The sequence below is a fragment of the Mesoplodon mirus genome (genome assembly GCF_964341445.2).
Source record: "Mesoplodon mirus genome assembly, chromosome: 3".
NCBI classification, from domain to species: Eukaryota; Metazoa; Chordata; class Mammalia; order Artiodactyla; family Ziphiidae; genus Mesoplodon; species Mesoplodon mirus.
Genome location: NC_138978.1, coordinates 53,029,445 through 53,101,533, shown reverse-complemented (window position 1 = coordinate 53,101,533; position 72,089 = coordinate 53,029,445). Strand labels below are relative to the sequence as shown.

At 37.8% G+C, this 72,089-nt stretch overlaps 1 protein-coding gene across 3 annotated transcripts; it reads left to right on the top strand.

Annotated features, from left to right (window-relative positions):
- Positions 1-14,108: 14,108 nt before the first annotated feature.
- MYSM1 (Myb like, SWIRM and MPN domains 1) lies at positions 14,109-51,111 on the top strand. 3 transcript variants are annotated; one of them, XM_082612401.1, is made up of 21 exons: positions 14,133-14,208; positions 17,678-17,753; positions 19,600-19,670; positions 21,621-21,698; positions 21,792-21,815; positions 23,371-23,449; positions 26,213-26,311; positions 28,756-29,528; positions 33,301-33,431; positions 34,542-34,645; positions 35,878-35,955; positions 37,407-37,495; positions 40,841-40,895; positions 41,248-41,298; positions 42,020-42,094; positions 42,718-42,906; positions 43,626-43,758; positions 48,068-48,173; positions 48,352-48,409; positions 50,349-50,526; positions 50,644-51,111. In XM_082612401.1, exons 1-20 carry the CDS (start codon positions 14,144-14,146, stop codon positions 50,514-50,516), a joined length of 2,502 nt encoding a protein of 833 aa, XP_082468527.1. In that variant the 5' UTR covers positions 14,133-14,143; the 3' UTR covers positions 50,517-50,526; positions 50,644-51,111. The 3 variants fall into 3 exon arrangements, with proteins under 3 accessions (XP_082468529.1, XP_082468527.1, XP_082468528.1); XM_082612403.1 differs by having other exon boundaries at positions 14,109-14,208; positions 50,349-51,111; XM_082612402.1 differs by lacking the exon at positions 21,792-21,815 and having other exon boundaries at positions 50,349-51,111.
- The last annotated feature ends 20,978 nt before the right edge of the window (positions 51,112-72,089 follow it).

The window sequence follows — 72,089 nt, the reverse complement described above, 5'->3', positions numbered from 1 at the left end:
CGGTAGATAGGTAGAGGAAGAAAACAGGGCTTGCCATTTTAAACAGGGTAGTAATGGTAAACGTCTAAGAGAAAGTGACTTTTGAACATAGTTTTGAAGGAGGTGAGGGAATAAGCCATGTAAATATCTGAGTTGGTGGGTCTTCCAGGCTGAAGGAATGGCCGGTAAAAAGCATCCTACAAGAGTGTGTCTGCCATCCTGAGGACCAGCGAGGAAGCAAGTGTGGCTGGAGTGGGTGAGGGAGGAGGGGAGAAGGTCACAGGTAACAGGAATCTCATTCTGAGAGTCTTACCTGCCATTGGAGAGTTTTGAGTAAAGAAGTTAAAAATCGGACTTCTAAAAGATTCATTCTGTGCTGAGTGAAGATTTCAGGGGAGAGCAAGAGTAGAAGCAGGGAAGCCAGTTAGGCGGCTACTGCAGTCATTCAAAGGAGAAGGATGGTGACGTGGACCATAGTCAAAACAGGGTAATGGTGAGAAGGGGTTGGATTCTGGACACATTTGACAGTTTGGATGTGGGGTGGGACAGATGCCCAGGGTAAAGACTTCATTTCCCAACCTCCCCTGAAAGTAGGTGAGGTCACCTAATTCTAAATTTTGGCTCATGGGACATAAGCAGAAGGAGGTAGGCAACTTCCCAAAGGGAAGGGGTACTCTTCATTTTGCCTCTTACCTCTGCCTTGCTGGCTGACACTCAGCTGTAATGCTGGTAGCCACCTTGGATTCTGCCAGGTTGGATCATCCCAAGAAGGGCGATACCTTAGGGAGCCACTGAGTGACCCAAGGAGGAGCTGCTACATCAGCCCTGGTCTGCCAATGCATGGCTTGTTACATGAGAAAGAAAGACACTTCTGCAGTATTTAAGCCCTTTTACTTTAGGTCTCTGCAGGAGATGTCAAATATCCATCGTACCTAACATAATGGCCATGTGTTCTTTATTCCACGAGTTCCAAAAGGACTTGCAATCTGAAAGTCTAGGTCAACCCAAGGAGATATTTTGATGGCAGAAATTAAGCCTATTAGAAGTTTCTAAAAGGAAGTCAGAAGTGTTAATATTTTGCTTTTCATAATGAACTATTCAGTTCACAAAATACTTTAACCTGCATTATTTTATTTAATTCTTGAAACAGCACTGTGAGTTGAGTATCATTCTCCACTGTAGTGTGATCACCCATCGGGTAAGGACTGTATTTTAATCACCTTTGTATCCACATCCCCCGTATCTTCAGTCCAGGGCCTGGCATCCAAAGGTGTTTAGTAGATATATGATTAATAAGTTAATTTACAAATGCCTGGATACATGAAAAATATGGTCCCCCTATTTTTCAAGATATTTTTTTAAAAAGATTCAAAGCTGTTAAGTGACTTGCTCCAGGTCACACAGTTCATAAGAGTTGAAGACAGAGAGCTTTCCCTTCTGAGTTGACACTTTGCTCTAGGTTTTACTCAAAGAGGGGAGGCAGGAGAAGGATGGAGAAAGGGGGAAAGGAAGCAGAGAGAAAATAGAGAAAGAGAGAAGACAAGGGGTATTAAGCAGAGACCCTACCCCTTTGCTGGGACATGTCATCTGAAGGGAAGGAGACAAATGCACAAAGGGACTTCTTCATTTCCACATCCTTGGGTGGAGCATCGAGATCCAGTAAAGGCATATTAAAGCCCGGCTTCCCTCTGAGGCCAGCACACACCGGGGCAGGACTTTGAGCCCTCAACCATCTGAACTCCAGAGCATCTGCCAGTCACTTTCCCACTGGCAGATTCCTGACCCAGATACTCTCTTTGGGCAATGGATCCTTCTCTAAGTGAAGATCATTTAAGAAAACCAGACTAGCAAAGCATTAGCTGCTTGTGTTTGCCAAGAACAGAAATGAGTGTTTTTTCCCTTAAATCGTTCTCATGTGATTTTAAAACTTCAGGCTTGCACAACCTGAAGGGGAATTATTAGACCTCAGATTTCGTGTTTAAATCATTCTACAGCTTTAGAGTCTGTCTATCTTACTCACTGAACAGGGAGGATGTGGGCAAGGCCGTCTGATCTCAGATTTAATTTAGACCATATCAGTCATCTCAAGCAGCAACTGACAGCAAAGGGCCATGATAATCAGAAATGCAGAGCTCTCCTCCCCAGGCAGGCAGCAAAGGCCTGGTCCCCAGTGACATTCTCAGCTGCACCTCACAGGCAAGCTAGTGCCCATTTGAAGGAGCGACTGTTTTGAACACAGACCTACAGCAGACATTATGGTCAAAGCCAGACACATTGTGTTCAGAGCACAGCCATAGCCAAGAACTGTCGCCTGAGGAAGTATAACATTTGTTAAGTACCTACCTTGTGTCATACCCCGGGCTAAGCTTTTCCACTTACATTACCTTTATTTCATTTTGTTTCATGTCATTTCATCCTCCCAACAGCCCTCCGAGGTAGGGATCCTTCCCCACCATTACAGATGATGAAACAGAGACCCAGTAAGGATGAGTACTTTTCAAATGCATCATGCCAGCAAATGCAAAGCCAGAATTCCCTCCTGTTCACTTTCCACTCCTCCATTCACTGTTCATTCTGGCAAACATCATCTTTTCCATTCAGAGAATCCACCTAAGCTCTTAAGTTAGGACAAGCTGCGAGCAGACAAAATAAAAATAAAGATGAGATCCCTGCAGCGGTAGTATGAGGGTGGGTGTGTGTCTGTCTGTACTCTCCCGGGAAGCACGTCAGACGACAGTGCTGTGTTCCGGAGGCGTGGGCAGTCTAGGCCATGGGCCAGGATAGGAAGGTGTAGACCACAAGGGCAGGGGGGAAAAGAAGCCCCTGCTCTGGGACTAATGAGGTGTAACCACTGCACCCCAGGCATCAGAGCCTTCCAAGGTCCCCAGCTCCTTTTATGCCAGATCCAGACTAAGGCTGAAAAATCCTCGAGGTCATAGTATATTTTAAAAAGGCTTAGTCGGATCAGTAAGAAGAATGCCCCGGAATCTTCACTAATGCAGGGAGGTCTGTTTCTAAGACATGGAGCTTAGATGCCAAGCATCTTACCCAATATCATCTGGGCTGCTTAGCAGGGGAAAATCACAGGTGTGATTTTCAAGGTGTCGGTGGCTGCGATGGAAATGAGCCTCAGTGAGCATGAAATTAAATCAAATCAAAGCATGGAAAACCTTGAAAAATCCCTTCCTGCCTTAAATGAAAACCACAAAAAATGTATATGAATAATTCCTTGATGTCCGATTTTTTCTTTCTACGTAAATCCTTTCAAAGGCTTAGAAGAGTTACAAACGGCATGTGGCCTCCCAAACACACCCTCCCGTGTAAACAATTAACACAATATCTGTACTTTTAAAATTATTTTTACTACCACTTATAAACAATGATTTTTTAAAAGAGGGCCTTGGTTTTCTTATAAATGTGATAGAATATGATCTGTGGCATGGAGACAAACATACATAAAACACATTGTGGAAAATCTTCACACACTTTGACTTCTTAACTGAGTATAAACAAAAAGATGGTAATATGATATTTTTGTTGATGCTGACTAGTAGTAGGTCTATGTCATTACGTTATGCAGGGTTCTGAGATGGGTGATGAAATTCTCATCCCAAGGAATGTCCTAGTCTGTGGTAGGATACCAACCATGGGTAAAGATAGATAGAGATCTACTTAGTTTAATTCAGCAAACATTTGGTGAATACATATCAACTATACATGTACCAGGAACTGTACCAGTGTAGAAAAAGTCAAAGCTGAACAAGTCAAATTCCCATCTCCCCCAGTGCTCACAATCAGGCAAGGGAAATGAAATTGCAGACATCTAATTTACATTGCCTATTTTCTCAAATCTCTGAAATCAGGATGCATCTTACAATTGACAGCATGTCAAAATGTAATTGGCAGTGTTTTTTCATTTTTTTAAATTAATTAATTATTATTATTATTATTATTTTGGCTGCATCAAGTCTTAGTTGCGGCACACAGGATCTTCATCGATGCACACGGAATTTTTGTTGTGGCACGTGGGCTCTTCTCTGCGGCGCAGGCTGCTCTCTAGTTGTGGTATGTGGGTGCTTTTTCATTTTAATGGCATATAAAATAAGGGAATAACTTACTATCCATTATAATGAAGTTAAGATTTGTTGAAATATGGTCATTACTGTATAAATCAGAACATAGTACTAAAATAAAGAGGTTCAAAATTCCTTTTCAAATGTAAATGTACCACCCCTCCCTAAGAGTATTTGTAGTTAAAGAATTTAAGACCTAATGGGTAAATAAAAGTAAATAAGGTGGGAATTATTACACAAAAGCACTTGTAAAACTTTTTGTTCACCATAATAAAACAATGAAATTCACTGCTATTTTACTAATTAATAACAATGCATATTACACAATTCATTTCCATTTACTTTACTTCCTTGAAATTTTTGGGGGTCCCCCTCTTTTGGTCACAATAAGACAGCTGTAAATTGTTTTACATACCTGTAGATAATATGCACACTAAGAGCAGTTTTATTTTCCAGAATCTGGTCTTTCACCCAAATATTCAACTTTGTCTTCAACTTTCAGCATGGCTGAAATTTATTATCCAGTCCATGGGCCATTGATTTCCCAGAAATGAAGAACAATGCAGGTGCTTATGATGAAAAACAAACAGCAAACAAAACTTTTGAGGGAACGTTTTTTCAATATTCTCAGCTTAGTATATCTGATAAGTATTTCTCAATCAATAGACCTTCCCACTAGGAATTTTCTCCTCCTCACATCCTCCATACACCCCATGCTTCAGCCACAGCTGGTTACTGCAGATCCCTAGATGTGCCTGTACTGTTCGTGCCTCCTTGTCTTTGCTCCTGCTTTTTCCTTTTGCCTGGGATGCGCTCTCCCTGTCTCTGTCCTTGGAAAACTCCTGCTCAACTTTCAAAACCCAGGTCTAACACCAGTGTATGAGCTTGGGCTTCCCCAGGAAAAAAGGGTGTGAGACCAGGGCTTGAAAAGGGTGATTTATCTGAGTCCCAAAGATTATGAAGGAGACTGGAAAGAGTTTAACAGTGAAGAAGACCAAGTCAATAGAAGAGTAAGTTATTGCTTTTTTCCTTTCTGTAAGCAATTGGGGCTCCATCCTACAGGGATCATTTGAGGATCTGCACAGGATGCACTTCAGAATTATTACCTGTGGGATAGAAGAGAGGGGTATTTACTCATCAAGTCCTGCTCCCCATGGGTCATTATTTGCCTTATGGGATGTTAACATCCTTGCTTTCCCAGATTGTGCATGAGTCAGAGAAGTCCTGGTACAGAAAATGAGAGATACGTAGTGCTATCAGATTATACCTGTGCGATGCTGGTTGCCATGGCAACAGCTGGAGTAAAAGATGGGCTAAGAGGATGAGTCCATGCAGAAGAGGTCTCTCTTTCCTAAGTTGCACAGAATTAGCCTTGCCCCATCAGACCTCCACGGTGCCAGGCACAGACCTCTGGCTCATGGCATTTGTCTTCTTGCTTTCTGATAAAGTTTCTATATTAGGTATGAACTTCTTAGCAGTGCCGGCAAGATTTTGTTCAGCAGCTACTGAATCCAGCAGAGTAACCAGCATACACCACATAGACTAAGGCCCCCTCAGTGGAGTCAAAACGCACATTTTATTTTTTAAATTTTTTTCTCTTGGGTATTCTTTCTTCTAGTTTTATTGAAATATAATTTACATACAGCACCTTTTAAGGTGTATAGCATCATGATTTGACTTATATACATCATAAAATTACCACGGTAAGTTTAGTGAACATCCATCATTTCATAGAGATACAAAATCACAGAAAGTACATAAAATTTTTTCCTTGTGATGAGAACTCACAGGATTTACTCTCTTAACTTTCATATATAACATATGGCAGTGTTAATTATATTTATCATGTTGTCCATTACATCCCTAGTACTTATTTATCTTATAACTGCAAGTTTATACATTTTCACTACCTTTACCAAGCTCCCCCCTCCCCCCTCCCCACCCACTCCCTGCCTCTGGTAACCACAAATCTGATCTCTTCTTCTGTGAGTTTAAAACACACATTTTATTTTGTGTATGTGTGTTCCAATAAAGCTTTATTTACAAAAACAGGCAGCAGGTCAGGTTTGGCCCACAGGACATGGTTTGCTAATTCCTGGTATAATCCACAGGTTGGGTACATTTTTTAATGCAAAACAGAGATATCTGTGTTAATGAAAGCTTCCCCCTTGTATCTGTATAACATTTCAGAAAAAATGAAGTTATTTCATATATAATGACTCAAAGTTTAATCCTCATACCAACCCTTTGCAGTGAGTAGGTCTTATTATTCACATTTTATTTTATTATTTTTTAATGAATGTATTTAATGTAAAAAATTTTTTAACATCTTTATTGGAGTATAATTGCTTTATAGTGTTGTGTTAGTTTCTGCTGTATAACAAAGTGAATCAGATATACATATACATATATCCCCATATCCCCTCCCTCTTGCATCTCCCTCCCACCCTCCCTATCTCACCCCTCTAGGTGGTCACAAAGCACCGAGCTGATCTCCCCCTGCAATGCGGCTGCTTCCCACTAGCTATCTAGTTTACATTTGGTAGTGTATATATGTCAGTGCCACTCTCTCACTTCATCCCAGCTTACCCTTCCCCCTCCCCGTGTCCTCAAGTCCATTCTCTATGTCTGCGTCTTTAGTCCTGTCCTGCCCCTAGGTTCATCAGAATGATTTTTTTCTTTTAGGTTCCATATACAAGTGTTAGCATATGGTATTTGTTTTTCTCTTTCTGACTTACTTCACTCTGTATGACACACTCTAGGTCCACCCGCCTCACTACAAATAACTCAATTTCGATTCTTTTTATGGCTGAGTAATATTCCATTGTATATATGTGCCACATCTTCTTTATCCATTCATCTGTCCATGGACACTTAGGTTGCTTCCATGTCCTGGCTATTGTAAATAGAGCTGCAATGAACACTGCAGTGCATGACTCTTTTTGAATTATGGTTTTCTCAGGGTGTATGCCCAGTAGTGGGATTGCTGGGTCATACGATAGTTCTATTTTTAGTTTTTTTAGGGAGCTTCCATACTTAAAACACACATTTTAAATTAATAGGAAAATTTATGGCAGTCAGTCTATTTCTCAAGCAGTTGATATGGCTGTTAAAAAGAGACATTATAATGTAGTGTGAAAAAAGGAGAAATAAGTCAGATGTATTGAAAACCAAGTCAGCAGAGACAAAAAGGTGATCACACATGATCCTGGAAAAAAGGAATTATTTTGACAAAAGTATCCATTATATTTGATGGGAATTTTTTCTTAAGAAATCTGACATATGTTGTATGTTTCTTAAGAAACATTAAATGTATTATCAACCACTCAGTATGCAATCTTAAGTAAATTTCAGTGAACTCATACTGCTAAAATCTGTCTTTTATCTCTCTAGATCCCTGTAATAACTCCCAGATTCACTAAGCATGAGAACTAATGTCCTTATAATGACACCTAAAGCTCTACAAAATGCAGTCCTATCACAAGTCTGGCTTCTTCTCCAAATACTCTCCTCTTTGCTCACTTTCCTTCACACTGGCCTCCACTAGGTACACTCCCACCTGGAGTCTTTTGCACTGGCTGCTTCTCCCACCTGAACCCTTTCTCCTGACATCAGATGAGCAACTCCCTCAGCTTTGCAAGACTGCTCAAATGCCACCTTTCCAATAACACCTACCCTGAGCCCCCTCTTTAATCCTGCAGGCCTCCACCACTCTAACTCTTGAGCCCCTTATCCTGTTTTACTTTTTTTCTTTTTCCTTAGCACTCAACCACTTCTAACAAACATACAATTAATTAATACATGTTCATGGTTTATTTTCTTTTCCCCTCTGCTAGGATGCAAGTTCCACCAAGGTAGGGGACTTTGTCTTTATTATTCATTGGCATATCCCAAGCATTCAGAACAGTGTCAGGCACATAATAGGTGCTCAATAAACACTTACTGGATTGAACTGAATACCTTGGAGCTCTGGAGGTAATATGCTTCCTAATATAGAGGATATGTCATTGATGCAATTCTCCAAACATTGACTGAGCATCCACTAAGTGCTAGGCATGGATAACCTATACATGGTCCCCGTCCTCAAAAAAGGCCCCAGGCTAGTGTGGACATGGGCAGGGTCACAATTACATGCCGGAGTGATGGCACCCTGACACATCATGCACTATGGCTTTAGGCTCGTGGAAGGGGGGGGGTTGTATGTGGATGGTCAGGAAGATGTTAAGTGAGGAGATAACACTAAAGCTGACTTTTCACATAGAAATGGAGCTACCAAGATGATGAAGTGAAGGACACTGGACTAGATTTTGTGCACAAGGATTCTATCACATGTGAGTTATAGAAATGAGAGTCAGCACAGGTGTTGATCTTAAACAGTCCTTTAGGATCAATACACAGTGAACTATTTTCCTCAATTTAATTACTTATCTTCTGCCTCCCCTTGGTTCACCCCAAAAGTATAGACTCTAAATAAATAATCAGGCAATAGAACTTCATGTGTCTCTCCCTCAGTAATGGAAAGGGACTTTGGGAATCTATTTAGGTTTATAATTTTCCCCTTGTCTATTGGGTTGTGTATTTTTGGTCAGGATCATAATTCAATTGCTATATATATTTCTCATTTAAAATATTCATTGATTATGTGTTTACAAAGTAAGTTTTTTTGTTTTCAATTAAAACAAAACTCTGGCCTTATTCTTTCCACTTGATTCGCTCATCCATTCAACAATTATTAAGTGCCTAGTGTGTACCAGGCATTGTGCTAGATGTCATGGGTAAGAAGAAGAACAGAAGCATTTTCCCTGCCCTTAAGAAGTCTTTAATAGCAGGACAAGCATATGTGAAAACAAAAACAAAAACAAAAACACTGAGGCATTACATTTTGTATGAGAGAAGGATTTAGGACAACAGTCACAAACTGCAGGTCAGATATAGCCCACATAAGTGTTTGTTTGGTTCAACAGCATTTTTTAAAAACTTGAATTAGTTTTCACAAATTAGTCTTGATTTCTGTCTGGTCTTAAAAGAAAAATCGGATTTGGCAACTCTGAGCCAGAGTTTCAAAAGGACAAAAGAAGACCAGAGTTCAGTCAGAACCAGCCCTTTCAGAGGGAGGGAAGGAGGGAGAGAGGGAGGGAGGGAGAGGGGAGGGGTGGAGAGAGGCAGAGTGCCCTCGAGAATGTGAATGGGCTGGGAATGGGGGAAGAGATGCAGATTTAAAGTAGAGGGCATATTTTGTTTGTGGTCCAGAGAACTATATATAAACCCATGCAAACTCCGACATTCCCATCCCCCTGTTTTGCCCATAACAATGTTCAATAAATGTCTGTGAGATGAATAAGAGCAGGATCAAAGAATTTTAGCCCAGAAGAGATTATTTCATAGGTCATTTTACAAATGAAGAAGCAGGAGACTGGAGAGACTGAATAATTTGCCTGATAACAATGTTAACATGAGCCTATAGTGGTTCATAGATTGTATCCAAGGCTTGGGGGAACAGAGGGGACGTGCAACATGGAACAGTATAGTGGGCATCTGCTGTCTTACTTACCCAGCAGCCATTCCTCCTCTCTCTGGAAATGGTACCCTTATTTTGTTTGGGGAGCCACCATTCCTCTTATTCCGTGTGGTGCTGCTGGAACTGAGTCCACCTGGCTTCTGGGCTGGCACGAAACCCAAGCCTGGCTAGCCCCACTCATCCTCCTGGAGCTACTGAGAAAGAGGAATAATCCTTCCACTGGGGGCTGCTGAGAAGAAAAGATGCAATTCTGAATGATGCTATTAGTTCCCAACCTGAGATAGCATGATGTAATGAAAAGATGATAAGCTACATTTCCTTGGGTAAATTGCTTAACTAGTCTGAACCTTAGTTACCACCTCTGTAAATGGAAATAACAATTCCTTGCCTCAAAGGGCTGTAAGGAAATAATGTATGTAAAATGCATGGCACACAGTAGGAGCTCATTAATGTTGGCATCTTTTCTTCTCCTTCCGAGTAACGTCAGATGAATGTAACATTACTGTAATTAAAATGTAAGAAGTGCATTGGCAGACTTTCCTTACAACATATTGAGAGCAGCTTTTTCAGTAGCTACCTTATGTGATTTCAGGGAATTGGGGAGGGAAAATAAAATAAAATGCAGCTTGCTTTCCTGGAACAATTCAAGCCATATCCAATGCTTGCCAAGTGTAGCCTATAATTCTATGTCTACATTCATCTATTATCTCACCTCTATTTAGATAAAGTGGTTTTCCTCCCCACTCACTGGCCATTTTATTTTTAAAATGGGAACTCTTTTGAAACGTTGGCAATCATTTAGCTGACAGTTTGGATCATAATGTAATAACAACATTAGTGAACAGTTGTATGACACTTCCCACTTTTAAAGCATGTTACAAATCTGAGCTAATTAGAATGAATATTAACATGCTGGCTTTTATGGATTAATATTGCCATTATACTCTGCTTTTTCAATAAAAATGCAGTGATCTTTTTTCACCAGAAATGGGGAAAAAGGAAATGAATAAGCTCTCCAAAGGATTCAAACACAATGTAGCTGAGATATGAGACAGACACTTAATTGACTGAATGTTCCTCTAACAGCATTCAGGAGGATTTACAGGTATGGCACCTCCTGCTAATTCTACTTTAGGATCAACAAAGTATCAAATAGAGCGTATTAATGGGGGACAGAAAATCTGAAACCCAAGACAGTTTTCCAGCCTTCAGAATACACTTTCTACTCATTTCTAGACCTAAGCACCTCAAAGAAATCAGAGATACCTGACTGTGATTTATTCTTAAACCAAATGTGAAAATATCACACATAGTATTGCAAAATACCCTATTCTTTCTGTTGTAAATGAAGATATAACAGAGTAAGTGTAGAGTGAGAAAGACTTGGGTTGGAATCCCAGCTCTGGTACTCAGCTATGTACCTCTATCTGAATCTTGGTTTACTCACCTCTAAAATGAAAGTGATAGTTCTTTGATTATGTGCTCAAGTCCACTAATCCTTTATTTTGCAATGTCTAATTTACCATTAATCTCACCCAGTGTATTGTTTGTCTCAGGCATTGTAATTTTCGTCTCTGGAAATTCAGTTTCATTATTTTTATATTTTCCATGTCTCTACTTAACTTTTTTAACATACAGACATATAGAATACAGTTATAACAACTATTTTAATGCCTTAGTGTGCTAATTCTAATAACTGTGACAGTATTGGGTGGGTTTCAACTGATTGATTTTTTTCTCTGATTATGGGTCATATTTTCCTACTTCTTTGCATGCCTCATAATTGGATGCCAGACATTTTGAAATTTATTGGGTGTTGGGTATTTCTGTATTTAAAAAAAATTATTGAAGTATAGTTGATTTACAATGTCATGTTAGTTTCAGGTGTACAACACAGTGATATATACATATACTTATACATATGTATATATAATCTTTTTCAGATTCTTTTCCCTTACAGGTTATTACAAAATATTGAGTATAGTTCCCTGTGCTATACAGCAGATCTTTGTTGGTTATCTATTTGATATATAGTAGTGTGTTTATGTTAATCCCAAACTCCTGATTTATCCCTCCCACCACCCTTTCTCTTTTGGTAACCATAAGTTTGTTTTCTATGTCTGTGGGTCTTTTTCTGTTTTGTCAATAAGTTTGTATCTTTTTCTTCTTTTTTTAGATTCTAAATATAAGCAATGTCATATAATATTTTTCTTTCTCTGTCTGGCTTACCTATTTTTGTATTCTTATAAGTACTCTTGAGCTTTTTGGTGAAGGAGGGGAAATGTAGTTAAGTTTACCTGGAAACAGTTTGAGCCCTTCAGGTCTTGTCTTTAAGCTCTGTGTGAGTATCAGACACTATTTCTTCTAATGTTTTTCCATTGTTTTTTTTCTCCAAGTTAGGGACAGTGTTTTCTATTTCATAGTCCCCAGAGTCTAGAGCATTACTCTCAAATTTTAACTGATGAATATCATCCTCAAAAATGTGGTATAGGAGAGTATTTATTCTGGGATAATTGCCCACCCCCCCGTGATCCCATAGCAGCCTGTAACTCCTCCATCATAGAACTTATTACATCATCTTGAAATTGCATGTTTGATAGATTTTACGAGAGCAGAGCCTGAGTGCATCTTGTTCAATGTCATTTCCCTAGTACTGAGTACAGTAGGAATATAAATATTTGTGAATTCTGAATTCTGATTTTTTTCAGAAAATGGGTGAGAAAATAGGTCTTTAAACAAGTCACAGAGTTGCAGACCTCTAGAACAAGGAATTATAAATAGTAGACCAGGCCTCAGGAGTCCACCTGACTGTGGGGTTATAGCTGTATCCTTGCAGGTGAGGTTGGGCTAGACCCTTATGGAGCCTGTTTCACATAAAGCCAGCAAACCAAGAGCATAGTGTGGGGTATGTATGGAGAGGCTTCAGACTAGTCCTTCTGTTTAGGGAGGCCTTTATATCAAAGGCCTTGGGGCATATCTGAATTCTGTGCAGGACTTCTTTTCCTTCCTTCCACATATATTTTAATGCCTACTGATGCCTGTCACTGGGCCAGAAAGCCTTCAGTTCTGTGTTTCAGGAGATGCTCTTCACACAGTATTCTGTGTCATGGTCTAGAAGGCATTTAATATCATGTGTATCCAGACAGTACTACCAGCGTTCCCATCCTGCCTGCTATGTAAAGATCAATGAAAAGCATCTATTTTCTTTTGACCATCTGGTTATATCCATCTATCTAAACTTGCTGTAAATTACATCCAACAAATATATTAGAATGCCTACTCTGTTACAGGCATGCCGGTTACCACTGGGACTGGTCATTGGAAAAGCCCTTTGGCAACAGGAAAAGCACCCTCAGGGTGACCTAAGGATGGAGCATTATTCAGTTTCTGAGCACTGGATCTCCCTCTTTACAAAACTTTCTCTCCATCTTCTGCCATCACATTCATAGTACAGCTCATCTTATGGCTTGAGCACAAAGGTGAGATGGGACAAACTCACAACAGTGTGGGAAGTGAACTCATTCCATTAACTGATTGGTTCATTCATCAGTTCAATATTTATTGCACACCTTATGTGTGTCTGACACCATGTTGAATGTTGGTAGTATATGGACTAGTGCAAAGACTAGCAGATACAGTCTTTGTCCTTAATGAATTCACCATCCAACGGTGGAGGCAAGTGAATGAACAGCTACAATAATGTGAGTGATAGATGGTAAGGTAGAAGAATACATAGGCCAATATCTAATCTCTTGAGGAGCCATAAATTCTCTGAGAGAAATGGTGTTTGTCTTTCACAGTTCCTAACAACATGATCTGTAGAGGGTGAGTACTCATAAAGAGTCAAAAGGCCTAGATTCTGGTCCCAGTTCTGTCTTTGACTAGTTGTCTATCCTTTATGTTAGTCATTTCAGCTTTCTGAGCCTCAGTTTCCTCATCTGTAATGTGTGACGGATAATACTAGTCCTGCTTACCTCACTGGGTTATTGTGAAGATCAATGGTCATGAGAGTGATTTTTAAATTAATTGTAAAGATCTCTATGAAATAAAATATGCAATCGTAAGTTACATTCTTAAATGTTCTTTTGAATTTTAAAACAGATGTTGTTCAGCACTTCAATAAGTGCTGAATAATCCTTCTCTTAAAAAAAAAAAAGGAAAGGAAGGAAGGAAGAAGGAAAGAAAGAAAGAAAGAAAACCAGCAAGTAAGGGTCACTGTTGCCACCTTCACAGTTCAAAGTAGGTCTGACTTGATCTTTTCAGCACACTAGATATTTACTATTATCCCCGTTTTACAAATTAGAGAAGTGAGGCGCCAAAGAATTTATGCAAGAGCACGGTCTCTTCAAAACCCAAGCCTGGCTTACTTGCCAAGGTCTTTACAAGTCAACAAAAGTCAAAAGGACCAAGGCACAGGGCTCCGCAGCATCTTTTTCTCTGAAAGTCCCGCTTCCTGAGCATGGGAAGGGCTGGCCGAGGCTTCGACTCCGCCCCGTGACGCATAGGACCCCGCCTTTAGGCCCTCCACCTCTCGCGGGATCTCTCGAGAAGACGGCTGGGGTCAGGTCCCATCATGGCGGCTGAAGAGGCGGATGTGGATATCGAAGGGGACGTGGTGCCAGCGGCGGCACAGTCTGGGTGAGGCGTAGAGACTGGGTCTTGCAGAGACGAGGAGGGGCGCAGATGTGAGGAGAGTATCCTAGAAAGGCCGCGGTTCCGGCAGGGGTCAGGGGAGCGGAAGACCATCGGCTGGGCCAGGGTCTCCTAGCGGCCAGGGAGACGCCTCGCCCATCCCGCTTGCGGGCTCCTCCTGAGCCCAGGGGGCGGGTACCGGAGGCTAGTGACCGACAGCCCTTTAACCTTTTACCGGGATGCTGTGAGGGCGCCGGCCGCGCCTAGCACGTTGTCCACTTTTCAGCAGTTAGATTCCTTCTTCCATTACTGCCACCGCCCAACAGTAACTAGAACAAGGGCGGCCCCTGGACAGTACCCGAGCTTAGGAGTCTTGTTCCATCGCTTGCAGGCCGTGTGACCTTGGGCGTGTCGTTCTATCCCTGCCGGCCACCGGTTTCCTTTTCCATGTAGGGATAGTTATGAAAAACTTCCCAAGAAGCAGCGTGACTTGAAGGAAAGGGGCTGGATTTTAGAGTTGGACAGCTCTGGGTTGACCGTGCCAGTTACTAGCAGTGTGACCTCGGGCCTCAGCTCATGTGTTAGCTGACAGTCATGTTATGTACGGTTATTGTGAAGATCAAATGAAATAATTATGGGATATGCTCTAGCATAAGGTAGGTGCTCTGTAAATGTTGTGTTTTTACCATCCCACCAGGGATAGTATTTTGAGGACCCAGTGAGGGGGTCATAATTTATTTAGTACCAATTCCTGCAGAGCAGGCCAGTGTGATTTTAAACAGCATCCTCCAGCTTGAGACATCTAGCTCTTTGACTCCTCGCTTGCAGAGAGAGAAGTTGATACATGCCATTTTAAAAATGTGCTTTCGGAATCTTCTTTTAGTAATGGAAGAGGCCTAGACTGGTCAGGAATCAGAAGACCTCAATTCTAAACTCAGCCATCTATGTTGCTTGTAACTATGAACAACTTCATTAGAAGTCTCTAGGTTGAACCATGTAAAACTGCCAATCTTAGACCATTTTTGACCTATAAAATAGCAATTTCACATGGTCCAACCTGATAATAGCGCCTCTGTAAATTCTCCCGAACTCTAAACCACTATAAAAGTGAGGAGTGACTAAGTTCATTTAGTCATTCTCTCTCAAATCTTTAGGCAAAGCAGTCCGAGTCTGTACAAACGAACAGGAAGCCTTTAATAACAATCATTGTTCACATTTGTGTAGATCAAGTTAATCTTGATCAAGTGCTGTTACATGCATGATTTGATTTACTTTTCACAATAAGTCTGTGAAATAAATGGGAGGGATTCTTATCTGCGGTCCAGAGAGAAATGAACTGGCCTTGGAAACACTAAAGATCATCTGAGAGCATTGGCTTTACCCCTTTCCATGGGTTCTTCTTTACTTTTCTGATTGTGTTTTATTTTTCTTTTTCCTTTTTCTTTCCATTCTCATTATTCTGCTGAGCCTTAAGTCTGCTGGTGGCACCTGTAATCATATTAGTCTCAGGCAACCAGTAACAGATTACTGGTTCCTGATGGTCAGAGCCATTGCCTTACACAATTCCACAGAGCATCATTAACATTATATTCTGGTGAAAGTTGCTCCTTGGTGTTGGGGGCTCTGATCACATGGCATTTGGTGTGAGTGAACACTTAGTTGCCCCTCTGAATTGTGTAGTTACAGCTGATTATAACATCTGTAGAACCCTTGAGGATTAAGTGAAAACACTTTTAAGTCCTTGCTAAGTGCTGGTTACCAAAGTTAGAAGATGGTGTTGAAATGTTTTGGTTTCCCTTCTTTGTCATCCTCCATTTCTTCTGCTTATTCTTTAAATCATAACGTTCCAAGGGATTTTTGTTGTAAGACTTCTCACTAACCACACAGTCCAGCTCTCAAGACTTAAATTTCTGTTAAGTTGGACCATATGAAAATTTCCCAACGTTCCACCATTTTTGACTTACAAAAACAACAGTTTCTTAAGTTCCACCCAATACATGCTGATGTTTCCCAAATCTCTTTCCTGAGCTTCACATCCATTTATCCAATTCTCTGAATCTATTTGCCCTTGGACTTTCCACAAGCACCTCAGCTTCACTTTATAGAAACTTTCCTTACCCAACCTGCCTCTCCAAGTTCCCCAGTTCAATGAGTGGCACCATCCACCCAGTCATGCAAGGCACAGACCTAGATTTTATCCCTTTTCCTTACCTCTCTCCTTCTATCAGAGTCTGTTGATTCTGAGTATCCTCTCAAATGTGTTCACTTCTTCCTGTTCACACTGTTTGTTCTTTAGGTCTGAGTTACTGTCACCTCTCTCTAGTATCTATATAAATCACTCCATCTTAACCACTTCTTGTCTCTTTGACCCCCTTCTAGTCTTTTCTGAAGTTAGAGCAGTCTTTTCTTACATCCAGATCTTATCATGTTATTCCCTTCAGTCCTCAATTAGCTTTATGATAAAATCTTTATTCCTTAGCTTCTAGAGACCTGTGTGATCCATGCCCCACCTATCTTGTTCATTCAGTCATTCAGCGAATATTGATTATCTTTTATATGCCAAGCCCTGGGTATATAGCAGTCATCCAAACTAAGTCCTTGCTCTCATAGAACTAACATTCTTATTGGATGAGACAGACAGTAAACCTTATATATATGCCAGATGGAGTTAAACCTGTAGATAGGTTTTTGCAGTCTAAGAGGTACAAAGTCTTTACACTAGACTGAGAAAAGTCAGTAACTAGGAGACTTTATAACCTCAAAATGTACAGAAGCAAATATTAAATTTAATTATATATCACAGATTGGGCCTCCTCAAACTTAACTATTCAGGCTTTTTCCATATGAAGTGAACAGTGTGACTTTAGAAACTTCTAATTAGTGAAAAGAGTGAGAATTAAAGTTTAATCCCCCATGAACATAGAAAAGCCCCCAAGTAACCCAAGTTAATTTTTTTTTTATGTGAGTTGTTACTAAAGCATCACATTTCTTATCTCTTCACTGTACTGTGATCCTTTGAGTATTTTCTTTTGGTTCTTCTATCCTTGCTTTTTCTTCATTTTGAGGGTGGTACTGTTGATGGGTGGCTTCTATGCTTCAGATATAACTAAAAGAATTAATTGTAAAGTTGAATTCCTATATACACATGCATAATCATCAAAAGAAATCTGAAGTGTTGGTTCATAGCCACAGAATATGTTGTAGTTGCTGTCTGGAGATATTTTTTCCCTAATGAAGTTGTTTATTGGGAGAAGGAGAAGTCTGATATTTAGCAATTGAAATAGGGTGGCTTAAAGCCACTATATATTTCACAGGCCAAAAGTAGAGCAGGCATCTGCAATGTTAAATCTGTTAAGGGGGGAAAGGAACTAAATATTTGCTTAACATCTGAAACCTTCCAATCACTGTGCTCTGTAAATTATGTTCATTAACTGGTATAATCTCACTTTCATACCCATTTTCTTAATTACTACAGAAGTGATGAAAATACAGCATCTGTTTTACAAGACCACTATCTTGACTCATCGTGGAGAACTGAGAATGGTCTTATTGTAAGTATTTTATGGGAATATCAGGTGCATTAAGCTATTACTCAGTACCCAGAGTACCTCTTTTTTTTTTTTTTAAACTTGGTGCTAGTTCTCAGCAGTCACAGAGGTAATATATTGAAACCTTTTTCTTAACTTAAAAATAGAAGGAATTTATTCTTTCTTCTTTTGACTTTGCAAAAGTGGCCTTTTGGGAATCAACTTAGGAACCAGTTAGATTTAGGTATGAATCAGTGCTCTATCACTTATCAGATTTGTGAACCTTAGTTTCTTCATCTAAAAAATTGGGATCGTTGCATGCTTCGTTTCTTCATTTAACAGTTATTTATCAAGTACTTACTATGTGCCAGACACTGGGCCAAGTTTGGAGGATACACCTGTAATCAAGACAGACATGGTCCTGCTCTCAAGGAGCTTATATTCTAAAGGGGAGTCAGGTGGTAAACAAGTAGACTAATTATAGATCATGAAGGACATAAGCAAGATGCTGACTGAGAGTTACAAGGTGGGGAACCTACTTTAGATAAAGTTGGTGAGGGAAACTGAGGAGGTGACGTTTAAGTTGAAAACAGGAGTAGATATGTGAAGAATTGATGAAAAATATTCTAGGCAGAAAGAATAGCACAAAGGCTCTGGTTGAAACCCAGTGTCTAGAATATAGTGGGAAAGGGGAAGGAATGACAGCTGTGACAAGGTTGGAAAGGCAAATGAGGGGAATCAAAGAGACTAGTTAGGAAACATTTGTAGGAATCTAAGCACGATTTGGTGGTGGCTTGGCCTAAGGTTGTGGTAGAAGTTGACAGATGTGAATTATGTTTTGGAGGTAGAACTGCTTGGTAGATTGGGTGTGGGGATTGAGGAAAAAGGAAAGAATCCAGGATGATTCCTGGGTTTCTAGCTGTAATAGCTTGGTGACTAGTAGTACTGTTTACAAAATTGGGAAGGCAGGGGGAGAAGCAGGTGAATGTATGTTATGGTGAGTTTTACTTTGAATATGTTAAGTTTAAGAAGCCTATTAGAGGGGCTTCCCTGATGGCACAGTGGTTAAGAATCCGCTTGCCAATGCAGGGGACACGGGTTCAAGCCCTGGTCCGGGAAAATCCCACATGCTGCAGAGCAACTAAGCCCATGCACCAGAACTACTGAGCCTGCGCTCTAGAGCCCACGAGCCACAACTGCTGAGCCCATGTGCCACAATTACTGAAGCCCATGTGCCTAGAACCTGTGTTCTGCAACAAGAGAAGCCACTGCAGTGAGAAGCCCACACACCGCAATGAAGACCCAACACAGCCAAAAATAAAAAAATTAAATAAATAAATTTATTGAAAAAAAAAAAGCCTATTAGAGATCCAAGTGGAAATTTTGAGTGGGCAGTTAGTTATAACAGTCTAAATAGAGCTTGGAGAAGAGACCTGGGCTGAAAATTTTTTAAGTTTTGAGAGTTAAAAAAGAGTATGATTATTTAAGGAGAAATTGTGGCTTAAGGGAAAAAAAGAATTGTGGTGAGTTTTGGAAATAGGTGAAGTATCTAGCAAAATGCCTAATACCTAATAGTTCCTCATACAGGATAGCCATTATTACTTTATCATGGGTAGGAGCCTGAGCCTTGGAATCCAAGGCTCAAGTCTCTTCTTTCCTGCTTGAAATGTCAGTGAATGCCTCTATGGATACATCTGTGAAGAAGTAGTGCCTATCTCATAGCATTATTGTGGGAATCAAAGATACGTCTGTGTGCTCAGTAAATGGTAGCATTATTATTTGTAATCATTGTATTGTGTATTTTTATTTAACAAAACAGAAGATAATTTCAAAAAGCAGTAAATAAATTTATTCTTCCTTTTTTTAATAGCCTTGGACTCTGGATAGCACCATCAGTGAAGAGAACAGAGCTGTCATTGAGAAAATGTTGTTGGAAGAAGAGTATCCTTTAATGATTATGAGGAAAGTAAAGATTTCAGGGTTAAAAATCCATAAATGCAAAACTTACAGAAGAGACCACTGTTAGTTACTAGATAGTATATAACTGCTAGTATATAATGTGTTACCTGCCTATTCTGTTTTACCACTAAGTTTGAGATCTGACTCAATATTTTTGAGTTTCTGTTGTCAACCAACTCTTTATACTATCTTAATATTGAGTAGAAATTATAGAGGGTTTCATTTTTTAATTTTTTTGGGCCACGCCGCGCGGCATGTGGGATCTTAGTTCCCTGACTAGGGATCGAACCTGTGCCCCCTGCAGCGGAATCATGGAGTCCTAACCCCTGGACCGCCAGGGAATTCCCTGTAGAGAGTTTTAAATCAGCTAGAATCTCTAGTCGAAGTCCAGATCATTCAGTCTAAATCTCCATTTTCAGTTATATGAGATGTTAATTTGTCCAAGGACATAGAATTAAAATATGTAAAAGTTCTCACTTCTTACTCTACCGATTTACAGGTATTAATGGGAGCAATCCAAGTAAAAAGCATAAAACTATAGAAGGAAGATTTTTTTCCACCAGAAGTTGTAGGTCCTTATTCACAGTTCAGCCACTGGCTTCTTGTCCTTATTTCTTTCATCTATTTGTGATGTTTGCAACTTAACTTTTTTGGGACTCCATTTTTTTATATATAAAATGAAAGGATTGAACAAAACGATTTCTGATTTATAAAGGTTATTGATACTACTCTAATAAGTAGTGAGTGGTTTATTTTCAACTCACCTGTGTTTCATGGATTTTTATCTCCTCTTTAAGCCAGAATATCTATTCTTTTATTCCCAGTTATCGCTATGTTATTTTCAGGGTGTCTTTGTACCTTTAGTTATCATAGGTTAACCCTTTTTAGGCTTTCTTCCTCTCTAACTCTCCCCAAACATTACAGTTATAGCCTAGATCATTGCTTTTCAGTAGAAAAATAGTGCAAGTCACATATCATTTACAGTTTCTAGTAGCCACATAATTGTAATAATTTTATTTAACCCAGTATATTTAAAATATTGTTTCAACATTTAATCACTATATAAACATTATTGAGATGTTTTACATTCTTTGTTTTATACTCTTTGAAATCCAGTGTGTATTTTATACTTACATCTCAGTTTGTACTAACCACATTTCAGGTACTCAGTAGTTAGACATGTGGCTATTGGCTAATATGTTGAACAGTGCCGTTCTAGATTAATGAATATTTAAGTAGTCACTGGTTCATTTCCAGATTTGGAAACAAAATAATGAGAGTAAAAGCCATGTGAGCTCTTGGAGGACAGGAATAATGTTTTCTCTTTGTCCTCAGCACCTAGTACCTAGCATAGTGCCTCATGTACACAATACATGTACATAAAATACAGTGTTTGTTGAGTGAAGAATATCTCAGACTAATCTGAAGTATTGCAGTATAGGCTAGGTTTAGAATGTCTGAGAGGGAGACTCTCTGGTAAATTTGACCCAAGCGTTTGTTATTTTTATTAGGATAGAGAGCAACCCTAAACTCTTCTCTGTTACTTTCAGAAATATGAAAGCAAATACTCCTAAAATTACCCTGGATAACCAATCAGATTCATCTGTTACATTCTCCATGTGTTTTAGGAGAAAAGATTTAAATAAAACATTAAGGATATATCTTCTCTTAGCCACTAAATAAGGAAGATAAGAGAAACTAACATTTATGTAGCACATTTTGTGCAGGTACTGTGTCATGTGTGACTTCACATGTAATATTTAATCCATATAACAACCCTGTGAGGTATAAACATTTTTGTCATAATTTTTGAAGACCTGGTTTAGCTAGAATTCAAGTGTGACTTTCATAAGTATGTGAGTGCCTACTTTAAGTTGCATAAAAATTATAGGACTTTATTTTTTTTTTTAAAGTTCCTTAATAATTACACAGGTATTATTTATCCAAAAAGTCACTTCCAGGAAAATTCTGGCTTGATCAAAAGGAAGATGATAAAAAATACATGAAGAGGTAAAATCAATTTATAATACTTTTAAAAGTCTGAATTGTATTTTTAAAAACTTCTTCACAAGCTTCCTTATTTTCTTTTTTCATGTGGTGCAGTCTGCAGAAACCAACAAAAATCATGTATGTACTTATGTTTTATATTTTAAAATCTTTTTGATTAGTTAAAAGTTATGGAAAAATTAAGCAAAAAGTTAATAGCTGGCCTGTGGAAAAGCCCTCTTGACCTTGGGTTATACAAAAATATAAAGTCAAAATTTCTTGTACAGATGTTGGAATGTCACAAGATAATTTTATTATGTTATTTATTTGTCGGAATTTTTTTAGGGCCCTACAAAAAGGTGGTTTTTTAGGGATTTGTGGGGAACTTTTTTTTTTTTTTGCGGTACACGGGCCTCTCACTGTTGTGGCCTCTCCCGCTGCGGAGCACAGACTCCGGACGCGCAGGCTCAGCGGCCATGGCTCACGGGCCCAGCCGCTCCGCGGCATGTGGGATCCTCCCGGACCGGGGCACGAACCCGTGTCCCCTTCATCGGCAGGCAGACTCTCAACCACTGCGCCACCAGGGAAGCCCTGTGGGGAACATTTTTATAAAGCTGCCCTTTAATATGTTAGGAATTGACTTGATTTCTGTTGCCCTGTCAGTTAGTTTTCAGTCGTTTCAAACAAAAATTTAATTTGAATTTGTGGCTTTCAAAAATTATCTAGAGGGCTTCCCTGGTGACGCAGTGGTTGGGGTCCGCCTGCCGATGCAGGGGACACGGGTTCGTGCCCCGGTCTGGGAGGATCCCGCATGCTGCGGAACGGCTGGGCCCGTGAGCCATGGCTGCTGAGCCTGCACGTCCGGAGCCTGTGCTCCGCAGCGGGAGAGGCCACAGCAGTGAGAGGCCCACATACCACACACACACACAAAAATTATCTAGAGAAATTAAGTATTAACTGTTTTATAAACATCCTTTCCCTACAACTGAAGAAAGTTTGATGTTATTTAGTGTTTCTAAACTTTCATATTTATAATCCCTTAGAGGGTAGATTTCCAATTACCAACAGTTTGAGCCCTGAGCAGACTTTGGCTTTTGCATTTTGCTGAACAAACAACAGAAACCAAATGAAGTCAATGAAAAGATGAATGGTTTGCTTGAATTAAATTAGTGAGTTTCATCACTATTTTATTTTTAATTTCTTAATGTCCTGCATTTCAAAAGCAATAAATGTAATGTCATAGTATTTTTACCTGTGTTCTGGCTTGATATTTACATAGATTTACATAGAAGAATAAGAGAGATGATATTTCTGGAGCCAATTTAAACTCGGACATGCCAATTGACAAGCCAATTTAAACTCTGGATTTGGAAATATATTAACCTCTGCTGCTTTGTGTCCAGTCTGAGGAAGCCTATTTGTTATCACATTGACTTCCTTTGATGTCTTTTAGTATTATCTTCACTCAGACCCAAGGATTATGTTTTTGGGGGCTCCTATCTTCCTGAGCTAGAGAAGTATACAAGACAGGGCAAATCTGTTTCCCCAGGTGGAGACTGCAGCCTTCTTCTTCTCTTTTTAATTCTTAGATTCAAAGTATTAAATGTAGCCCATGGCTGTGTATAACCTTTAGCTGCATAAATATGGAATGTTCCATTTCAGAAATTTTTTTTGCAATTCCTCTTTTTCCCCTCAGGGTACACTCTCCTACAAAACCAGCCAGTTACTCAGTAAAGTGGACAATAGAAGAAAAAGAGCTGTTTGAACAAGGGCTGGTAAATAGAGCAATTTTTAATTTATAGTAAAATAATTCTAGAAGCAAATATTGATAGAATTGTATGGTTAAATTAATTTATAGAGACTGGAAATTTCTTTCTAATTACAGTGATCATATCTATAGTTTTTCTGTAGTTAGAGTGATGTTTGTAGTGTAGCATAAGAGAATTCCTTTTAACTCACACCTAAGTAAATAAAATATTAAAATAGATTTGGATCAATATTGATTTTCACCCCTTTTTGTATTAATAAAATCCAAGAAATTGTACTATATCTGCATACATGACACCAACTACCTGGATTAAAAGGCAAAATTATTTGGTTACCTGATCTTTTCTCTAGGGAAAAAACGTGTATTTGGAACTGTCTGGGTGATCAGCTGAGTTTTTTTTTTTAATTCAGATATTTGGCATTGTGCACACAGTCTAAATATTTTAGTGGATGTAATTAAAGACCAGTAACATTACTTTTGCATGAATGTTTCACTGAGATCTATTTAAATGTCCACAAGTTGCATAATGGAAAAAAATATGTGCACAAGTTTCTAATTATGAGAAAACTCCGTAATATAATGAAGCTTAACAAAACATGCAGGAATTTTTTTTAACTGTCAATAGTAGATTATATCTTTTTCTTACATGTTTCCCAGTATTGTACTAATTAATTTTGAAATTATATATTTATATATTATGTATATAGAATATTTATGTAATATTATGTAGGATTCATGAATGCAAATTGAAACATCATTGTTAATATTTCTGCAGATGACAGGAAATAAAATGTGTTTGTATTTTTATAGTTAACATCACCATGACATCTATGTTCTGTGATGTTTTATATAAATACATAAACTGTTTTGAGGGTTTTATCTCCTGAGATTTTTCTCCTGTACTGTTGATGTTTTTTATATTGGTATTTTAGTCTGTTGCATGATTATCATTTATATAATCTAATTAACTAGTCATTTATTTAAGATAGCTGACAACTTTGGTGTTTTGTTCATTACCAAAGATCAGAACACACACAAACCCATACACACACACGGGTTGTGAATTTTTAGGTTATTGTTGACTTTGGTGGTAGTTATAAAGGCTGTATCTGCATGGTTCAAAATTCAAATGGTACGTGAAGTCGTAGGGTGTTAAGTCTCCCTGTGACTCCCGTCTCAACCTTTAGTTCTCTTTGCCTCAGGTAACCATTGTCATCTGTTCTTGTATATCCTTCCAAAGATACTTTGTCCCTGTAAAAGCAAGTGTCTATTTATTTAGGTACATATGTAGATATCTATATCTTTATCTACCTATCTATCTATATACATAGATACTTTAAACCTAGAATATTTTCCCACAAAAATACATGGAACCATTGGTTGTATTCCCAGCCTTTTAACCTATTAGTATCATTTGTTTATAGACTGAATTCTGTCAGGCTTGAGAGAAGGAAATTATGTGGTACTGAATGATGAAAGATTTTTCCTTCTCTATCTTGTCCCTTTGCTCTGTCTTTAAATTGGTAAATGTTTTCTTTGCTCCTCTTGTTAGTGTCCCCTCTCCAATTTTCGTAGTGTCCAAGCCCCTGCAATCCTAACTAGTCAGACTTTATCCAAATCCTTCCTGTTTCCAAAAGTGATCCATGCTACCAAGTCACCTATTTGCCTTCATCACACAATACAGATAACTAAATCTTCAGTAAGTTGATCTCAGTTAGGTATTAGTTAAGAACAATCTTAAGTAGTTAATTTATACTTAGTAATCATTTTCTCAGAAGTACTTTCAGTTTTAAGAAATTGTCCATATGTCAGATTTTCTAATGAATCAGAAATAAGTGTATAAATTAAGGTTTATCATTTAGGTCAGAACTTTGAAGATGACTTATTGCCATAAGTCATGACTGTCTGACCTGTAAATCTGGCCCTGGAATCAGCTTCTCTGAAATGTGGGTTTTTGTGGGGTTTTTTTCTTTAAATAGTTTTAAGAATTCTAAAAAAGGATTGTTGAGCTACTTTGGGAAGTAAAGAATATCTTGTGTTGGAGATAATGTAAAGGAGATGTATGTATCAAATGATAGGCTTGATACCTAAAAATCCTGTCTCGCTTTAAAATTATAATGTGTTCCTGTCTGTACTGCAGAACACACCAGAGCTCCCTCAAGTTCTTAGTTTTTCCCTGCACAGCTTCAGTATAAGTAGGTATACAGCCTTTGACAGTGGAGGGGTGTAGGGAGATCTTGGTTGCAGGTCGCTTCATTTGTGATTCACTCTTTTAAGTCAGTTTACTGTGGTATCTGTATAGTGTAAAAGTATCTGCTATGGAACATGTAATAGCTATTGTAACAGACGGAATCTGGGTAAAAAAAATATTTTGAAATTAGTGTCAGAACATATTCAGTTGATTCTATAATTGGAAGATATAACCTGCCTCCCTTTCAGGCACTTTCTTTTAAGTTATCTTAAATTTGGAACATCATAATGTACACTACTAATACATAATGTTAGGAATACATAGAAGTGATGGGTCTTCATTTAGGTAGCTATGAAAAGAAAACAAATTTCTAAATCATTTTGGTCTGTTTTCAGAAGTCAAGATTTGAAAAGAAGAATGTGGGCTTTGATTTTAGGAATCTTAACTATGTATTGTATGTGAGGCTTCATTGTGTGCTTTAGAAAATAAATAAAGATAGGATTTTTTAAAATATGGCAGTAGTTTGGAATATTAAGTAAGCTAATCAAAAGCTATTTCTTTTCCATTTTGATAACATAGGCTAAATTTGGCCGAAGGTGGACCAAAATTGCAAAGCTAATTGGAAGTCGCACTGTTTTACAAGTGAAGAGTTATGCCAGACAGTACTTTAAAAATAAGGTAAGCAGAATAAAATACCCTAGTGATAATATTTAAAATAAATAAAATTAATAAGCAGAAATACTTCTTTAATTCAGGCATTAAAGTCTTAATGTTCAAAGTTTTTATAGTGAAAGTACTTTATACCTATAAAGTACCCTATAAGTGTTTGTCTTCAGAAATCTCAAAGTATATATTCAATGTATTGAGTATTGCTATTAAATAGGTATTATTATTTTACTCCACTTAATTTCATGCAGTTAAATAGGACAAAATATTAATTGCTCAAAAACATCCTATAAAGCAAATAATATTCCAAAGAGAAAACCTTAAAGGTCATTGTTTCCTGGAAATTTAAATTTCTTTTCAAATATTTGCATTAAACTTTTAAGAATGATTAGAGCTTAGGGGCCAAAAATGCTAACATGATCCTAAAATCTTTTTAATAGCAATGAAACTTGTACAATTATTATGAAGAATTGTCTGAAAACTTTAATAAATTGCAGTGTTCAGAAATGTACAGTTATGGTCTAGTTCCTTAGTCTTTCAAGTAATTTGTGCTATATTCAACCATGTAGTTTTGATACTTAGAATTTTTCTAATATGTTCTGCTTGAGTTCTCGAAACATAATTATGTAGAATTTGAAAGTATCTTAAGTGAAATTTAGTGTTTTAATGTAAATAGCGTTGGCCCTTAAGTGAAATTTGGTGTTTTCTTTTAATGTAAATAGGGTTGACCCTATTTACATTTTCTTTTTTTTTTCTTTTTTTTTCTTTTTTTTTTTTGTGATACGCGGGCCTCTCACTGTTGCGGCCTCTCCTACTGCGGAGCACAGGTTCCGGACGCGCAGGCTCAGCGGCCATGGCTCACGGGCCTAGCCACTCCGCAGCATGTGGGATCCCCCCGGACTGGGGCACAAACCCATGTCCCCTGCATCGGCAGGCAGACTCTGAACCACTGTGCCACCAGGGAAGCGCTACATTTTCTTTTAATGTAAATAGGGTTTGAACTGAGCAGGTCCACTTCTATGTGGATTTTTTTCAATAGTAAATACTATAGCACTGCACAATCTGCTGGTGCGGAATTGCAGATGTGGAAGAACTGCAGATGGTGAGGAACTGCGTATACGGAGGGCCAACTATAAGTTATATGCAGATTTTCAACTGTGTGGACGGTTGGCACCCCTAACCCCCTTGTTCAAGGATCAGCTGTAATGGGGTTTACCCTGTATACAAGATTTATCTAACTTAGTGTCATTTGGGCATAGGAAGTAAGTAATGGAATGGATTCATTGTAAATAAATCATCTACTACCTCTTAATCAGCAAAAGCATTTTCAAGACAGCCTGCTAAGGTTAAGGTATTGTGGAACAGAATAAGCCTAATTTAGTTATTCTTACTCCCATGCTCCTCAGACTAGAATGTGCGGGGCATCTTGTAGTGTCAGTTTTACTCAAAGGCTTGAGGTGAAAGGGTACATTTTAATATTAAAAGAAACAATATATAATGAAATATAATGCAAAATTTTATCTAAATTCTTAAGCTAAAAACTGGAGACTTCAAATAAATAGCATGGTTGTTAAAGGCTATTTCAGGCTGAATGTCCAAATCTCCTTTTCCCTCCTGCTACCTTTTCCTTCTCCTCTACATAGTAAGCCAGGTAACCTCAAATATGAGATCCTGGGAGTCTATTGTGATAAAGGATCTATAAATAATCTCTCTTTGGAAGCTGTCATCCCTTGGGTATATCAGTCGTACAAGATTTTTCAAAAACTCTATAGGTAACAAAGGTTTTATTTCAAATCATATATACTCATTGACATTTATTTTCTTTTCCTTATTGCATTACAAGATGTTTATGTTTATAACAGCAGATATGATAGATAATTTTATGCCTTAAATTATAAGTTCTGTAATATTGGAGCTACATTAAATGAACCTGCAAAAACCAGTTTGTTTCTATTGTCTTTGTATTTAAATAAAAGATGATTTTAATTTACTAAGTGAAGATATGTGAGATAGACTTCTTTAACTAAAGGATTTTTTAGCATTATAAAAAATGATCAGCTGAGGTATCAGACATTCTGAGAAATAAGCCTTTACAAATATCTTAGAGAATATCTTGTATGACGGTTGTTTGGTTCATTCTGTATGGCTGATCTGAGCCAGATTCCTGTTTTAAACTTAATATTGAAAATTAAGTATTGAATAGTAGGTCATGCTTATTTGATTAATAAAAATCACCAGACCATGAATGAGTCAAATATATTTATGGAAATTTGAAATGATGATCTTTTACATTTAAAATGCAGTTGTAAACCCTTCAAAGAAAAGCACAATAAAGGTATAATATACCATTGACATGTACTCAGTTTAATAATTTTGTATCTATCCTATTTTTTTGTGCCAGTGATTACATTTTAAAATGCTAATATTATGGAGGTTTTATCTTGATTTTTAATAAGGTAAAATCAGATGGTCCAGAGAAGGAAACATCAAATCAGAAAAACAGCAGTGGTTTTCAGATGAAAAATGAAGATGAAGGCACAAAGGCATGGACACCATCAGGTTTAAGGGGTCGTGCTGATCCCAACTGGAATGCTGTAAAAATTGAAAAGTTATCTGATGATGAAGAAGTAGACATCACAGATGAGACAGATGAGTTGACTTCTCAAGCTCCCCAAAAGAATCTTAGCAGTGATCTCTTATTAGATATCTCTAAAAATAAAAGTCGTGAAACCAGTAAAGGAGAATTCATTGCTTCTGACAGCCAGGAAGATCCCATTTCTAAATCTTCCAAGGAGTATCTTCAGAATATAAAGCAAGGTGAAATGGAAACACTTTCAAGCTCAGGAAATACATTTTGGACTGAAAATCACAACACCAGTGACCAAAAATCAGTTGAATTACATGATCAGAAATGTAATAAACTGATGACAAACTGTAGTAAGCATGATGGAAATAGAATAATAGATGATGCCAGGCAGTTACCTTCTCTAGAGCCTCGTGAAGTTCAGAAAGACTTGAGTGATAATGAATTGCTTTTTCATTCTTCCTGCCAAATGGAGGAGGAGAGCCATGAGGAAGAAGAGCTTAAGCCACCAGAACAAGAAATAGAAATTGATAGAAATATCATTCAAGAGGAAGAAAAACAAGCAATTCCTGAGTTTTTTGAGGGACGCCAAGCTAAAACACCAGAACGCTATTTGAAAATTAGGAATTATATTTTGGACCAGTGGTAAGGAAAAATTATATTTTTGGTGCTGGTTTAAAACTTGTGATACTCTAGAGTATTTACTTAAGCCTATGCAGAATTTAGTATTTTATATTCCTAGTGTTCCAGAGAGCTTTAACATATTATATATTTCAATAGGCAAAACTTACAATTTCTCATAATGAAATCTTTTGAAAGTTTTGGTAAATATTGTCATCTATAGCTATCTTAACCCATCTGTCTGTTCTTTAAGAGTCTGTGGTCCTAGAAGAAAAGGGATAGATGATTGCCTTAAGAAGCAATTTCTTAGGACAATGTTAGGAAGATATAGAAAACACTAACTGCATGGGAAAAGGGGGGAGAATGTCTTTCTTAGTTTATGATGTACTTTGAGGTACAAAGAGAGGAAACTTTGGTGACAGGATAGTATCATTAAATGTAGCTAGATTTCAGAAACCATTCTAAATAGCTGCCTTAAATGCTTTCAACTTTGAACTTGTGACATAATGTGTTAATAATTCCTTCATCAGGATACAGGAATTTTTTGATATATTAAGTTTACCCTCTAAATTTTCAGTGCCTTTTATTTGAATTATTTACTCAGGGATGGGGAACAAACCAAAAACTTCCCACCTTATTAGCTTAAGTGCTCTGAAGGTGATTTGCATTTTTCATAATAGTTTAATTAAGACATCATCAAACATGCATAATTTTTATTGCTTTAGGAGCTACAGAATTGTGTAGAGCCATCTTTACAGAGGGCTTCTGCTGTAACCTAGGAAGATTACCAAAGGAAAACAACCAGGCTTACTAAATTAGTAACTTTCATAAATTAGTAACTTTCATTTTACCCACACAATATTAAGTATTTTGAAATCTAAAGATAGCCCTATTCTAAAAGAAAGATTTTTTTCTTGTTCTTGACTCTCGTTTATCTCGCAAATGGTTGAGGTTAGGAAAATTCTAGGTAAGAGTGGTATCAAAGTAAAGAATACCTATAAGGAACCACTCCTGACATTTGCATAGTGTTTTATAGTTTACAGAAAGCTTTTCTCTGTCATCTGATTCCTCGCAACAATCTTGTAAAATAGGCAGGTGGTATTTTCTCTATTTGATAGAATGATCTTGAGGTCAGGAGAGGTTTAGGGAGCCGCCTTGAATTATACAGACCAGCTGCTGACAAAAGAAGGACTTCAGTGCAAGTCTCAGCTCTGTAAATCACTCTTTCCATTATTCCACATTGCCTAAGTCACACTATTAAAAAAGACAAATTAAATCTCTGTTGGTATCTAATTTTGTTTTTGGAAATAAGAGCATGAATGGCCAAAATAAAAGTGCTACAAAATAATGACTAATTTGAAAGTGTCTATAAATTATCAGTGACTACTAATGTTACTGTAATCAAATTTCATTTGTTACTTTGAATTTTGGATTTATGAGGCAGAATAATTTATATGGATAGCATAAGTTATATGGCAGTAGTTTCCTAATGTCATTTGCCTTAGTTCATGAAACCAGTTAAGTATTGCTGTTTCAGTATGATGATTTAGCCAAACAGTGTGAAAGCAAAAAGGAATGTTTTGAACAGGAACTCAAACCTGTTCTCTTCAGAAATAGAAGAGAGTGTTTAGAGACTGGAGGCAGTATTAAAAAAAGAGAAGAGTTAAAGTTTTAAAGATAAAAAAAGTTCTGCTAGATTTGTTTGTTGCTAAAAGATCCTTTCCATAAAAGCACATGCAGTTAACTCCCTGTTTAGGGGAATATTTTATTAAAATAGTAATCACTATCATTATTGGATACTTACCAAATGCAGTGCATTGTATTTAAGTCATCTCTAGTCCTCTTGACAGCCTTGTCCTCATTTTACAGATGAGCAAAATGAGGTTCAGAGAGGAAAAGGAACTTGTTCCAGGTCACATTAGGTGAAGGTGATTCCAGAGACTACAGTCTTGACCCATTATTTTCACACTTTCAACTCTGGGCCTTGACTGACTTTTCATGCTTCCTCGCATGTTTTCCCCCCACCAGATCTTGGTGAATCTTGCTTCCTCTTCTCTTTCAGTTCTGCTCAAGGGAAATAAGAGGCCTTCTCTGACCACCCTGTGTCTACAGTAACTCACATATCTCCTCCCTCTTATTCTCTAACCCTGCATTTTATGTATCTTATAGAACTTATTACCACTGAAAATAATTATATTTTTATTTGTGTGCTGTCTCCTCTCTCCCCAAGCCCCCATGATAATGTAGGCTCCATGTTCATTGTTCATTGTTACATCCCTAGTGCTTAGAACAATGCTTGGAATACAGAGGCAGATTGAAGGAGTGAATCATCATTATATCATAAACAGATATTTGTAGAGGCCTTACTATTTGTTCAGTGCTGTACTAGTACTAAGCTCTTTGTTTAAAGCCTTTCAATTTGGATAATCTTTAATTAGACGAGTACAGTTTATAGATTCGTATAGTTTTTTGGTAGCTGGGTATACCATGCCCATTCCGGCTTTCTTGCCTTCATTTGCACAGTCTGTTTACTTTTCTTTCAAGATACACTGAAATCTCACCTTTGTAATGGAACTTCTGATACCCTCCCACATCACAGATTACTTTTTACCCTCCCTGAACTTCTGTAGAATTTATGATTTTCAATTTGGTTTCTGCTTAGGCCTTCACTAAACACCCTATCTAAAATAGTCTGTACACATTTCTATCCCCTTATCCTTCTTACTGTGTCTTCCTAGCACATACTGCTACCTGACAACATAGTATATATTATTCATTAACTTATTGACTATTAGAATGTAAGGTCTGTAAGTTCGGGAACTTCAGATTCATCTCTGTATCCTTAGTGCCTAGAAGAGTGCCTGGTGTATAGGACACAAAAATAAATATTTGTAGAATAAAGATTGATTAAGAAATACCTATGTTATATGATATATCTGAATACTTGGTTTATAAAGTCTGTGTTTGAATCTTGTCACTTCCTTAAGTCAGTGCTTTAATCCCTCTCACCTACTTGTTTCCTTTCCTCTAAAATAAGAATGATAAAATCTGCTTTGTAGAGTTGTATATAAACCTTAGTACAACATCTGTTATAAGCACTCAGTAATTGTTTGTTACAGTTATTAAGTTCTCTGTTACTTAAACTTTATGTTGTACCATCTAACATGGTACATTAAGTATATTTAGTAAATACGTGTTTTGTTATGGAAACCTCTTCTTTCATAGTCTTTGTGCGTTTCTTGATTCCTTTAGAATGCCCTGTAGTATCCGTTTCTGTCTTCCACTGAGAGCACTTAATATTTACTAGCATAATGATTAAAAACTAATATAAAACTTTTAAGCATTTATAAGGTAGCTTATAATTAAAAGATGTTGTCCAGCAAAGTAAAAGTAAATGAACCTAAGCAATATATTAAAAATTAGGGTGTCTAATACTAAATATTTTCAATATATTATGAATACACCCTTTTTATTCAAAGATTCAGGCTTGCATTTGGATCTGTAGATAAATAACGCTCTAACTTCAGAGTCCTGGGATAACTGAAATCTATTGAATTTAATATTGGGGAAGATATACTTGTAAAACTCACAGTCTACTTGTAAGTTACTGTATCATTGAAAGATATTTTATTTCAGAAAAGAAAGTACACTTGAGTATTATGTATTAACGTTGTCTGTACACATTACATATTGAGAGGGGGTACATTTTAAAAATATTTCAAATATTAAAAGTTTCCCCCAGAAATCTTCTTTTATGTTTTTATTTATCCAAAATAATTGTACTTCCATCTCTTAGGGAGATATGCAAACCGAAATACTTAAATAAGACCTCAGTACGTCCTGGCCTGAAGAACTGTGGGGATGTTAATTGTATTGGACGGATTCATACATACCTCGAGTTGATAGGAGCAATCAATTTTGGATGTGGTAAAAATAAAAACCCAACAACATCTTTTACTCGACATTTTTTATCCTTATAGCACCCATTAATTTCTTTGATAGTTAGGATTCAAGTTAGACTTATTATAGATATAGAATACAGAAAGATGCTATAACGTTATAGAATAAATGTATTATTGAGATTTTGTTTTGAAACATTTCTGTTGATAAACTATATTTCCTTTTAACCTACATTGAAAATTGGTGTTATGATTTTAAAGGAAGAATATTCAGTCTAACTGGTAGAAATGATTTAAGGATGCAGTTCTTTGTCAAGTAAAAGTAATTTTATGAAAAGTCCAATCAAAGCCCATTTGGTTTGGAAATACTGTGTTAATGCTAGAAATACGGTCTAGCAGTGTTTAAATAAAGAAAATAATTTATGAACCTCTACACTTAAATGTAATAAAAGTGCCAAAATATTTTTCGTGATAGAGTTTCTTTCACCCTAGTTTTTCTCAAATTTAAGCATATTTTTAAATGTATTCCTCCCTTTTATTGAATTAACATGACAATTTTGAAGAAAGATAATAGTTATAGTTGCAAAGTGATAAGTTAATTAGAATCTTGTAACCCATAGTTTGAGAGGAGTGTATTCTGTATTCTGTGTCTATGAAAAGACAACCAGAAAACTTCCTGTCAGAGATTATTTCATTTCATGTAGAGAGAGAATTTATAGTCTGCCCTGGGATCTGTCCTACATTTCAGCATCCTTGTTTGCCCAAAGCACGGTATTAGGACTGGCTTTACAGGAAAACTAAGGTGTCATACCTTCCTTAGCCACTAAAAGAAAAATGAAATCATGTTTACTGTATTAGACTTGCAAAGTTAACGAAGTGGGCTTAGCACTCATTTAATCAGAAATTAAACAAATGACCCATTTCCTAAATGTTTCATTTTATTGAGATTTCCTTATAATAACAGCATACTTTTATGTGAGAACTACCAAGTAGCACATCAAATGTGTATTGTGGAAATAAGCTCATATTTTAAAAAAAACTTAGATATTGGCTTATAATTAATAGTATAGGTGTGCCTTCCTATTTAACAAATGAGTTCCACAAAATAATAGATTGTTTTTTTCCTGGATTCCAATAGAACAGGCTGTATATAACAGGCCACAACCAGTTGATAAAGTACGAATCAGAGACAGAAAAGACACAGTAGAAGCGTACCAACTTGCCCAGCGTCTGCAGTCTATGGTAAGCAGTCCCTTCTCTCACTAAATGATCTTTCCTGTTTGCTCCTTACCCTGTTAAGAAAGATATGCCTACTTCTCTTCCCCTGTTTAACAAATGGCCATCTAGTAGAAGAACAGGTTTTCGCTTTTATTTCACCCAAGCCATTCACTTATTTGGTTTCCATTCAGTTTCATGTTGATTTATGAGGCAAAAAACAAACCCCCAAAATTTAAAAATTCACTCACAAACTTCACGCAGAAGCATGATGTTTCGCTAAAGTGGTCTTAGACTGTTTTGTTTTGATCTCTGTATCTAATGTATCTTTTAAAACTATACAGTTTAGCTCTTTTTTCTCTTTCATTTGTTTTTTGTTTGCTGAAAATTCTTACCGTAAGATTTAGCTTTGTAGAAGTACCATTCAGAATATTTTAGCCTTTATTTTTTAATTCTTGAGGTTAGTGAGTTTTACAGTATTTTAAAATGCATGCATCTTATTTTGAAAATAAGTGATCCAACAAGTCTCCTAAAAGGCAGAGTCATATTGTGGTCTTGTTGACTTTACTGATAAAATAGGTTAAATTGGTAATAGGTAAGATAAATGGAAAAAGTATAGATGATAGAGTAGGTAATTTTCTCGGTGTTCAGGCTGTAAACCATTTCTACCTAGTTTGTTTTTTTAAGAAAGGATGTTTTCATATACAGTTGCTGGAGGTGGTGCTAGTCATACACTGGCTTCTGGCAGCCGGTCCATTTTAAAGGCTTCAGTACTGATGTTTGCAAAACTGGATATTACTAATCCAGTCAACCAACTTTATAATTTTTTACTATTTGTATTAACTAGGCAATCTTTTCCTAAGCCTGAGATATAATTATTTTGCTTCTAGTTTTCAATATTGTACCTCTGGCTGTGTGTTCTTGCAAGTTTTCTACCATAATTTTCATGGTGATTCTTTTTGGTCCTAAAAAATATTCTTGTCCTAGAGTTGTAACTCCCAAATGGTGAAAGGAAATGAAAATTAAAGAGAAATTGAAATAAAATTTAGAAAATCATCACTGATTTATTTCTGAGCAGAGTACTAACTATTCAATGTAAATTAATAAAATATAGTCAGGCATTGCTGATCAGGTATTATAGTATTTTAATGGAGAAATTGAATTTTAGAAAATTATCATTTTGGTTTTGTGTATTAATGTGCTGTGATTTCTCCAAGCTAGTCTTGTGACCTTTTGCTTTATTTTTAATTTCATCACAGCGCACAAGGAGACGTAGGGTCCGAGACCCATGGGGAAATTGGTGTGATGCAAAAGACTTAGAAGGACAAACGTTTGAGGTAACTTTGATCCCTTCAGGTGACTCAAAAGTGGAAGTTGTTTTGTCAGTATACATTTGTATATCTTAATGTCACATATATTACACTTGTTTTATGTGTGTGTGTGTGTATATGTATATGTCTCTTTCCCATGTTAATTTGTTTGTCTAGAAGTCATCAGTAAACAACAGAGAAGGCACTGATGGTACAGTTAACTAGGAGTTTGACTAATTTTCAGAACTTTGATTATCTGTCTCTATATTCTGGTCTCTAGCTCCAGAATATCTGCCAAGGTGCCAGGGAGTTGTGCCCTGTTCATTTCGGTAAAGTCATTGAATGGTGTTCTGATATACCAATTAAAATATTGTTCCATGCATTAGACATAAATTGAATTACAAATATTAAAGTATTATTTCTACTAACAAAAATTATGGTCCTAAAAAGAAACATAGGCAGTGAGTATATGTGTGTATGTGCGCGCACACGCGTGCACACACAAATGTGTTCTGTGCATATATAATTTGTTTGTGAACAACCAGTGCAGTCAAATGGAAATAATATGTGAATGTGTACTTACTGGCTTTGTTACCTTGGGTAACTGTACCGAATCTCAGGGCTTTATTTATGAAGTGTGGATAATAACATCTCCCTCAAAGATTGTTGTGAGAATTAAGTGAAATAAAATGTATGAAGGTCCTAATACTCGGTACTCAGTAAGCCTTTGCATGCACCAGGTACTCAGTAAATGTTAGTTCTCTTCTTTCTCTTCCCCATTCCCTGCCCCCAGCCTCACATCTGAGCATTATTCTAGGCACAACAATTAGTAACACATGGTTCCTGCCTACCAGGAACTTACATTTCTAGTAGGAAAGATAAAACCTATGGTAAGTTCCATGAGATTGGTCCCAAGAAATATAAGGTCCTCCCAAAGGTTGTGATCAGGGAAGGTTTCACAGAAGATGTGATTTTTCATCTGTGACTTGAAGGATGAGCAGGAGAATCTCAAAATGTGGAAATGTGGATGAGGCAACCCCAAGCTGAAGGAGAGGCATAAGCAAAGGTACAGACATAGGAAAATACTAGATATATTCTGGAAAAGGTACATAGTTCATAAGGGCTGGAATATAAGATTGGTAATAGAAATGAAATGAAAGAATTATTTTATTTTATATTTATAAAGGACTTACTGTGTCAGACATTATTGTCAATATTTTGGAAACATTAACTCATTTAATCTTCACAATAACATCATGACATTGTTATTATTACTATTATTGTTCTCATTTTAAAGATGAGGAAAACTGAAACACAGAAAGCTTCAGTAACTTGGCCAGGGTCACCCAGCTAGTAAGTAGCAGAGACAGGCATTCTGTCTGCTGAATCTGTGCTCTTTAGCTTTATGCTGTGGTGTCTCTTTATTAACTTTCCCTCTCAGTGGTTGATGGACTCTGATCAAATGGTTTTTTTTTTAGCATCTCTCTGCTGAGGAGTTGGCAAGAAGAAGAGAAGAGGAAAAATGCAAACCTGGTAAATCTTCAAAAGTGCCAAGGCCAACAAAAAGGTATAGTGTGACATTATATAAGTGTGATTTTTTTTAAACTTATCACAAATGATTAGAAAATCTATGGAAGGGATATCTGATATTGCAACATTACATTGTCCACATTAAGTTTAAAAATACTGCTGGGGCTTCCCTGGTGGCACAGTGGTTGAGAGTCCGCCTGCCGATGCAGGGGACGCGAGTTCGTGCCCCGGTCTGGGAAGATCCCGCATGCCATGGAGCGGCTGGGCCCGTGAGCCATGGCCGCTGAGCCTGCGCGTCTGGAGCCTGTGCTCCACAACGGGAGAGGCCACACAGTGAGAGGCCTGCGTACCGCAAAAAAAAAAAAAAATACTGCTGAAGGGGCTTCCCTGGTGGTGCAGTGGTTGAGAATCCGCCTGCCAATGCAGGGGACACGGATTCAATCCCTGGTCCGGGAAGATCCCGCATGCCGCGGAGCAGCTAAACCTGTGTGCCACAACTACTGAGCCTGCACTCTAGAATCCACGAGCCACAACTACTGAGCCTGTGTGCCACAACTACTGAAGCCCACACACCTAGAGCCCGTGCTCCGCAACAAGAGAAGCCACCACAATGAGAAGCCTGTGCACCGCAACGAAGAGTAGCCCCTGCTCGCCGCAACCAGAGAAAAGCCTGCGCACAGCAACGAAGACCCAACGCAGCCAGAAACAATAAATAAATAAAATAAATAAATAAATAAATAAATAAAAATACTGCTGAAATTTTTTATTTCACTGGTTACTAATTTGGGAGACCTTGAGCAAAAGTGTTCATTTGTCCATGTTCAGTGAATATAGGATCCAACATATGTTGTAAGGGGGCCTTGTTTGTGACAGGTGGTCATTTAACTCCTTAGACATTATGAACAGGTAACCTCATGAAATGACTAGTTCTCTCTTTGATTGATGCTGAATGTTAGTTTTTTCTTTAATAATTTAAAATATTTAACTTGTAACATTAAGGGTCACCAAATAAGTTAAATGCCTTGATTTTATAGACCCTCACTTCCTGCAGATGACCCATGAAATAGACTATAGTTTTTTTGTTTGTTTGTTTTTGTGGTACGTGGGCCTCTCACTGTTGTGGCCTCTCCCATTTCGGAGCACAGGCTCCGGACGCGCAGGCTCAGCGGCCATGGCTCACAGGCCTAGCCGCTCCGCAGCATGTGGGATCTTCCCGGACCGGGGCACGAACCTGTGTCCCCTGCATCGGCAGGCGGACTTTCAACCACTGCACCACCAGGGAATCCCTAGACTGTAGTTTTGTCAGTGTCCCTTTAAAACAAGACATCCAGGAATGCCACTAGGTTATTTTCAATGGAAAGAGCCCTAATACTCAACCAGTTGTATGTCCCTGGGTAAGTTACACAAAGCCTTTATAAGCCTTGGGTCCTCATTTATAAAATAATAACTATAATAGCTAACACTGTTGGCTATGTTTTAAGCACTTCATATATATTAACTCATTTAATCCTCATAACAACCCTATGAAGTAGTTAATATAATCATTCCCATTTTATAGATGAGGAAACTGAGAGGCACAAAGAGGTTTTGTGACTTGCCCATGCTTGTTAATGGTAGTGTTGTGATTTAACCCAGGCATTAAGGTTTAAGAATCCATACTCCTAACCATTACATTATATATCACCTCTCTAAAATTAAAATCAAAACTTAGAGTTGTGAGAATAAATTAAATGAGATTAACTATGTAAGAAAATACAGTTGTCCATAAGTTAGGACTCCTCTCATCTAGTGTCCACACATTTGATTTTCTGAATCTAAATGTGAGACATACTTAATTGTAATTTCAAGTCATTCTTCCAGTTTGTGAGGACCTTTTTGAATCCAGATCCACTTTTCTTCGTAGCTTTGAATCAACATTTCAATAAGCTTGCCTTTTCTACAATTGATCACTGATTAAAATGTTTAACTGAGATAAATGTAAACCTCAGATATCATTGTTCAATGAGCTATATATTACCACAGTTAACTATTTCTTCACCTTATGCAGAAGAATAATCATAGCAGATGTCTTGCTTACATTTAGTAACAATATATTTGAGTCTTTATGAGTCTGCTAGTTTCTAGCAGATCATTCCTATCAAAAATGAAATTTAGGTGTACCTGTCATGACTTATATTTTCATGAACCCATTATTGTTCTTAGTAGTCACCTCTTCACTTGCTAAAGGCTCACAAATCAGCTGTTTAATAACCTTTTCTAGAATTTTCCTGATACTCAACATTTAATTCCTCTGCTTCTTTTTTTGTGTTTTGAAAACAGGCCCAATAATTGCCTATTCCTAGTCCTCCAATAATTTTTTCATTCTCTATGTTTCCTCAAAAAGGGTTGATGGTGGTTTCACATGATGGTTCTTCAAAGTGCTCTGGGATGCATATGCTTTCTTTCTGTTTTCTCATCTATCGACCTTTCAGTTCTTTTTATTTGCATTGACTAAGCACTTTCTAACTTGAAGATCTTGTTCATTCAGCAAACACTTTTTGAATGCCTACTCTGTGTCAAGCACTGTTCTAGGTACTTGCAATACAGTATTCAGCAAAACAAAGTGTCTGATCTCCTAGCACTAAGTGTCTGGTAGAATAGGAACTAAATAGTTCTGCTCTTTTCCAGTTGTTAAAATGAACATATTCGCTGTTTGTTTTCTCTGACCGTAGCCTAAAAACACTTTAAATATTTTTCTCAAACCTCAATTCTTTATTGGTCAAAGCCTTTCTAATATTTCTGTCAGATTTGCACATGCTTTTGTATCTAGCCTTGCTTAGGCGTCCCTCTTTCCATCTTTTATACTTTTTCATTTTAAAAGATGAGTTTATCATAGAACTTTCGATATCCATTAATTTCTTTAACAGAACTGTTTGTCATTTATTCATTCAACAAATACTTACTGAGTCCCTACTCTGTTGAACACATTGTACTGACAGGAGTGTTTCTGAGAAACTTCCATCTTTCTTGAACTTTCTTTCCTATCTTATGTCAGGGTTAGGTTTTCATTGAACTTTTGAAACCTACTTTCAGTGTAGGACACATGTCTGGCCATTTATAATGTTCTCCTCTTTGGGTGTTACAAGAAATTAAGACAACAAAATTACTTTTTCCCAAAGGTCATGTTGTTTCCCAAAGTTTTAATCAAGTCCGAAAGAACAGTGCTTCTTTCAAAAGGGTTGTATCACAAGAAGTTCTCCTAGTTTAATATTTTTTTCACTCAGACAGAATTTAGGTTTAGATTATTGGTACACATTTTCAAATTTGTAAATGAATGTTATTTTCCTGATTATGTTATTGAAATTATATTAGGAATGATTTTTTTTTCTTTTTCCTTTTCCAGCTCATTCGATCCCTTCCAACTGATACCTTGTAATTTTTTCAGTGAAGAAAAGCAGGTACTACTTATTCATCACTGAATGACCATAAATAATACCCTCCTCTCAGACATGAAATATTTCTTCTTTTTCTGTGTGTGCAAGGCATGTGTATAAGAAAGGTTGGATAAGGCAGGGTACGCTGAAGGTCAGATGAGTGATACAGATGGAAAATGAGAAAAGAATTTCTCCGTGCTAGGGCTTTGAATTTATACATATATTTCTTTAAAAGTCTGATTTGTGCTGAGCCTTGGTTGGTGGTGAGAACTTGGTGTGATAGATAAAGGAGAAAAGGGTGGGCATTCCTATAGGAAGAATAAAATCTCTATTTTTATGCTCCCCCATTTTTTTTTTTTTTTTTTTTATATTTCAGGAGCCATTTCAGGTGAAAGTGGCTTCAGAAGCACTTTTAATAATGGATTTGGTAAGGATATTATATTGTGTTTACTTAGTTATTCTGATTGCTATTCTTGTGTATTTTTATTGCAGGCATAAGAGAGAGTATGGAAGACGTGTATTTTGGATCTTAACTATCCTCCTTTACAAGGAATCTAAAAAATAAGTCTTTTCTTTTGGAGAAAAGCCAAACAATTGCATGTTTCCATATTTTAGAGAAAATAAATTAATGTGAGTTTTTGCAGACTGTTTATCATCATTAACCCTATTTTAATTTCCTAGTATTCTTGTCTGCTGCCTTCTAGATAACTGCAACAAAGCACAACTCTTATAATTTGGAGACTCCTTGTTTTGCACTAAACTACAGAGATCTCCAATGGTTGTGTGTGTTTATGGTGTTTTCTATAGGAGGACCCAGAGTGATGTTTACTTTGTATCCTTATGATACCTTTCCTCAGTAGGCAGAGCAAATGGTATCTTCATTTTGTAAATGAAAAAAATGGCATCTTGGAGTGTTTCAATGTTTGGTTCAAAGCCTCTCAGCTGGCAGTACAGATAGGTCTAAAATCTTAAGTCTCTGTGTGCTGAGCCTAGCATCTGGTTCCTCTATTATGCTATTTCATTTTAGAGAAGCATAATTACCATACTTGTAAATGACTCTTCTATGATAAGTGAGGTTTATTCTGATTTTTTGGTCTGGTGGGTTTGGTTTGTATGTTTGGGCTAAGTCTATCTTGTATTTTTTTTAGCATGCTCATGTTTCTATGGCAGAAGTGATTGGTCTGTTAGGAGGAAGATACTCAGAAGTTGATAAGACAGTTGAGGTAAGTTTTCTCTTAAAAATTTTTAAATTAGTTAGTCCTGCTGCCATACCAAATATTTTTATAGATTTTGGTGTGTATAATTAACATATAAACCTTATCTATGATATAAATGAGAATATGCAAATGTGGACAGTTATATATTCCCAGAGGTGACTGAACATTCCATATATTGAGCACCTGTTTCCTTTTACCACTGAGAAAGAGGGAACATTACCAGGCCTTAGTTCTTCATTGCCTTTGCCAGTGAAAAGCTTCAACTCCTAAGAGGCCAGAGACCAGGAAACATGCTCTAACCTTATAATTGAAACTTGATATACATCATTTTGCTAGAAATTATTATCATAAGTAATAGGGGTCATCAAAAGACTGTGTTTATACAGATACTATACAGGCTGACCTGGAAAACTAACCCGTAACTTGTCTTGAGTAGGAAAATGGCTTTTGAGTTCCTTGCATACAATCACACTTTTGGAGAGTAATTCGTTTGCAAGTTAAAGGCTGCCTATTATATAGGCAGATAAAAGGCTTGGCTTTAAAAAGTTTCTGTATCTGTGTATGAAAGGACTGAAGCAATAGAATTAACAGGATTTCAGTATAATCATCTGAGGATTAATCCTTTATAGGTCTGTGCAGCAGAACCGTGTAACAGTCTGAGTACAGGACTACAGTGTGAGATGGATCCCGTCTCACAAACACAAGCCTCGGAAACCTTGGCTGCCAGGGGCTATAGTGTTATTGGATGGTATCATTCTCATCCTGCCTTTGATCCTAATCCTTCCTTACGAGATATTGACACTCAAGCCAAATACCAGGTGTGTTTATAGGTCTTTTTGTATGTAGTCTGTAAATAATTGCACATTTTCTCCCCTCTTGTTGTTTTCTGTTAAATAAATACACTTTTAACATTTCTAGCAAAGTGATTACAAGAGTAATACATGTTTATTTAAACATTTAGAAAATTAGCTATTCTGTTTAATATAGACAAGACATCAAAGTAACAGTGATAATTCCCCCCAGAGCCTTTAAAAATGATGGGGATAACTAAGACAGGGACTGGGTACAATTGAAATAATTGGAAATATAATATATTTTGCACCTCTGGAAAAAACAGAGTTTTGTTTTATTCTGCAATTTTATGTTTGATATCTGGATGTTTCTGCTGTAGGCAGCTGTTTGTAAATTATTACCATATAGATAAAGATTACAGCTGAGGGGCTAGTGAATATAATTTGTAAATGTATTCATGGCAAATATAGATTTTGCAGGCCAGGTGATCTTTTTAAGGGTGATCTTAAAAAAAAAGGGGATCTGTTCAGGTTGGGTTGGACATGTTTTGGCCTGAAAATTTTAGGGTATGGAATAAATTTAGTTGCTGTTTGGAAGTGAAGTTTTTAACACACTTTTGCATTCCCTTTTCCTCTATTGGAGGAATTTTAAAATGAGGAGGAACATTTAAAATGTTGGTATGGGTAAATACTGACTTTTAAATTTATGTGATTGAAACTAATTATACTTTTTTTTTAAATTGTAGAGCTACTTCTCCAGAGGCGGTGCAAAGTTCATTGGAATGATTGTTAGTCCTTATAATAGAAATAATCCTTTACCTTATTCTCAGATTACCTGCCTGGTTATAAGTGATGAAATTAGCCCAGATGGCTCTTATCGTAAGTTTTCAACAAAAACAATCCTACTTCTACCTTCATTTTTTTTTTGAATCTTACAAATCACAGAATTTATAGCTGTTGAAAGCAATTTGATGGAAAAGTTTGTGTCCTCAACTAGGGAATCACTGTTTGCATACCATGTAGTGCAGCCACCCTCTTTCCTTTTATGATTTCCTTCTGCATTAAAGTTCCCACTGTGTTACCATGGCCACTGGGCAAAAACATTACAATGTAGAGAAAACTTATGGCCAAGCAGTGTGTGTATTAGGTCCTGGAGACATTGCAGTAAGCAAAACAGACAAAGTCTCTTCTGTTCTCTTGAAAATTCTTGATAAATGCAGATTGGCTTTCTCTGCAATGACATTCAAATGAAAAAATAATAATAATAAAGAATAATGACCACCCTACCACTAGCTATCCATGATCTCCCAGTTTAGGCTCAACAGTGCCTAGCTATTTTTATATCTGTCTCTCTCAAGAAAGAATTTGGTTGGTTTAGCCCATCATATGACTTGGTTCCTTTGGGATTTATGTCCACTGCTGTTCCAGTCAACTCTGGCTGGATAGAGAATTAGTGTAGCAGACTAGGAAAAGTAGGGGAGTGTAAGAAGCGAGTGTGGATGGAAGGAAAAGATTAGAGGAAACAATTACATCTCTAGGATACTCTCTTTTCATCCTTAATACCACTGCTCTAGTTGACTGTCCTCTCTGGATACTGTCACTCTACATTATACTCTTCCCCATTAGCTCATGAGCCCCTTGAAGGTAGATATGATGTTGTACTCATTTTTCTATTCTCAGTTTCTAGCACAGGGCCTGGCATAAAGTAGGTCCTAAATGAATGTTTAACAAATTAATTTCTTCATTCTTAATAATGTCAGTCAGATACCCTCTCTTTATAATGTCACAAAAATACCCTCTTTGGTAAAGACCCCAGCACTACCACCCCTCATGTCATTTACTATTAGTTGCTCTATTCTTTGTGCACCTGCAACATTTGTTTCCTGCCTTCGTGGTTGCTTTTGTGTTTTAATATAATGTATTTATTTAGCCTGTCTCACTAAATTGTGAGCCCCAAAGAGCAGGAGCTATGTCTTCTTTGTATCTCCTGTAGTACCTAATCAATTGCCTTACACCTAAGGAGTGGTCAGGGCTCTATAGGTTTTTGTTGAATGAATAGTATTGACATTAACTTTAGTCCAAAATGCCCATTTTGAACGTATCACATATATACATCATTCTTTACACCAGTGTAATTTTACAAAAAGTTAACAGAAGGAAGAATCACAATGAACTTGTTCTCAATTTAAACCATGTCTTACTGTCACATTCTGCTAGATTTGGGGAGTGAGCCTCTACTCTGATGCTGTCTAATACAGTCACATGTGGCTACGTGTGACTGTTTAAATTAATAAGAATTAAATGAAATTTAAAATTTAGTTCCTAGAATCCTACTGCTGGCCAAAATGAAGTAACAAGGACCTGTCTGAAACAACCAAAAAACTGGACAAAATATAGAGAACAGTGGTATTTAGGATATAATATCAAACAGTGAAAGAATATGATTCCTGAGAGATGGAAAACCAATAAAGTGAGCCCAGGTTAACCTAGCTTATTGACTTAAAAGAACTTCCAGGTGTGGCACAAGGTGGAGAAACCCACCCAGAGCCTAGCAGACTCTGAGTTGAGGTGATGGAGGTAAGAGCAAGGAGACCAGGGCAACTAAATTTGCAAGACATTGTACCAGAGAGCAGAAAGCTGCCTAGAGAGCAGACTCCAAAGATTTGTAGAAGGTTCAGATTTATTATTTAGCAAGATAAAGACCGATGCCTGTGTGTGAACAGACTACCCCAAACAGGAAAGAATCACCTGAAAGATTAGCGGGCACAGTCCTGGATTCTCGCATAAGCTGCCCTCACAACACACAAGTATTCCACGTTATCATCATTGCAGAAAGTTCTCTTGGGCAGAGCTGCCTCTTACATGACTTGACCATTGTTAACACTGCTTATTAGGTCTTAATCCTTGGTTCTCCTCTTTGTTCCTCTTAGAAACCTTCTGGTTCAAGAATTAAAATTTCCTAGAAGCCCTGGGATACCTTGTGTTACAGTACTTTGAACTGGATCCTTTACTTATTTATTTGTTCATTCATTGATTCATTCTTTTTTTTCCCCCTCTATTAGGTGTGTACCCAAATCCTATCTTTATAGTATGTCTAATGGTTAATCATTTTCTCTATTTGTAATAGGCCAGAAATATACTTAGTGATTCGTTTTATTCTGACACTTTAGTGGATAAAAATAATCAGTACATATATGTATAATTGAATCACTTTGCTATACACTTGAAAATAACACATTGTAAATTAGCTATACCTCAATAAAAAAAATAATAAGCATATCAAAAAATAATCAGTACAAAAAGAAATTTTTACTGGTTTTAGTGCTGTTTTTTTAACTTAGAAAATATTCTGAATACCAAATAGAGGTGTATGACGTGTTGTGTGTGTGTGTGTGTGTATTTTCATGGTCTTTTTATGAGCACAGACTGAAAATGTATTTATTTACCTCTCTTTTAGTCTCATTTTTTACTTTCATTAAGAGTAGGAGTTGCTTACCTGGATTCAGAGCCCAGCTCTGATATTTATTAGTTATTTTACCTTGGGCAGGTTACTTAATCCCTCTCACTCTCATTTGCCAAATCTGTAAAATGAGAAAAAAATTATTAACTTGCTTACAGGAGGCTGTAGAGACTGTCAGTAATGTATGTAAAGTGCTTAGTAAATAATAGGTCTAAAATAGGTAGTTACGATCATAGCTATTGTCTGTGCTTAGTAGATAATCAAAACATAACAAGTAAATGATTGTTATCACAAAAGGAGTTTGTGTAATAGCCTGTGTACTATAATGTTTCACTCTTCTTAAGTTCCTGGAGGGGGAAAATGAAATGGAAGAGAACTGAGAAATGAAAAAAGATCAGTTTATCATAAGGCTTGCTGTTCCTTTCTCTCCTTCCATATACCTGAAAAAAAAAATGGGGGGAAAAAAGCCTTTTTAGGGCACATTGACAAGTTATGCTTGTATTGTGTGGAAGTAGAATTATGATTTTTTTCTTAATACCTTCCCTAATACCTTCTGATTTGCTGACATTTTGTTTACTCGAAAAGCCTACAATGACAAAAATGCAAGTTGAGAGGCAGTATAATGTAAACATTAAGGACATAAACTCGAGCCAGACTGCCTGGGTTCAAACCCTGGCTCTACCTCTTACTAATTAGATATGTCCAAGAACAGGTTATTTAATAACCTTTCTGTGGCTCAGTGTCCTCGTCAAAAAAAAAACATTGGGGACAACACTGGTAGCTAGTTCATGTAACTGGCCTTACATTTATATAAAAAGCACCTTTATATATAAAGCCTGGCACATAGTAAGCATTATATAAGTGTTATTATTATTATTATTATTATGGTATTGGCCTTCGGTAATGAATCAGCTGAGCCTTTAATAAACTGCAAATACAATTACATGGAGATTTTGAAAGATATGTGAGAAATGTCTAAGTAGGCTCATCTTTTGTTATTTTTTCCCTTCTACCTTATGTACGTGATATCTACCCCTTGGACTTGTTTCCTCCGGAGTTTAGCATGACTCAAGTGCAGTTACTGCCTCTCCAGAATTAAACCTAGCCCCTGTCTAGTCTTAGATCATCACGTAGAGGGAGGTGGAATGAATGTGGGCTCAGAAGTCGGGCAAGCCTGGTGGGGTTTGAAATCCAAGCTCTTTGCTTTACTAGTGGAAAGAGCTTGTTCAACCTGTCTCAGCCTCAGTTTTATCTGTTAAATAGGAATAATGCTACCTACCTCATAGCAGTGCTGTAAGCTTGATAACATGTGTTTAAAAAAAAAAAGTCACTAGGATGGAATATATCTTGGTTTGCCTAGGTCAATCCCAATTTAAGCCTATGGTTCTGGCACGATTATTAATAGTGCCAGCTTTCACTCCAAAAGTTTCTTAGTTTGGATGATAAATTATGTGATCATCTTACCTGTCACAGTTCCTTGCATGGAATTGTCATGCAAATGACACTTTTACTTTTCTTTATTAATTGCTTGGCATTAATATACTTGATGAACCAAGTTCAGCCAGGCAGTGCATATTTAATGAATGCCCACTATGTTTAACGTGCTGTTTAGCTGGTCTGCCAAGCTGCAGTTATGAAAACACGGAAGGGAATTTTAAGTAATTAAAAGGAGATTGGAGATTTAAGAAAATGTAAAATGTAAAAATGTGCTGCTTTATGCTTTTTTAGGTTTACCTTATAAATTTGAAGTACAACAGATGTTAGAAGAACCTCGGTGGGGATTAGTGCTTGAAAAGACAAAATGGATAATAGAAAAATACGGGCTATCCCGGAGGTATGTACTGTGGTTTGAGATGGTTACACATCTGCAGTGTTTCTCATTAAATGACATTTTAGGGAAAACCCAAGTTAAATATAAAATTGTGATGTATGGCATCAGTGATAGTTTATTACAAAACTGATTCGTTTATAGTATTTGTTTCACTGGTTTGTTTTCATATTTCTTCCAACAGCAGTGTCCCCATGGATAAAATCTTTCGTCGGGATTCTGACTTGACTTGTTTGCAGAAAGTAAGCTGCCTTCACTTTAATTGGTTTCATTGCTCACAGATTCCAAAGCTATTCATATTGATGTGTTTTCCCATGATGCCTAACGCTTTGTGGATACACTTTTTTGTGTATTTCCTTTATTGCTTTTTCCCTTCTAAAATTAATTTCTAGGAGATAATTAGTAATGTGTTTTGGTGCCCATGCTTGCATATAGAAATAATGCTGTTTTAGAAAAAATTTGTCCATGTTGGCTGATAAATTTCTTAGCACATTATTATTGTACACAATGGAGAACATTTTTCTTATTTTATTAAATTCAGAAGTGCCATGTTTCCATTTAGCTTTAACAAATTGATCATTTTTAAAAACGGTAGTATAAATCTAACAATTAAATTTAAATGGTAATTTTACTTAACTTTCTGGTAGGAAAAAAGAGTCTTGAATTATTTTATTTCACTTCTAGTTTTGTTTCTATGAGTATAATGGATTTCAGTAAGATTGGCAACATTGGTCTTTCTTTTTTTCCTTTGGTAACAGTTTGGGAATAGAAAATTTTAACATTAAATTTCTTAAAAAAAATTTTTTTTTTTTGGCTGCGTTGGGTCTTCATTGCTGCACGTGGGCTTTCTCTGGTTGCAGCTAGCCGGGGCTACTCTTACTGCAGTGCGCGGGCTTCTTATTGCAGTGGCTTCTCTTGTCGAGGAGCACGTGCTCTAGGTGTGCGGGCTTCAGTGGTTGCAGCATGCGGGCCGTAGAGCATGCAGCCTTCAGTAGTGTGGCGCGTAGGCTCAGTAGTTGTGGCTCTCAGGCTTAGTTGTTCATGGGATCTCTTGGGACCAGGGATCGAACCCATGTCCCCTGCATTGGCAGGCGGATTCTTAACCACTGTGCCACCAGGGAAGTCTCTCTTTTTAATATTTTTTACCCCCTTCTATTAATAGCCACTTTTTCTTTGCTCTGTTGGAAGATTAATGTGCACATTTCCCAGGAAATAGACTCTATCATTCTATTTTTGAAATGGTAGAATCCTGTATTTTTTATGTACATAGATTTTTATCCCATAGGATTCATGGCTTTATAAATAAAACTACTAAAAAAAGAAGCAAAGTCGCAAGTTTGTCCAAAGTAGAAAGCATCATACATGCAATTTCAGTTTTATCTCCTTATATAAAATCAGAAAGTAACTGCATCTCACCTCCACTGGCCTCTACCGCGAGGCCCTGGCACTCTGGGCCAACGCCTGGCAGCTGCAGGCCCAGCTGGGTGTCCCCTCGGGCCCAGACCGCCCTCTGCTGACCCTGGTGGGGCTGGCTGTGTGCCACCAGGAGCTGGAGGACCCCGGGGAGTCCTGGGCACGCTGTGAGAAGGCCCTACAGCTGCTGGGGGACAAGAGCCCTCACCCTTTTCTGGTACCCTTTCTGGAGGCCCCACTGTGGCTCTCCTGGCACCTGGGCCTGGACAAATGCCAGTCAGAGGCCCGGCTCCAGGCCCTGCAAGAGGCAGGCCTGACGCCCACACCACCCCCCAGTCTCAAAGAATTACTCACCAAGGAGGTGCTGGATTAACATACCTAGATTTAAGGCCGCTGTGGGGAGAGGCGCTGCCCCAGGATGGGGGTGGGGTACGGGCAGATGAGGACATGGACAGCTGTTGGGAGGCGACCGGGGTCCTGGGAACCCCTAGAAGTTCCACACACAATTTGTAGCAGACTGAAGAATGCGCTACTTCTGTTGAGCTGGGCTCAGGACAAGCTTTGCTAAGCATTCCTCAGCAATGGCTTCCTGCACTTCAGCTGACAGTTACTAAACACAAGTCTAGCCTCAGTCACCTTTAAGGAGAATGATTCTCATTTAAGCATTAGAAAATGGGAGATGTGGAAAGGGATAAAATAGTGATAGTGATGCAAACCCTCTTCTTACCACTTTTTGTGTTTAAATATAAAATTTTTCTTTTCAACTAGCTTTTGGAGTGTCTGAGGAAAACTCTGAGCAAAGTGGCCAATTGCTTCATTGCTGAAGAATTCTTGACTCAAATAGAAAATTTATTCCTTTCCAATTACAAAAGCCAGCCAGAGAACGGAGTGGCCGAAGAGAATTGTGTTGTGGAGCCAAAGGCGCTGTTAACGTGACTATTTTAAAGTAAGATGTCTTAACCGCGACACAGTAGACCGTACTTTCAGAGTTATAGCCTTGAAATTATTGTAATTTAGTTAACAGTGGTACAGCTTTGTTGTTTTTTTTTTTTTTTTTTGCTAGTTCACGAAATCCAAATTTTGCCACATAAACCATGTGACAAGAAAGAGACATGGACTTGGACTCATTTTCACATGTGGCGCTTAGTCCTCCTCGCTGGTCAGCAGGGTGTGGACTGACGTGCGGCCTCCCTGCTGTCTTCAGGTTGATAAGTGCACTGTGTCTCAGATTTTTATTTCCCCCTGAACTAGTCATTCCAGTTTTGCTATCTCCTGTCTCATGAGGAGCACTTCCATTCTTTTCATGTGTTTTTTGGTGAGGCTTGTTTATGGTTGCAAATGAGATACAGGTGGGTGGTCCCAGCGTAATTAACATCGTTGAGAACTGCTGGTTTAATGAATCTAAGGACAGGCTGTGGGAGGCCAGGAGAGGCATCAGGAGAAAATCTTCAAAACAGGCAAGAGATCTAAAGGAGAGAATCAAATGACCAGTTTTTTAATTACAGATATTTGCTTCCATTTTATTGTATAACAACACTACTATAGGATATGCCATTTTCTCAGCTGAAACATTTTGTATGGATTTCAGATACATAACATAATAAGCTTCAACTATAGGTCCACTTATGTTCATTTGTGTGATAAAGCCTCAGTTAACTAGAACACAGGTAATCATAACCCTTAAACTAGACTTTTTTTTTCTACTACCTGCTATGAGGAGAAAGGCAGATTACAATAAAGCTTAAATAAATCAGACCTAATTTTAAAAACAAAAAATCCTTCCAGGACATATTATATATTCAGCCCCGTTTCATATACTTGCTGAATCCAGAACAGGGGTCAGTGAACTTTTTATGTAAAGGGGCAGTTAGTAACTTAGGCTTTGCAGGCTACACACCATCTCTATCAGACATTCTTCTTTATGTTTTTTAACAACTGTTTAAAAACATAAAACCATTCTTAGCTCATGAGCCTCACAGAAAACAGGTTGCTGGCCATTATCTTCCAAACCCTGCTCCAGAGAATCGCAAACATTTAGAATTTATTTTCAAATGCATGAGCCTGAGACATTGAAAGGTCTTGCATCATCTTCAAACAACAATAAAACTAAAAATTGTGATTTACATTTAAAATTGTTTTCAAATGAAAGTTAGTAGTCATGCTGCCTGATTTATTCTGATAGATTTTAGTTTCCTTCTCTTAACTAAAGAATTGACTTATGTCCTTTCTCCAAGCATTCTTATTAATATCAGTTTTATTACTTCTAATCTGCATATGATTCTGTACCTTTACCTTTTTTGGTTTAATGAATATCCAAGGAAAATAAGTCAGTATTGGAAGGAGCAGTGAGCCAGTTTTAGATGACCTGGGTCTTGACTCAACCTTGTGATTTGGGGGATATAGTTTACCTTCTCTGGGCCTAAATTCATGTGTAACTGAGGTCTAAATTATCTGCCCTGCATCCTTTCAGGTCTAAAATCTTATGATTCACTCTGATTGTTGGACTTACCCACCTGGAGCTTGTATTTTGAGATGTTCCAGTTCCCAAATTAATGAATGTTTTTAAAGAAAAATGGTAGTATTTTCCATTTTTCCATATGTATTTAGGACAAACGGTGAAACATAACTTACAAAGCAGTTACTTTTGGGACTGGGCTTATTAGAGCTATAGACCAAGAATCAGGAAACCTGAATTCTTACCCTAATTCTCTTACCGGCTTTGTTGTGTGGCAGTGGTCAGATCACATAACCTTCTGGACCTCAGAATCTTCACCTGTAGTTAAAGGGCAGAAAGTCTGTAATTCTGTAAAAGGGTAGTGATTTGTTCCTTTCTTCCCTTCCTTTTGACATACTTTCTTCGTTGTATCAGGAACAGATCCTAGAAAGTGGTATTAGTTGGCTTTCTTGATTGACATTTCCCAGTCATATTGATGAATTGGGGTTGGACAATAGTGGAAATTGTTAACAGTTCTTTTCTCAGTCTGGGTCCTCTGCATGCTAGGGGTTCACCACATTTAGAAGCCTAAGCCGTGCTATGAGGAACTCTCAAAGGTGGTAATATTCAGAGTTTAGAGCTTTGAGAGAACAATGTTTAAAATAATACTGTTTTTTTCTGATGATAGAGTACATTTATGAGAAAATATTTTTTAAAAAGCAGAAAGCACAGTTAACATTTTGGTATAGATCTTTCCCCATTTTTTTTTGCATCATGTAATTTTAGATTAAAATCTGATATCTTCCTCCCCTCCTCCCTCATTCATTGTTTTTTTTTTTCTCGTCATATTCTTAAAACATTTTTGTAACTACAGGTGCCCGCATTCCTGTCACTGCCAACCTTGGCCTGCTGAGGGCAGTAGGAGCCAGGCCTTGAGAAGCAGAGAGGAAGTCTAGGGCTGAGGGTGGCAGTGTAATGCAGGAAGTTTAGGAGGCAGGGTCTCAGAGGGAAACCTACCTCTAGTAATGTTTACAGAGTGAAGATGGGACTCGAAAACATCCAAGTCTCTTCATCCTGATTTGGTTCTTTCTTTTGCGCAATGACAATAAAGTAATGAGCTTAATTTACTTTCCTTTTCCAGCTTGCCTGGTGGAAATTGACACAAATACTTCACTAGTATTTGACCTAGCACTCTTAAAAATCTAATCCCAAAGTAACATTCAAAAAAAGAAAAATCAGTGGAATAAGACCCACAAGATCAGACTCTCCTTACCCCTCTGTAATTTTAGCCTTGAACCATTGGCCCTCAAAGCAGCTTTATGACTTTCATAGGCCTTAGACACTTTTGCCTTCTTAGGCCTCTTCTTCCATAAAAAATTAAAAATTAATGTTACAATTGCATTTGTATAAAGTGAATTTTATATTATATATAAACACATCCTTAAATCTAAAAGTTTGGTTTTTTTCTTATGAATTTAAAAGAAATTAAAACATTTTGGGGGGCCTCTAAATGTATTATGGGCCTGAGACCTGGTGCCTAATAGATAAGTTGGCCCTGCCTATACTATGAAGGGTGCTATTGGGAAAATGGCAGTCACTACCCTCTCCCCTATAAGCCCACCTCACAAACCCTAGAGGAGCTTTGCCACACAGCCAAGAACATTGCAGTACCTGCAGCTTTAGATCCATAGACTTGAACTTTGTTCTTTACTGATGTGACCAAAATTCAGGAGTGTTACTTGGGACCATTCATCCCCCAAAGAACGATAGGCCGCTGTGGCTAACTTCAGTTTTCAGGTAGATATTTTATTCTATTCTTAACTGATAGTTTTGAAACTCATGCCACATGTCCTGCTGCCTTTTCTTCCTGCGTTTCCCTCAAGCCCTTTTTTTTCATCCTCACTCCCTCACTTCTTACCTGACAGTGTATAGGTACAAGATCTTTCACTGTCATGTGTTGAAAGCAGGGCCTGAAAAATAGAGTTGAACAAACCCATTCATATTTCCCAGAAGCTGACTAATGCTGCCCCAGCCCTCTCTCCATAACTTTCCTCCCCCAAAGGACTGGGGCAAGGGCTGTGACATGCAGACCATCTAGGCAGCAGAGGAGGCTGTGGTCTCAGCATGCCAACCTGAGTGGGCTTCCTGCTCTTCAGTTTACCTTCTTCTTTGTCTTGCTGGGTCCTAATGAAGTGAGCTGGAGGACCTGGAGGAACTGATACAGTCAGGAGGCCCTAGAACTGATGCTTTGTCCTGTCCCTACAGAAGAGCCATAGGACACCTGGCCACCTGGAAGGTAGCTACCATCCTCAGGTCATCAACAAGCGTCCAATTGGTGGGTTTCTCAGTAGAAATTAAGTCAGGGTACCCAAATGTTGTGGGGTTTTTTGTTTTTGTTTTTTTTTTAACCTACGCTCTTCTCTACCCAGAACTAGGCACTAAATCTGTAGAGTTGCAGATATGACATTTAGGAAAACTTTTTTCTCACAAGCATGAAGAAGAAATCACATACATTTGTAACATCATCTGTTTCATCAGGGTTAATATAAAATTTAACAAAGAAATTTGATCTGCATCTCCAATTTACCAGTGGTTTAATAGTTTTCTTACAAATTAATACCACATTTTGGAATATTTCCAGAAAATCACTGTGGAGAATAATGTAATATACTTTAGCTTAATTCCTGACCTTTTCTTAAATGGTTTTATGTGTGCTGTTCCCCCAAACTCTGTTTTTTCATTTAACCTATAATTTGTGCTTTCTGGTATCTTCTAAATCTTATCTTTTAAGCTACCTTACTTAAATCCTTTCTGGAACAAGGCAAAGAATAAATATGTCATCCCCCCTAAGTCAGGAGAAAGTCAGAATATCCCAGAGAAGCTGTGATTATGCCAGGGGCTCTATACCAAACTAAATTTGAACAGGTAAAATTAACTCATGGTATCTGGGTTGTTTTATTTTATACCTTTGACTATATTTATGAATATATTCATAAGAACTTTAATCAGCAAAAAATACCTGATCTGCCGTCTTTGAGGTTTCCTGGAGTACTCTCTTAGGGATTAAGAAGTATGTTAATTATGATTTTATAGTTTGTATTCCTGTTTCATAGGTTACCACAGAACATTTGTTTCAACCTATGGATTATAAAATAGTATTAAGATTGTAGCATGATTTAAATAGATAGGTCATATATATCTTTAAATTTGTGGATTCGATGTGTAAATTGTGTATTATGTATAAGTTTACTATGATTATTGGTAAACCTGTTGCTCTTGTTTTCCCCAAATGTTATCAGTGTTTATGGATTTCTTTATCAGTTTGAATTTTGGAATGTTCTGTAATAAAATATAATGATTTCAACTATTTTGTGCTTTTAAATATGCCATGTTGTCTATACCTGTAATAAAGAATATTGTAAATATTAATGTTTGTACAATTATTAAAGCTTTTCCTCAAAATGATTGAACTCTCCTCCTTGTACTTTATTTTATGTACTGTGACATAAAATATCTCATTTTAAGCTTTGGGGTTTTAGCTTGTAAAATTTAAAGGGAAACATTCTGAAGATTCTATATAAATAAAATTTTGAAAGTAAAATGGTGAATCATTTGGTTGCTTTCTAAATCATTAGCAGCATGCACACTGAATTACAAACAATGCCCCATTAATTCAGCAAACATTTGTTGAGCATTGTAGGGGCACAAAGATGAATGTCTTGGTTTCTTTCCACAAGAATCCTACTACCTACTACCTAGTGAGTAGGCAACATAAAACCTAACATAGGTAGCTAAGACACTGGGATACAAACTGGAACTGATTATAAATGCCTGTAAGACTTCAAGGGTAAGAGGTGTTTAGATAAATGAAAATTCTCTGGAATGTAAGCAGTGAGATTGATTGCTTGGAAGAGATTGCCTTTAAACCAAAATGACATTTGGGGAAGATGTTCTGGAGGGAAGTGATCTTAGAGCATAGGCATGGAGGTAAGGAATGAAAAAAGATTTAGAGTGGTGAGTGTTTGGCCAGAGGGTAGGGTACATGAAGATGTTAATTATGAAGGTAATTCACATTCAGTCAACTAAGGATACAAAAGGTATAAATTAACAGAAAATTCTCACCTTAGAATTAACTCATTAACTGGTCTTTAACTTCCCAGTCCTTATTTTCTGCAAAACCTATCTATTTCAAAAACAGAACAACAGGATCAGACTTGTGTATATTCAGTACATATGTATCTGCAATGTCCTTTTATTGAGGACTTCTTTCCATCTCAGCACATAAACATCTATGCATTCTTTGCAAGAGGTACATAGCATTCTGTAGTATAGATTTGCCATAATTAATTTGATCAGTTTTCAACTGATGAACTTTAGATGTTCCCATTTTTCTATGAAAAATAATTTGTTTGCACACTTCTAAAATTTCTCTGAATAGATTCCTAGGTGCTTAATTGCTAGATGAAGATCTGTGTACCCCTTACATTTTGTTAATATCTGCAAAAAATTTTTTCAATTTCCACAAGCTAATTTTTCTCAGTAGTACAGCCACGTTCATCATCTTGTTTACAGAACCAATTTGAATTCAGGCTCCTAAATGAAAGTAATTTAGGTGGCAAAGTGTAATAAAATCCTAGGAGTGCTAATTCCACGAGGCTGTACAGCTGTTATGGATTCCTGCTAATTAAGCATTTGCTATAATCTTCTGATTGGCCAGCGTCATAGCCTGTAGCTCCAGACCAGCATTGTCCCACAATCCAATTTGTACTGTAATAATGGTTTTTCTTACTATTGCTGATGTGTTTCTACATCACTGATTCTCAATTATCTTCCCATAGAATGCTAGCTTAAATACAATATTGGCAGTATTTGCAGAGATATAGCTAAATAAAAAACTTGCTTTTGTCTTCCATATTTTTCTTGCTATCAAAAACCTTATCAGTTAATAACTCTGATACCTGTTACTGGGTATAATCCATGATTCCTTTCCCACCTTCCCCCATTAACAAGTTCACCTCAAAATGTGGAAGAATTGGACAGTTTCTGAAAGCGAGTTCACTGCTTAGTTCATTTTACCTAGATTAGTGATCATTGAACATTCTTCCAAAACACATCATAATTAGGACTCAGCAGTAATTGTGTCATCTTGAACCATCAATAACCAGAAGATTGTCCACATCAGACTCCCTTTGTGTAACAAAATAAAGGAAATCTTGATAAGACCTTTTTCAGAACCATCTTCCTAATCACAAAACAATGAGTAGACTAATCCTCCCTGTCACAACACACCACCACCACCCCACCCCCCACCCCCCACCCCCCACCCCCACCCCGCACCGCCAGAGAGAGAGAGACAGAGAGAGAGATTCCTTTTAGGCAAAACCTCTAATTAGATTGCAACATCACAGATTTGGAGAGTATGTTAGCAAAATTAAAGCTAGCTGCTAGAACAAACCACCCCTAATTTTCAGTGTCTTAACACTGTAGGTTTATTTCTCACACAAAGGGCACTGCAGCTGTTCTGATTGGGTGGCTCCCCTGAGCAGCTCAACTCCCACAGGTAATTCGGGTACCCAGATTCCTTTCACATGTGGCTCTGGCATCTTGTGACTCTAAGTAGCGCAGGTGTCATCCATTTGAGGACAGGTGGTTGAGAAAGAACAGAATCACACATGATAATTGACCTTGGCTTGGAGTACACACATCGGTTTTGCTCACATTTCTTTAACAACTAGTCATATGGTCCTACCTTGATGCCAAGAGGGGCTGCTCAATGGAGTCCTGATTGCACAGCTGCTTCACAAGATTCTACACTATGGAAGGAGAACACGAATCTTTGTTAGTGACTAGCCATCTCTGTTACAGATGGCTAGGGCTGGTTTTATAAAATGTTATGAATTCATCTTCAAATGGACTTTAAGTTACTGTGCCAGAGCCCTAGTATTAAAAGAAAATGGATAACGTATCCGCCCTAAAATCAAAGAATCTTAAAAGTTAGAAAGGACCTTGGGAACGTTTAGGCTTAGAGTCGTATCTTCTAATATGAAGAAACCGAGGTCCATAGAAATGAAGCAAGGCATTGCCCAGTCATACAGTCAAGTTTGTAGCAAGGTGACGTCTAGAAAAACCACAGTTTTGCTATTGCACCATCCTTTTGAGTGATTCCAAATTATTTTCAATTTCATGGCATAAAGAACTACTCTGAAGATTTTATCTGCAATTCAAATCTTCAATATAATTTATGTTTTAATTTAAAATGTAATTTTGTCTTTCAGAACTGCAAGATCTAATAAATGCCCAGAACATGACTTTTATGGAAAAGTTGACTAAAGAATTACTATTAGAAGTGATATAATTAATAGCCCTTTATTAGCTTTAATCTAAGATTAGCTTTATTAGCTTTATCTAAGATTAACGAACCCCAAATCCTTGCTGTTAGCTTATAAATCCACAAAGCTACATTTGTTCTTCAATCTTTTTAATGAAAATGTTAATATCTAAAGCCACTAGAGGGCCCTCCGTCACAGTCTATGAGCACGATGACCTCAGCCCTGCAGTGTTGATTGGCTTTACAAAGTCAGAGAAGATTGCACATCTGGCTGAATGTGTAAACACTGTAAATCATTTGGTTGCCTAGTGCCTTGACATTGTGTGATCTTGGGGTGAGCATCCTTGTTTCATGGTATCTACAGGGTAGCCATTTTCATTTCTCAAGGTTTCATTTTGAAGGTATTATAATAATAGCATCATTCATTTATAGTTACAGTTCTAAATGCTATACATAACACTATAACATTTAATCCCCACAACAACCCTGAAGGAAGTTTTATTATCCCCATTTTAAACTTAGCTTTAGGAGACTGGATCAAGATGTCAGCGTAAAAGGATGTGCACTCACTCTCTCTTGCGAGAGCACCAGAATCACAACTAACTGCTGAACAATCATCAACAGGAAGACACTTGAACTCACCAAAAAAAGACACCCCACATCCAAAGACAAAGGAGAATCCTCAGTGAGACAGTAGGAGGGGCACAATCACAATAGTATCAAATCCCATAACTGCTGGCTGGGTGACTCACAAACTGGAGAACAATTACACCACAGAAGTCCACCCACTGGATTGAAGGTTCTCAGCAAAATGTTAGGCTTCCCAACCTGGGGGTCCGGCAACAGGAGGAGGAATTCCCAGAGAATCAGACTTTGAAGGCTAGCGGGATTTGATTGCAGGACTTTGACAGGACTGGGGGAAACAGAGACTCCACTCTTGGAGGGCACACACAAAGTAGTGTGTGCATTGGGACCCATGGGAAGGAGCAGTGACCCCATAGGAGACTGAACCAGACCTACCTGCTAGTGTTGGAGGGTCTTCTGCAGAAGCAGGGGAAGGCTGTGCCTGACCATGGGGACAAAGACACTGGCAGCAGAAGTTCTGGAAAGTACTACTTGGCAGGAGCCCTCCCAGAGTCTGCCATCGGCCCCTCCAAAGAGCCTGCAGGCTCCAGTGTTGGGTCACCTCAGGCCAAACAACCAACAGGGAGGGAACTCAGCCCCACCCATCAGTAGACAAGTAGATTAAAGTTTTACTGAGCTCTGCCCACCAGAGCAACACCCAGCTCTACCCACCACAAGTCCCTCCCATCAGGAAGCTTGCACAAGCCTCTTAGATAGCCTCATCCACCAGAGGGCAGACAGCAGAAGCAAGAAGAACTACAATCCTTCAGCCTGTGGAAGAAAACCATATTCACAGAAAGATAGACAAAATGAAAAGACAGAGGAATATGTACCAGATGAAGGAACAAGATAAAATCCAGGAAAATCAACTAAATGAAGTGGAACAAGGCAACGTTCCAGAAAAAAAATTCAGAATAATGATGATGAAGATGATCCAGAATTTTGAAAAAGAATAGAGGCAAAGATCAAGAAGATGCAAGGAATGTTTACCAAAGACATAGAAGAATTAAAGAACAAACACCTAGAAGAATAAAAGAACAAACAAACAGAGATGAACAATACAATAACTGACACGAAAAATACACTAGAAGAAATCAATAGCAGAACTACTGAGGCAGAAGAACAGATAAATGACCTGGAAGACAGAACGGTGGAAATCACTGCCACGGAACAGAAGAAAAAAGAACGAAAAGAAATAAAGACAGCCTAAGAGACATCTGGGGCAACATTAAAGGCACCAACATTGACATTATAGGGGTCCCAGAAGGAGAAAAGAGAGAGAAATGACCTCAGAAAATATTTTAAAAGATTATAGTCAAAAACTTCCCTAACATGGGAAAGAAAATAGCTACCCAAGTCCAGGAAGCACAGGGAGTCCCAGGCAGGATAAACCCAAGGTTAAACATGCCGAGACACATAGTAAGCAAACTGACAAAAATTAAAGACAATGAAAAATTATTAAAAGCAACAGGGAAAAATGACAAATAATATACAAGGGAACTCCCATATGGTTAACAGCTGATTTCTCAGCAGAAACTCTACAAGCCAGAAGGGGGTGGCATGATATATTTAAAGTGATGAAAGGGAAGAACCTACAGCCAAGATTACTCCACCAGACAAAGATCTCATTCAGATTCAATGGAGATCGAAAGCTTTACAGAGAAGCAAAACCTAAGAGAATTCAGCATCACCAAACCAGCTCTACAACATACGCTAAAGGAACTTCTCTAAGTGGGAAACACAAGACAAGAAAAGGACCTACAAAAACAAACCCAAAACAATTAAGAAAATGGTAATAGGAACATACACATCGATAATTACCTTAAACGTGAATGGATCAAATGCTCCAACCAAAAGACACAGGCTTGCTGAAAGGATACAAAAACAAGACCCATATATATGCTGTCTACAAGACACCCACTTCAGACTTAGGGACAAGTACAGACTGAAACTGAGGGGAGGGAAAAGCTACTCCATGTAAATGGAAATCAAAAAAAAGCTGCAGTAGCAATACTCATATCAGATAAAATAGACTTTAAAATAAAGAATGTTACAAGAGACAAGGAAGGACACTACATAATGATCAAGGGATCAATCCAAGAAGAAGATATAACAATTATAAATATATATGCACCCAAATAGGAGCACCTCAATACATAAGGCAAATGCTAACAGCTATAAAATAGGAAATCGGCAGTAACACAATAATAGTGAGGGACTTTAACACCTCACTGACACCAATGGTCAGATCATCCAGACAGAAAATTAATAAGGAAACACAAGCTTTAAATGACACAATAGACAAGATAGATTTAATTGATACTTATAGGACATTCCATCCAAAAACAGCAGATATCACAATTTCTTCTGAAGTGCTCACAGAACGTTCTTCAGGATAGATCACATCTTGGGTCACAAAACAAGCCTCAGTTAAGTTTAAGAAAATTGTAATCATATCAAGCATCTTTTCTGACCACAATGCTATGAGATTAGAAATCAATAACAGGGGAAAAAATGTAAAAAACACAAATACATGAAGGCTAAACAATACGTTACTAAATAACCAAGAGATCACTGAAGTAATCAAAGAGGAATTCAAAAAATACCTAGAGACAAATGACAATGAAAACATGACGATCCAAAACCTATGGGATGCAGCAAAAGCAGTTCTACGAGGGAAGTTTATAGCAATGCAATCCTACCTCAAGAAACAAGAAAAAACACAATCGAAACTTACACCTAAAGGAACTGGAGAAAGAAGAACAAACAAAATCCAAAGTTAGTAGAAGGAAAGAAATCATAAAATCAGAGCAGAAGTAATTGAAATAGAAACAAAGAAAACAATAGCAAAGATCAATAAAACTAAAAGCTGGTTCTTTCAGAAGATAAACAAAATTGATAAAACTTTAGCCAGACTCATCAAGAAAAAGAGGTAGAGGACTCAAATCAATAAAATTAGAAATGAAAAAGGAAAAATAACAACTGACACTGCAGAAATACAAAGCATCCTGAGAGATTACTACAAGCAACTCTATGCCAATAGAATGGACAATCTGGAAGAAATGGACAAATTCTTAGAAAGGTATAACCTTCCAAGACTGAAACAGGAAGAAACAGAAAATATGAACAGACCAATCACAAGTAATTGAAACTGTGATAAAAAATCTTCCAACAAACAAAAGTCCAGGGCCAGATGGCTTCACAGGTGAATTCTATCAAACATTTAGAGAAGAGCTAACACCCATCCTTCTCCAACTCTTCTAAAAAATTGCAGAGGAAGAAACACTCCCAAACTCATTCTACGAGGCCACCATCACCCTGATACCAAAACCAGACAAAAATACTACAAAAAAAGAAAATTATAGTCCAATATCACTGATGAATATAGATGTAAACATCCTCAACCAAATACTAGCAAACAGAATCCAACAACACATTAAAAGGATCATACACTATGACCAAGTGGGATTTATCCCAGGGATGCAATGATTCTTCACTATATGCAAATTAATCAATGTGATACATCATATTAACCAATTGAAGAATAAAAACCATATGATCATCTCAATAGATGCAGAAAAAGCTTTTGACAAAATTCAACACAAATTTATGATAAAAGCTCTCCAGAGAGTGGGCATAGAGGGAACCTACATCAACATCATAAAGGCCATATACAACAAACTCACAACCAGCATCATTCTCAATGGTGAAAAACTGAAAGCATTTCCTCTAAGATCAGGAACAAGACAAGGATGTTCACTTTCACCACTCTTATTCAACATAGTCTTAGAAGTCCTAGCCATAGCAGTCAGAGAAGAAAGAGAAAAAAAGTAATACAAATTGGAAAAGAAGAAGTATATCTGTCACTGTTTGCAGATGACATGATACTATACATAGAAAATCCTAAAGATGCCACCAGAAAACTACTAGAGCTAATCAATGAATTTGGTAAAGTTGCAGGATACAAAATTAATGCACAGAAATCTCTTCCATTCCTATACACTAATAACAAAAGATCAGAAAGAGAAATTAAGGATACAATCCCATTCACCATTACAACAAAAAGGATAAAATACCAAGGAATAATCCTACCTAAGGAGGTAAAAACCTTACTCAGAAAACAACAAGACACTGATGAAAGAAATCAAAGATGACACACACAGATGGAGAGATATAACATGTTCTTGGATTGGAAGGATCAATATTTTGAAAATGACTATACTACACAAAGCAATCTACAGATTCAATGCAATCCCTATCAAATTACCAATGGCATTTTTTACAGAACTAGAACAAAAAATCTTAAAATTTGTGTGGAGACACAAAAGACTCCAAATAGCCATAGCAATCTTGAGGGAAAAAACAGAGCTGGAGGAATCAGTCTCTCTGACTTCAGACTGTACTACAAAGCTACAGTAATCAAGAGAATATGGTACTGGCACAAAAACAGAAATATAGATCAATGGAACAAGATAGAAAGCTCAGAGATAAACCCACGCACCTATGGTCAATTAATCTATGACAAAGGAGGCAAGGATATACAATGGAGAAAAGACAGTCCTTTCAATAATTGGTGCTGGGAAAACTGGACAGCTACGTTTAAAAGAATGAAATTAGAACACTCCCTAACACTATACACAAAAATAAACTCATAATGGATTAGAGACCTAAATGTAAGACCAGACACTATAAAACTATTAGTGGAAAACATAGGAAGAATACTCTTTGACATAAGTCACAGCAAGATCTTTTTTAACCCACCTCCTAGAGTAATGGAAATAAAACCAAAAATAAACAAATGGGACCTAATGAAACTTAAAAGCTTTTGCACAGCACAGGAAACTATAAATAAGATGAAAAGACAACCCTCAGAATGGTAGAAAATATTTGCAAATGAAGCAACAGACAAAGGATTAACCTCCAAAACATATAAACAGCTCATGCAGCTCAATATTAAAAAAACAAACAACCCAATCAAAAAATGGGCAGAAGACCTAAATAGACATTTCTCCAAGAAGACATACAGATGGCCAAGAAGCACATGAAAAGCTGCTCGACATCACTAATTATTAGAGAAATGGAAATCAAAACTACAATGAGGTATCACCTCACACCAGTTAGAATGGGCATCATCAGAAAATCTACAAACAACAAATGCTGGAGAGGGTGTGGAGAAAAGGGAACCCTCTTGCAGTGTTGGTAGGAATGTAAATTAATACAGCCACTATGGAGAACAGTATGGATGTTCCTTAAAAAACTAAAAATAGAATTACCATATGACCCAGCAATCCCACTACTGGGCATATACCCAGAGAAAACCATAATTCAAAAAGACACATGCACCCCAATGTTCATTGCAACACTATTTACAATAGCCAGGACACGGAAGCAACCTAAATGCCCATCGACAGATGAATGGATAAAGAAGATGTGGTACATATATACAATGGAATATTACTCAGCCATAAAAAAGAACAAACTTGTGTCATTTGTAGAGACGTGGATGGATCTAGAGACTGTCATACAGAGTGAAGTAAGTCAGAAAGAAAAACAAATATCGCATATTAACGCATATATGTGGAACCTAGAAAAATGGTACAGATGAACCAGTTTGCACGGCAGAAATAGAGACACAGATGTAGAGAACGAATGTATGGACACCAAGGAGGGAAAGTGGGAGCGTGTAGTGGTGGCTGCGATGAATTGAGAGATTGGGATTGACGTATATACACTAATATGTATAAAATAGATAACTAATAAGAACCTGCTGCTATAAAAAATAAATTAATTACCTTAAATTAAAAAAAATAATATAAAGTAAACTTAGCTTTAGGGAATTCCCTGGATGTCCAGTGGTTAGGACTTGGCACTTTCACTGCCAAGGGCTCGGGTTCAATCGCTGGTTGGGGAACTAAGATCCCACAAGCTGCATGGCACAGCCAAAGATAGATAGATAGATAGATAGATAGATGGATAGATAGATAGATAGATAGATATAGATAGGTAGATGATAGATAAATAGATAGATAGATAGATAGATAGATAGATGATAGATAATAAACTTAGCTTTAGAATGTTTAGGTAACTTACCCAAGGTCTTGCAGTGAGAAGTAGCAAAAACAGAATTCAAACTGAGATCCATATGATTCTACAATCAGCTCTCCAAACTATCACGATGTTGGTTTCAGAGCTGCAAGAAACCTAAGGAACAATTTAGTTCATTTAGTTCAATCTCTTTCATTTTTCTCTTCATTTCTGGGTCCTAAAATTAAGAAAGTAAACTTTCACTTAATTCTCCTGTTTCCCCCCAAATCCAGAAGAGTTCTGCTTCCCCATCTCCAGATGCCAAACAGGCAGTGACCTAGTGGCGTTAGGGAGGGTCAGTTACCTACCAAGGGAGCAAGAAGGCACTGAGAGGTAACTGCTTCTTAAATGTAGGTTTTACCCATCCTCACCTCTTTAGCCTCATCTTCATCTCTAATTCCAGCTGTGCTGCGTGCTATAAATTCCTGAGCCCTGATGGGTGGGAGATGTTCTACAAGGCAAATGGGTTACTTCTCACCTTCCCCTGACTTTCCTAGGTCTGCTAAGTCAGGACTCTCCTGCTTATCTGCTACATCACACCTGTCAGTACAAACCAACCACCACCACCTTGCTGTGCTTTATGGGTGTTCCAGGAGGGAACGGAGGTTAATTGTGTATAACTAATCTTTCATCTTTAACCCAGAGTCTGCCATGGTTTTCTATATTTCTTAAATTCCCTTCAATTAGCACACATTAATTTTATAATTGGGGGAAAAAAGAAGGAGAAAGATGAACATTTTGGAGGTCAGTTTGAAGCCATTTGGAATGTGCAAACAGATTTGAGAGAGAGGCAGGAGTCCAGAGAGATGGAAGGGCAGGGGTGCCATTGGCAGAGATCTGCAGTCAGAGATCAGAAACAGGTTCAATGGTGATCAGCCAGAGTTACGTTGCTCCATCCTTAGGGAGGGATTCATCTTTGAGCTATGACCACAGGGCACATGGGGAAAGACCAGCTTTCCAGAATGACCAGTTGGGTGTGTAGTGTCACCAGGGCCTGACTCAATGCCCCAGGTGCCCCTGACCTTGGAAGCTGGAGCCACTTGACACGCTGCTGCCCTGCACCCAGGCTCAGCCCTTCCCTATACCAGAACCAGTTCTAAATTAATGGGAGTGGGTGAGATACAGGACATCTTGGGCTCTGGAGTGGTTAGCATCCAGGAAACCATAAATTCCCCTCTGACTCATACCACAACCCTAATAACCATCCAGTGAAAAAGGCCCCACCTTACAGTCAAATTCTAGCACCAGCCTACCCAAACACACTTCTTTTTTTTTTAATTTAATTTTATTTATTTTTTTATACAGCAGGTTCTTATTAGTCATCCATTTTATACCCATCAGTGTATACATGTCAATCCCAATCACCCAATTCAGCACACCACCTCCTGCCATTTTCCCTCCTTGGTGTCCATACGTTTGTTCTCTACATCTGTGTCTCAATTTCTGCCCTGCAAACTAGTTCATCTGTACCATTTCTCTAGGTTCCACATACATGCGTTAATATACAGTATTTGTTTTTCTCTTTCTGACTTACTTCACACTGTATGACAGTCTCTAGATCCATCCACGTCTCTACAAATGACCCAATTTCATTTCTTTTTATGGCTGAGTAATATTCCATTGTATATATGTACCACATCTTCTTTATCCATTCATCTGTCGATGGGCATTTAGGTTGCTTCCATGACCTGGCTATTGTAAATAGTGCTGCAATGAACATTAGGGTGCATGTGTCTTTTTGAATTTACCCAAACACGCTTCTAAGTCCACATGTTGCTGGGCCTTCCACCAAGGCCTGAAATCTAAGCCAGAACACACACCTGGTAGCTAGATCCCTGTTACCTGCTGACAGTCGTCTCTGATACACCCTTTGATGTTTCTCCAGACCCCCCACCCACCTCCCATCCAGAACCAAAGTGCTGCTTCACCCAGGCAGCACTTCATGATCAACAAGACAGTTAAAGTAGCCAACATCGTCTCCACCCCTGGAGGCTTGAGGTCATGACTCAGCAGTAAGAGAAAGAAGTGTGGCTTACCTGAGACAGCTGCTCCAGATTTACCCTCAAATGGATCTCAACCCCTAGGCTTAGCCCAGACCTGGCTAGTCTTTCTGGAGATTTCTGAGGCACTTAAAAGCTTGATGATTTCCTCCCAATGCCACACTTTCCTCTTGCCCAATTTAGACCTGGGAAGGCCCTATCTAGAGCTTGCTCAGCCAGTTTTGCAGTGTAAATCCAGAGGAAAGACTACACATGAGCCATAATAATGAGATTGCATCGGATCTTACTGGTTCTCTACTAGTAATTAAAATAAGTGCTGTTAAAAGGTTAAAGCCAGTGAGGGGTCAGGGAGTTCTAGGGTCAGGCAGGAGAAACAGACAACACATCTAAGAGTCACCTTCCTGGCTGTTGTTATTTTTGTGGTACTGCCCAGGTTAAATACATGCCACCACTCACTCGGTGTGTGACCTTGGGTAATCATTCTGCACCTCAGGCACCAATACTGCCTAACTCATAAGGTTGTTAAAAGGAATACATGAGTTAATACATGCAAAACAGTTAGGACAATTCCTGGGATGAAGCAGGAGCTCAGTAAATGTTACTTATCATCATTATTGCCTTTATCATTCTTATTATGATTATAAATGATATTAGTATTATTATTTAAATACTATTATTTATTTATCACTATTATTTAAATATTATTTAAATCAGTCAAGTTTCCATGTGGGAAAGAGAAACCACTGTAGGTGTTTTATGCAAGAGCAGATTTAACACAGGAAATTAGATGCTTACAAAACCGTTGGAAAAGGGGTGAAGGTGAGGGCACCATCCGAGGCCTCCAGGAATGACCACCAGGTGATTCGCTAGGACCTCTGAGGCTACCACTGGAGCCTGCTGGAATTAGAATCCCATCACTGCTGCTTCTGCTGCCTCTGAGTGTGGGGAGGCCATGGTAGTGACCACCCAGGGGTCAAGATGCCAGTGAAGGAGCCCTCGTCAGCAGCAGATGGACACCAGAAGGCACAGAAAACTCTCATCTGTACACTTGCAGCAACAACATCCCAAAGAGGCAGGAAGATGGCTTTCTCCTCACTTCCACCTGCCAGGTCTCCTGAAAGAATATCTAAATGGCAGGACCTAATCAGTGTGTGAAACTCTGAGAGCCTGGGAAGTGCAGTTGTTCATTTTCCAACTGTTCCAACAAGAAGGAACAGGAACAGAGGTGGGGAGAGACAGTCCATGCAGGCAACTGAATGAGAAGACCGTCCTAAGCAGAAGGCACACCTCTGTCTAAAGAGTGGGCCTCACCTGAAGGGGGAAACCATTCCTAATGTTGGTGCATCAAACCAGATGAGGATAGAAAAGGCACGTATGTATGAGCAGAGCGGGTCTCACTCTCTTGGCCTTCAACATGAAGTTGGGTCTGTTATGAATAGAAATATATCGTCTAAGAAAACACAGGAGAAAGTTTTTATAATGCTTTCCTTTCAGGCAAAGCACAAAACCCAGAAGCCACAAGAAAAAAGATGGACCTATTTAACCAAAGAAAAAACCTAAAATAAAAATACAAGCCAAAGTTTGAGAGGAAATATTTGCAATTTAAATAAACAGTTAATATCCACACTATATCAAAAGCTCCTTTAAAACAATAGGATTGAAATATTAAACTGGAGCAGGTCACCTAAACACTTTTCATAGCTTGGTGTGTTTCATATGCTGTGTCCTCTGTCCGAAGAGCCTTTTCCCCCTCACCCACCTGGAAAAACCTCTATTAATATCTGAAGACTCTAATACTAACCCCTCTCCTTGACTCATTAACTGATTTTCCCTCTGTAGTGGATAGCATGGTGCACAGCCATTCTGAAGTCATTCCCTTCAGAATGGTGGCATACTGTCCTTAGCTACAGGAAAGCTGAGTCTTGTACAAGAATTGCCCTCTGGGGAAAGAAGTTGCCCTATCCAAGGCTACACTACTTTCCTGCGGGCAGCTTGCAACCAAGATGGTGGATACAGGAGTACAAATGCCCAGAGCCCTTTGACAACTAGCAGAACTAAGTAGAGCCATGCCAGCTCCAGTGATGATCATGGGACTAGCTAAGATCTCTTCAGATTTTCTGTGTCCAACCAACTTTTCCTCCCTCACCCCTCATGAGTATTGGTCCAGAGAGCACTTCCCAGTAAACCTCCTGCAGACAAATCTCAGAGTCCTGGGTTCTGTTTTCCTGGGAAGCTGAACTATGATAATCTCCTATTGATGGTTTACAGATTTTTTCCATAGTGAAATGTGTTAATTTATTTTGTCCATCTTGATAGCATCTTATTGTACAAACATATCACAATTTAGTTATTCTTCCCTTTTTATGGATATGTAGTTCACTTCCCTTTCTTTTGCTCTTATAAACAGTGTTTCTATTAATATCTTTTTATGTATCTCCATGAGCACTGCGAGTGTCTCTGGGATGTATACCTGGAGCAGTGGAACTGTGGAGTCAAAGATATATGCAGCTCCAAGTTTAGAGATATCACCAAGTTTCTCTGTAAAGTTATATTACCCATCGACACTCCCACCAGCCGTGCATCAGAGTGCCTACTTCCCCACACCTACCCGGGTATTGTCAGACTTTTACATGTTTGCCAATCAGATGGGAGGGAAAGGGCATTTCATTGTTTTTTGAATTGTAATTTCCTTGGTTACTAGTGAGCCTGAGCATCTTTTTGTGGAGGGTGGTGGTATATTCCTCTCTAGGAATTACTTGTTCATAACTTTTGCCCATTCTTGTATGAGGTTGTTTGGCTTTTCTTATTGATTTTTAAGAGTTCTTTATATTTGGGCTAAATAGGGACCATTTGTTGGTCAAATGCAGGACAAAATCACCTCCCTCTCTAGTTTCTCCATTAATTTTCTTAGACTTCTTCATATATATAACTTTTACATATATAAACTTACTATATAATTCTTTATGACTTTTGTGGTTTTAGGTAGGAAAAGCTGGTTTCCTACCCGAAGACCATAAAAAAATGTTCTTATATTTTCTATAACAGGTGATTTTTGTGTGTAGTTTTTTCCATATGAATAGCTAACTGTCTCACCCCATTTATTTATTATCTCTCCCACTGATTTATAATGCCACCTCTGTCATGTATCCAACTCCCATATTTGCCTGGCTCTATTCTGGGCTCACTATTCTCTTCCATTAGTTTGTCTATCCCTGTGACAATTCCTTACCACTTTGGTTTCTAGAGCTTTATAAGTCCTAACAGTTGGTGTAGCAAGTTCTGCTCCTTATTCCTTTTTTTTTTCTCTTTTTTTTTTCAAAAGTATGACGAGTTTCACCAAGAAAACAATAACCACCCTTTGGGAGTTTGATTGGAATTGCTTTGACTCTACAGAAATTGTTGAGGATAATTGACATCTTTAGAATATTAAGTATTCTTATCTATGAAGATGGTATACGTCCCTATCTTTATCACAGCAACTTTAACATCAATTTTGTTAATATCTTAAAATTAAACTTTATACTTTTATCCATAAAGGTCTTACATATGTTTTATTCTTAAAGTGTACAAATAATATATTTATTTTCAGTACCTTAATTTTTGACATTTTTGTAAATTATACATTTTAAAAATTATAATCAATTGTTTGATACTGGTGTATAGAAATGCAGTTGACTTTCACATATGGATTTATACATATAAGCCTTCATAAGTTATAGATTTTCATGGGTTTTAGAAAATCATATAATCTTTAAATAGTGACACTTTTTTTTTCTTTCTTACTAATCCTTATACCTCTTATTTCTTTCCTGATCTTATCATGCTGTCTAGGACCATCAATAAAATTCTGAGAGAAAAAAGGGGGTAATAAAGATGACCTTGTTTTTTGTTAAAGTTGGTCTTAATGTTATGCTATGAAGTAATATTGTGTGTGTGTATTTGTTTCCTGAAGCTACTGAAACTTTCCTTGGCCTCCAGTTGCTTTAGAGCAACACAGAGATATGTGAAGTATGCTAGGATATTGTCTCTAATGCAGGTCCCCATGACTTGATGGAGATGGGACCAAGGAAAGTTTTCTATGAACCCATCACAACCTTTTGATGTAGGAAACTAGAGAGAAATCTAGACTAGCTCTGATTGGCAAATTGGGTGGTAGGGAATTTGATATTCAGAGTCAGAAACATTTTCTGATCTGCCTGGAAGAAAGCCTCTTCTCTAAGGTCACCATAAACAATGCCCTCCAATTACTGAGAGTAACCAATAGTAAACATTGAGATTATTGGCATCCTTGGTACAGAGATCACTGGCCAAGGATGCAAGACCCAGGAAATGAGAATGAGCTCCTCTTGGACCAGGGGTGGCCAATGGCTATGCTTTGTGGAACCTTCTGATCTAAGCTTAATCAGACAGAGGCCCAACTTACTTCCATTGTTAAAGCTTAAGAAATTGGAAGAGGAGGAAGCTAAGTCTTGTCTCCATGAAAGGAAAGCACACAATGTAAAACTGGTACCTACCAGCTGAGAACTTAATAGCTGCACACACATTTCATATAAGGGAGGATAGAGACCACACTGGTGTTCATGCCTCTGGAGGGCAGTGGGGCAAAAGGAGGTCAGGTGATGCATAAAGTGAGCCTAATGCTCATAGGAGAATGTACAGGTAAAATTACCACCACATAATCAAATGCAGAGGGGCCCTGACAAAGCTGAGGCAGGAACATCTCCCAAGCATAAGTTGAGAACTCATCATTCTAACTTACTTGGAGCACAGAGGAAAGTAGATCAGGAGTGAAAGTGAACATGTGGGAGACGACAGTCTTGGGAAGCAAATACTTCAATGTCACAGAGTCTCAATACTCATGTGCAACCCTATTAACCTTGACTGGTAGGAAGTAGAACGGACAACTCAGTGGGAGGCCTGGGGAAGTAAAGAGCAGCACCAGATAAAGAAAGCAAATAATACACGTATGTCTTGGCTCACTCAGACCTTCAGGGAACCTGAGAAAATATCACCACCTGGTTATACACTGTTTCACATGT

Excerpts from the sequence above, each read along its gene's own strand:
- MYSM1 (XM_082612403.1), top strand. The coding sequence starts at position 14,144 with ATGGCGGCTGAAGAGGCGGATGTGGATATCGAAGGGGACGTGGTGCCA. Across the intron at positions 33,432-34,541 it reads AGCAATCAATTTTGGATGTG|AACAGGCTGTATATAACAGG; the intron begins GTAAAAATAAAA and ends GGATTCCAATAG. Across the intron at positions 34,646-35,877 it reads CCCAGCGTCTGCAGTCTATG|CGCACAAGGAGACGTAGGGT; the intron begins GTAAGCAGTCCC and ends ATTTCATCACAG.